This window comes from Rutilus rutilus (assembly GCF_951802725.1).
Source record: "Rutilus rutilus genome assembly, chromosome: 5".
NCBI lineage: Eukaryota > Metazoa > Chordata > Actinopteri > Cypriniformes > Leuciscidae > Rutilus > Rutilus rutilus.
This window is the reverse complement of record NC_140213.1, coordinates 38,657,208-38,718,155: the sequence shown is the minus strand read 5'-3', so window position 1 is coordinate 38,718,155 and position 60,948 is coordinate 38,657,208. Positions and strand designations below refer to the sequence as shown.

Sequence of the window (60,948 nt, the reverse complement as noted above, 5' to 3'; positions counted from 1 at the left end):
TGGGTGTGTAAAAGTTGAAAATACGCTATCAATTATTTCGAAGGTCTGATACACAAACGCATAAAAAGTCTGGATGCTGACGATATTGTTGACATTTCTTAGTTTTAATTAGCAGGCAGGCCTGTTGAAAATAAATCTGGAGTAATAACGCATTCACACCAGCAGATGGAGTCATTCTCCACACGCGTTCATGCTGTCCGGAAGACAGATGTAAATATTTTCATGACGTAAAGACAAGAGACAATCTCACAGTACCCATCCTCTACAGTCGTCCACATCTAGAAATACTCCGTTTCTCCGTGAATAATCTATTCTTCGAAACAGCCTTCGTCCTTCCAGTCAGAGGACCACGCGAGGTGGTCGCTGACAGCGTTCTGTCTTTATTTATATATTTATTTTAAAGCAAACCGCGATTGGTAGGGTGTGATAGGCTATTCATAGCTTATGCATCATTGCTCTGTAGGCGAGTTGGTGTAGTCAGCGGATCAGATTGCTCCTGTTTGAATTTTTCTTTTCACTGCCGAGAAGCCAGCTATCAGGATTCATCATGCAAAAAAGGAGGAAGCCAGAGCCGATCCAGCTGAACCCAATTCCAGATGGGAACGCTGTAAACGGAACCGGGGCCACAGAGTGAGTGGGCTTCAGTCTTACGATGCCATTTCATGGCGAATAAGCTCACTTTAAGTTGCTTAGGCTAATTCATGGTTTGTTTGGCTTCTTACGAATACTGTTTAACTCTAACAGGAATACTTCATAGATTTGGCATTGCTTAATCTGATTTATTGGGCATTCAATTGTGAATATTTTTGAGGGTGTGTTGGTGTTTGTAAGTGTCAACAGAATTAAAGCCCACGAATGAATTGTAAGGTCATTATTAGTTGACTTACACAATACCACAAATGGGGGGCATTTTACAAAATTGGGTGACTTTTAAAATTTAATAAAGTGATTTTAACTGTCAAATTTTAAACATTTAATCAGATAATGTCAAATCAAGTCACCTTGCTTTATACAAGACAGATTGTTTCAAAGCAGCTTCAAAGTACTAAACAGGAAAATGACGGTCATATCAAATATGAGACAAATTCTGCTTTACAGAAAACAACAGTATCATTATTCAGCTTAAGTCAGTTCAGTATTGATTCAGTTCAGTTTAAAAACTGTGTAAAGTTCATAGAGTATAAAATGGCTACAGAAGACAGTAGTATCATTATTCAGTTCAATTCAGTTCAATAAATTCAATAACCGGTGTTGCAAAATTTGTCAATCAAGAAAGTTGAATCAGCTAAGCAGCTCTGCAAAAAACTGGTGTCATCATCGTTCAAGTGTTAGGGCTGTCAAATTAATGGTCTTTACATGTTAATAATTGCATTGTGCTATTTCAAGCTAACTTAATAGATTGGAATATATGTTGGAATATAGCCATGAGACTTGTAACAGGTTTTGAGGATGCTAGGGGCGGTTTTAGTTCACAGTATTTCTGTTTTCATTATTTATCACCAAATAAATGTTGCCTTGAGCATAAGAGACATCTTTTGACCCCAGTATAGTGTTATTGAATGTTTTTTTAGCTGTGCTTAGAAAAATGTCCATTTTAACACAGTAAAAGATGGCCTCAGTTATGTATTGTTAGTCATTTTAATGAGGAACACACTGTGGAATGACCCATATATCAGTGGTGTTTAGCATCCATCAGGTGAACATAAAAGTGCCGCATCTCCTGCCACTAAGATCAATGAGAATACCTTATCACATTTGGACAGAGCAGCCAACACACACACAACACTGCTGTCCTCTGTAGTATGTGGTTCAGACATAAATTAGTGTAGAGGCCACAACTCTATGTTTTGTTGATCCTGATGGATATGTTTAATTAATGTCACAGCATTCTCTGAGCTCAAGTATCCACCAGTTTACCTCAGTATGTGATTACGGAGGATTTTTAAACTGACCACCATATAGATACAAGTGATGGCGTATTGATTTGTTTGCCTGCTTCACATCCCCACAGACAGATATGGTGACAGTGAGGACCACCTCTGTCAGTGCTATACCTTCGTTTGGCAGACCTGTGATTTTTTTTTTTTTTTTTCGTCTTGATGTCGAGCCAGTGGCAATCCTCACAGCCTGAGCCAGTGGTGCATGTCATTGCCTCTTGTTTCGTCGGGCTCATTTGAGGGCTCAGACACTTTCCCCTCTTGTAGTCTCTCCATTTGGCATTAAGAGACTATTCATTATTTGAGGATAAAGTTTCAGTCTGGTATATAGAAAATGGTTATTATTTCTACATAAATAAGAAGCATTAGCTGTGCTTTAATAGTGCTACAGAAGTGATGTTTGGGAGAATGACGGTAAAGTAGAATTACATTCCTTCCTGAAGAGCAGGACAGGCTGTGGCGAGCTCGCTTTGGAATGTGTGTGTGTGTGTGTGTGTGTGTGTGTGTGTGTGTGTAGTGTGATTCAATCCTGTGGAAGTCAGTGTTATAGAGGGAGGCTCAGTGGAATGTTAAATACTGTGACAACACTTTTTTCCTAGAAGTTTCTGCTTTAAATCTGTCGTGGCTTGCCTATCTCAGAGAGTGCTGTTATATTATTTTACAAGTTCTTGCTTATCGCTTGAGAAGACCTTCATATGCATCACCTCTTTAATGCATTTACTAATTATGTAAATTAGAAGTACGAATGCAATTGTAACTGCCTCCAATGATGAGTAAATTGATTTACCAGTCAGAAATATGATCTTATCTTAAGTTTTTTAAGTCCAGATATGCTTTTCTTCTTCATCTTTTTTGTTTTGGTGACTTAATGCAACCAATATTCTACATTCAGTATGTCTCACCACCACATATACATTACCGTTCAAAAGTTAGGGGTCTGTAAGATTTTTTAACGTTTCGAAAGGAGTCTCTTATGCTCACCGAGGCTGCATTTATTTGATCAAAAATGCAATATAAACTGTAATTTAAACTACAATTTAAAATGACCGTTTTCTATTTTAATATATTTGAAAATGTAATTTATTCCTTTAAATTGTTATATTCTAATAGGCTGATTTGGTGCTCAAGTAACATTTCTTATAATCAATATTGAAAACAGCTTAATGTTTTTGTGGAACATGTAATAGAATAGGCTACATTTTCATTTTCGCTTGTCATTCACATTAGAAAAGTGTCTGACTTGCAATATGTTGATGTATTTAAAAGGTTACTGTCCAAATGACTAGTAACCTTGTTTTATTATTTTGCCAACGCCAGTTTTACTTACATTTGGCACTTGGCAATGCTAATTTTGTATGCTGCCAATTTAGTTTCATCTCTCTCCATTGGCAGCAGTACCTCTGCTGCTATTGTTTCCCATGAGCTCTATGCTGCATTGTGTCTTTTCAAGATAATAATCAGTAGGAAACCACACAATGTTACAGTGTTACACAATCACACCACTCACACACCATGGCACCATCTGCTGCTCTCCATTTTACTTAAGAGCACTGCTGGGTGTATGAATGCTCTATAGTGCATAAAGAAGAGCTTGATTATTCCCATACATTCCCTACCTGTTCCCTAATTCTCTTCTTTTATTGTGCTTATGTCTGAGTTTAAATTGATGACAACACAGATGTATCCTCAGGAATGATTTATGGAGCGTATAGTTAAATATTGACCGCAGAACATAATCTCAGGTTTTGTGCACCTCCCCAGCGGAAAAATGGTTTGCTTCTGTCTAACCTCAGCTGATCCCAGCGCTCCCTAGTGTTTACATTCACATTCCAAGGCACGACATGTGAAGTTGACCACTTATTTCCTGTGTTTGATCATACTGTATCCACACACACCTCTTCAAAAACGCTTGAAAAAAATTGGAAGTGAAGTTATGATTCTTTCAAGTACTCTTCTTGGGCCTTCAGAGGCTTTTCTGTGTTTGAATCTCAAACCATAAGTAGCTTATGCAATTTTGTATCTTTTCTCAGAAAGAATTTGCCCTTTTTGTGGTGTATCAAAGGGTAGGCTAAATAATTCACTGCATAGTAGGATTGAATTATTTATTACTTTAAAGGGATAGTTCACCCAAAAATTCAAATTCGTTCATTAATTACTCATCCTTGTGTCTTTCCAAACCCATAATACTTTTGTTTAGTTTCGGAACACAAATGAAGATATTTTTTATGAAATTTGAGTGATTTCTGTCCCTCTATAGACAGCTACTCAACTAACATTTTGACGCTTCAAAAAGTTCATAAAGAGATGAGATAGTAAATAATCCATATTAATTGAGCGGTTTAGACACAATCACTTTATATGAAGAACAGATTGAATTTAGGCTTTTATTCACATATAAACATTTATAAAAAAAAAAAAATGTTTAAAGGGGTCATGTAATGCCATTTTTGTACAAGCTAATATGATTCTTTAGGGTCTAAATTAAAAGTTTGTAATATACTTTAATTAAAAATTCTCATAAGTATTGTAAGAAAACACTAATTTTACCTGGTCAAAAACAGCTCTGTTTTCAGCACGCCGTTTAAGTGCATGTGTCTTAAAATGATAATGAGCTTTGCTCACCCCACCCCTCTGTTCTATGCGTACACCGTAACACAATAACACAATAACCATAACGCGTTGTTCATTATAAATGTGGGATTATGAATTATATTGAGAACGTCGTACATAGAAAACATGCCGTAATGTACCCTGAGTGTAAACAGCCGCATTCATCGTGAAGCGTGCAGCAAGCGATTTGCAAAGATTAATATAAATATTCACGAGTTCACATCTACATATAATTAATACAATAAGTTTATGCGTATTTGGCGTGCTGTCCGGGGGGAGGGCTCCGAGCTCGGAGTTAGGCCCGAACCCGAAGTACTCCCCCCAGTTGGTAAGTGTAGATGGAACTGGAAGTGTAGATGGAACTGGAAGTGAGGAGATGGGGTGGAGGAGGGATGCTGACAAACTTTCAATGAACAGAGATAGGTCTGCTGTGAATTTATACTCTGTCATTGAGTTGATTACTGATTAATCTCCAGCTGTGCATAATTTGGTTAATTATCTGAACCTGCTCCTCCCGAACTTTGTTAAATAAAACCTCATTTCACGAGTTCACATCTACATATAATTAATACAATAAGTTTATGCGTATTTGGCGTGCTGTCCGGGGGGAGGGCTCCGAGCTCGGAGTTAGGCCCGAACCCAAAGTACTCCCCCCATAAAAGCCAGGTGAGCGCAGGACAGCCGCATTCATCGTGAAGCGTGCAGCAAGCGATTTGCAAAGATTAATATAAATATTAATATAAAGGTTGATAAAACGTTACACTCACTTCTTCTTCTGGAGGTGCAGCAGGAACACGAATAGTTGGTACCGATCCTTTTTTCAGGAGCAGCTTCTTAGCAAAACCAGCTTTATATTGACCTCGTTTGTAAAGAAGTCTGGTGTGTGAAATGATTTGCGCAAACATGAAAGCATTGACGTTGATCGTGGGGAATATTCCCTTCGAAAACAAACTCAGCCACTGCGTCTTCAGCGGTTCGGATTTAGGAACATTAAAATGACTGCTGTGTTCCTTATTACACCCAAGAACAGAACACCACAATCGCTTAGACGGCATTCTGCTCATAGACAGTGCTCCAGCGTATCAACAATGACCGTGCCGGTCCGCACGGACTATGATTGACATCTCGCTCACGAGCGAGGGCGGGTCTGTGTTGAAACGCTGCTGTCAATCAACAATCGTGGGAGGGGCGTCGATTTTGTGACGTCACAAAATCGAACGGCTTGATTTGAGATGGGGGAAAACATAAGAAGATAAAAAAAAAAAAACACTGGATGGATTTTTATCATTTTATGATGGTTGTGTACAGGCACTCCCAACACACATTTCAGTACAATCAACTTGTAAAAGTGCATGTACCATTATATGACCCCTTTAAAGTGTCATTTGCATTGCTGTCTATGGAGGGAAAGAAAGCTTTCAGATTCCATTAAAAATATCTTTATTTGTGTTCTGAAGATGAATGAAAGTCTTGCGGGTTTGGAACGACATTATGGGTGTAAGATTGCGTCCGAAATCGCATACTCTTTTGAGTAGGTACTTATTTTGAATTAGTAATCACTTCACGACCACTAAAAAATATATGTTCTAAATAGCATGAATGTGTGTAGTATGAATGTAATGTGGACATTAGACGGGATGTTGTCATTATCATGTGACCTACCAGGGTTTCGTCACTTCACTGCCATTCATAAATCCTCTCCCGTGGCCTCATGGGATAGTAAAGTGTCCATCGGATGCACACTTCAGAATCTCACTAGAAGAAGTAGGTCATCTGGGTACTTTTTGCCTACTCTTTTATGAGTACTGTGAATTCGGACAAACTTCTTTTGTCACATGCTGTTTTTCGCCTACTATATTGTAGGGAAGAATGTGATTTCAGATGCAGTTTTCCTACCTATTTGGCAAAAGGGAAGGCAACAGCTCTATTTCTCTGTCATCGGGTAGCACTGATTTCTTTTTTCCGTTTAAAGTACCCTTTTATCATTTGAGTTTTTTTTGTGATGCATTGAACAATGTTGTCAATTTTGCTGTTATGCATTTTTATTAACCAATTTTTCAAATTATAAATAATTAATTTGTTATGCATTTTATATGTAGTTGTCATTGTTTTCCAGAAATGATTCATGTTGTTTTTATTATAATATAATAAATAAAGATAATTTTCAGATATTACTGAAAAATAAAACATGGTAAATTTTAAACGAAATGAAAATGTTACAAAAAATGAAATGTATCTTTTTTTTTTTTTGTGATGGGGCAAATAAAAATGTTGGCATGGCATTGGCAAGTAAAAATTTGAACTACTGGTCTGACTAGAAATCTTGCAGTGGAATCACTCTGGATATGGAGTCATTGTTCACCCTCCTACATGCAGCACAAGTTTCACAAGTATTTTTCTCCACTCTGGCATCTTGTGCGTCCTTCACCATTATCACGTCTCCACCACAGCTCATCCACGCCACCCACTTACACCCACACAGCAGCCTCGTAACCATGGTTATAACTGGCCTTGCTGTCAAAAATGAAAACACTTTGCCTCGTTCTGCATATAGATTAGATAAAGACATCCTGGAGTACTTGCGCTGCTCTCATCCACCTGAGTCGTGCTGTCTGTCCTGGAGCAAAGCGTGTTGCAATATGTTGCGGACTGATCAGCACGGTTTGATGTAAATTTATGTGTGAGTGTCAATTATTGTGGCCTGAAACATTGTTCAACAGCAGGACAACATGTTTTCCATCTGAATCGGCTCAATGCTTTAAAAGCCCTCGAGGCTCATAGATGGTCCGATGGTTCTGAAAACATTCATTTGAAGATACGGCCGCATCACAGGTGTTTGCAACGTGTGGCACACAAGCTGCATGAAAAGTTCTGTTTAAATAATTCATAATTGGTATCAACGTCATAATCGTAAGACTTTGAATTGGTTCATTTGAAAAATCCACTTGGTAGATGCAGTTAAGCCATGTGGTGTTGAAGGAGATGCAGAGAGGATGGAGAGCAGAGGGTCGTGGAAGTTCACTCTTCCAGCAGAAAGCTAAGGAAATACATCACCATGACAACAGGGCCAAGGGAAAGGCTTGCATGCTTAGAGGAACTCACTGTTTCCTCAAACAGAACTTTAGGAAGATGATGTTATAAAGCCTTCCCACCACTTTGTACAATAGCATATTCAATATTTCTACATGTTTTCTTCCTTAAGGATGGGAATGTGTTTCAGCATGCAAGAATTTGTCTTCTTACTTATGTTCTTACTTATCTCAAGAGAGGAATCCTTCTTGTAGATTGACATTAATGTTTAACAAAAAAGCAGGAATAAAGGCCCGTTAACACTAAGAACGATAACTAGTAGCATCCACATATCATTCTGTTTATTCTAAGCGCGGGCTTGTCTGCCGCTTTAAATGCTTGAGCTCGTTACACCAGGATGGATTCTGATTGGCTGTCAATGTTTTTATCGTTCATCAGCTGGATAAAATCGTTCTGAAAGTGATTCCATCGATATCGTTTTCTCTGTGCCGTTATCGTTATAGCTGTGGTGTGAACTCTGCTATTCTTTAATATTGTGAATGATTTTATATACTATTATATAATTTATTCTTAATTTGAAATGGCTTTTATTTTTATTTTTTCAGTTTTCATTTTAATTTGTTGTTAGTCATTTTGTCATTAGTGTTTTTTTATATTTCTATTTAGCTGTAATTTATTTTTATATCATTTTTAGTATAATTTTAGTACTTAAACTTCAGCTTTTTTCAGTTAGATGCCAAGGCAATATTCATATTTTTTCATCTTATTTCAATTAATGAAAATTATTTTTAATAGCTTTAGTTTTAGTTCACAATAACGAAACTGCACTGTAGTTTGAAAAATGGAAAAGGTGTCATGACATGATGCAGTTTTGTTCTATTTTTGTAATCAAACATACATTAAAAATGTAATGCATCTCAAAATATGATGACTTGAATACACATATCCTGTGATGAGCATTTATTTATATATTGAATTAAAATTAATTTTGAAAGTTTTGAAAAAAAATATGTCAGGGTGATTCAACTGTGGAAGAAAATTCATTACATATTTAAAAGTATGACATTTTTGGAAGTAAGAACTTTTTGGCATAATGAAATGAATAGGGAGGACCACTGCAGATTCGCATGACTGTATTGATTTGTTGATTAAGCCATTTAGCTTCAGCATTTTAGAAATTAAATTCATTTCTGTCTGTGTTTGTGTTAGAACAAATCTGGAAGCTCTGCAGAAGAAGCTAGAGGAACTGGAACTGGATGAGCAGCAGAAGAAACGCCTGGAAGCTTTCCTTACCCAAAAGCAGAAGGTTGGAGAGTTAAAAGATGATGACTTTGAGAAGATTTGTGAGTTGGGTGCAGGCAATGGAGGAGTGGTCTTCAAGGTCTTACACAGACCCTCAGGCTTCATCATGGCCAGGAAGGTAAGTTATGGTGAAGCAAACTTTATATTTCAGTTTCAGCTTCAAGTTTGCAAGAAAGGTCACTGAAGTCCATTGATTGTCTTTTCCAGCCTTGAATCGATCAGATGCCGTTTTAGAGCTGCTTGCCTCAGAAGGCATCAGCTATTCATGTCATCATGTCTTCTAATAGATTGGAAGAAGTTAAGAGATTGCAGCAAAAAAACATGACATTCTGTTCTTAGCATGCTGAATGGATACTATATGCTAATTGCATTTGAGTCAAATAACTTTTCCAAAAAAACGTGTCCAAGAAAAGACATCTAGTATTAAAGCCAAATTGCCAGTAGTCCAATACATACTGTGATGAAAAAATGGTTTTAATATGAGAGCTCCCAGGGAAGAAAACAAGCTGAACTCCAAACAACTCATTTACAGCATACATGAAACAAAGAACTGGCAGTATGCATGCAGAGAAGTAACTCCTCCTTATCAGCTAACTGTATAATGCAGACACCCTGGTAATTACAGAGAGCCTGGTACTGCCTGGTACTGAAGGAAATTAATGAGGCTTCAGAATTATGCTTTCCACTGCACTTATTAAGACAAAATCGCAACATGGTAAACATCAGGATGAATGTTAAACATTAAATAAAGTCAAAATGTGTCAATGTTTCTTCAATTTCAGCGGTTGATTATTAATAAAACAAACCTATTTTTTCACTTTTTCTTATTTTCACGTAGTTGATCCACCTCGAGATCAAGCCAGCGATAAGGAATCAGATCATCAGAGAGTTGCAGGTCCTGCATGAATGTAACTCTCCCTACATAGTGGGCTTCTACGGGGCTTTCTACAGTGATGGAGAGATCAGCATATGTATGGAGAACATGGTACTGTGTCCTCTCTCGGTGTCAAACATAACACAGAGGAGAATGAGAGTTTATCTAAATATATTAAGTTCAGTAGTTTACGGTCAGTAAGAGTTTAATAATTTTATTTGTCATGGATCCATCAAATTTATTCAAACTGATATTTCAAATAAATGCTGTTCTTTTTACTTTCTATTCATCAGAGAATCCTGAGAAAGAAAAAAAGTATCCTGGTTTCATTGATACCAAATATTAAGCAGCACAACTGTTTTCAACATTGATAATAATAAGAAAAGTTCCTTGAGCATCAAATCAGCATGTTAGAATGATATTTGAAGGATCATGTGACGATGAAGACTGGAGTAATGATGCTAAAAATTAAGCTTTGACATCACAGGAATAGATTACTTTAAAAGATATTAAATAGAAAACAGTTATTTTAAATTGGAATAGTATTTCACAATATTACTGTTTTTGCTGTATCAAATATTGCAGCCTTGATGAGCGTCAGAGACTATATTTATTTATAGAGAGAGAGTCCAATATCCTTTCAGTATCTCTACACTGCCTTTGCTTTTATAGGTACTATATAAGAGTAACTGCTGAATATATCTCCATCGAATTCTTTTTTTTTTTAGGATGGCGGCTCCCTGGATCAGTCCCTGAAGAAAGCAGGCAAAATCCCAGAACAAATACTGGGCAAAGTTAGCATTGCGGTCAGTATCTCTGTAACCTGTCTCAAAAATATCCTTGATCTCTTGTGGACTGTTTCCAAAAGAATAAGGCTGAAGTACAATGCTCTATGTTTCTGGACCTGTTTTTTCTTTCCATTCATGCAGGTGATAAAAGGCCTGTCCTACCTGCGGGAGAAACACAAGATCATGCACAGAGGTGATTGGAGTCACGCTATCTCAAACCGTCATCTGTTCATTTACTCTTTCTGTTGACACAGTATTTACTGAAGGGAAGACCTTTTCCTTTTCTTGCAGATGTTAAACCATCCAACATCCTGGTGAACTCGCGTGGTGAGATCAAGCTGTGTGACTTTGGTGTGAGCGGACAACTCATTGACTCCATGGCCAATTCGTTTGTGGGCACCAGGTCCTATATGTCTGTAAGTTTACATTCTCAGCAGAAATAAATAAATAAATATATATATATACAGTGTATGTATATATATACACTCACCTAAAGGATTATTAGGAACACCTGTTCAATTTCTCATTAATGTAATTATCTAATCAACCAATCACATGGCAGTTGCTTCAATGCATTTAGGGGTGTGGTCCTGGTCAAGATAATCTCCTGAACTCCAAACTGAATGTCAGAATGGGAAAGAAAGGTGATTTAAGCAATTTTGAGCGTGGCATGGTTGTTGGTGCCAGACGGGCCGGTCTGAGTATTTCACAATCTGCTCAGTTACTGGGATTTTCACGCACAACCATTTCTAGGGTTTACAAAGAATGGTGTGAAAAGGGAAAAACATCCAGTATGCGGGAGTCCTGTGGGCGAAAATGCCTTGTTGATGCTAGAAGTCAGAGGAGAATGGGCCGACTGATTCAAGCTGATAGAAGAGCAACTTTGACTGAAATAACCACTCGTTACAACGAAGTATGCAGCAAAGCATTTGTGAAGCCACAACACGCACAACCTTGAGGCGGATGGGCTACAACAGCAGAAGACCCCACCGGGTACCACTCATATCCACTACAAATAGGAAAAAGACGCTACAATTTGCACGAGCTCACCAAAATTGGACAGTTGAAGACTGGAAAAATGTTGCCTGGTCTGATGAGTCTCGATTTCTGTTGAGACATTCAGATGGTAGAGTCAGAATTTGGCGTAAACAGAATGAGAACATGGATCCATCATGCCTTGTTACCACTGTGCAGGCTGGTGGTGGTGGTGTAATGGTGTGGGGGATGTTTTCTTGGCACACTTTAGGCCCCTTAGTGCCAATTGGGCATCGTTTAAATGCCACGGCCTACCTGAGCATTTTTTCTGACCATGTCCATCCCTTTATGACCACCATGTACCCATCCTCTGATGGCTACTTCCAGCAGGATAATGCACCATGTCACAAAGCTCGAATCATTTCAAATTGGTTTCTTGAACATGACAATGAGTTCGCTGTACTAAAATGGCCCCCACAGTCACCAGATCTCAACCCAATAAAGCATCTTTGGGATGTGGTGGAACGGGAGCTTCGTGCCCTGGATGTGCATCCCACAAATCTCCATCAACTGCAAGATGCTATCCTATCAATATGGGCCAACATTTCTAAACAATGCTTTCAGCACCTTGTTGAATCAATGCCACGTAGAATTAAGGCAGTTCTGAAGGCGAAAGGGGGTCAAACACAGTATTAGTATGGTGTTCCTAATAATCCTTTAGGTGAGTGTATATATATACAGTGAGGAAAATAAGTATTTGAACACCCTGCTATTTTGCAAGTTCTCCCACTTAGAAATCATGGAGGGGTCTGAAATTGTCATCGTAGGTGCATGTCCACTGTGAGAGACATAATCTAAAAAAAAAATCCAGAAATCACAATGTATGATTTTTTAACTATTTATTTGTATGATACAGCTGCAAATAAGTATTTGAACACCTGAGAAAATCAATGTTAATATTTGGTACAGTAGCCTTTGTTTGCAATTACAGAGGTCAAACGTTTCCTGTAGTTTTTCACCAGGTTTGCACACACTGCAGGAGGGATTTTGGCCCACTCCTCCACACAGATCTTCTCTAGATCAGTCAGGTTTCTGGGCTGTCGCTGAGAAACACGGAGTTTGAGCTCCCTCCAAAGATTCTCTATTGGGTTTAGGTTTGGAGACTGGCTAGGCCACGCCAGAACCTTGATATGCTTCTTACAGAGCCACTCCTTGGTTATCCTGGCTGTGTGCTTCGGGTCATTGTCATGTTGGAAGACCCAGTCTCGACCCATCTTCAATGCTCTAACTGAGGGAAGGAGGTTGTTCCCCAAAATCTCGCAATACATGGCCCCGGTCATCCTCTCCTTAATACAGTGCAGTCGCCCTGTCCCATGTGCAGAAAAACACCCCCAAAGCATGATGCTACCACCCCCATGCTTCACAGTAGGGATGGTGTTCTTGGGATGGTACTCATCATTCTTCTTCCTCCAAACACGTTTGGTGGAATTATGACCAAAAAGTTCTATTTTGGTCTCATCTGACCACATGACTTTCTCCCATGACTCCTCTGGATCATCCAAATGGTCATTGGCAAACTTAAGACGGGCCTTGACATGTGCTGATTTAAGCAGGGGAACCTTCCGTGCCATGCATGATTTCAAACCATGACGTCTTAGTGTATTACCAACAGTAACCTTGGAAACGGTGGTCCCAGGTCTTTTCAGGTCATTGACCAGCTCCTCCCGTGTAGTTCTGGGCTGATTTCTCACCTTTCTTAGGATCATTGAGACCCCACGAGGTGAGATCTTGCATGGAGCCCCAGTCCGAGGGAGATTGACAGTCATGTTTAGCTTCTTCCATTTTCTAATGATTGCTCCAATAGTGGACCTTTTTTCACCAAGCTGCTTGGCAATTTCCCCGTAGCCCTTTCCAGCCTTGTGGAGATGTACAATTTTGTCTCTAGTGTCTTTGGACAGCTCTTTGGTCTTGGCCATGTTAGTAGTTGGATTCTTACTGATTGTATGGGGTGGACAGGTGTCTTTATGCAGCTAACGACCTCAAACAGGTGCATCTAATTTAGGATAATAAATGGAGTGGAGGTGGACATTTTAAAGGCAGACTAACAGGTCTTTGAGGGTCAGAATTCTAGCTGATAGACAGGTGTTCAAATACTTATTTGCAGCTGTATCATACAAATAAATAGTTAGAAAATCATATATTGTGATTTCTGGATTTTTTTTTTTTAGATTATGTCTCTCACAGTGGACATGCACCTACGATGACAATTTCAGACCCCTCCATGATTTCCAAGTGGGAGAACTTGCAAAATAGCAGGGTGTTCAAATACTTATTTTCCTCACTGTATAATATTTTTTATTTCTACAACATAATTAGGTTGTAGATTATTTGACATTGTGATTATTTCCTGGATATTTAATTTGGAGTTTCTCAGGGCAGCCATTTGTTTGTTCAGGCTCCTGTTTTTCATCATATCTCTTCCTGTATGATAATGTTAATTTCCTCTCCGTATGATCCCTGTTTTTCTGTGTCCATCTGTAGCCTGAACGCCTTCAAGGGACTCACTACTCTGTCCAGTCTGACATATGGAGCATGGGTCTCTCTCTAGTGGAGATGGCCATTGGACGCTTCCCTATCCCACCACCTGATGCCAAGGAACTGGAGCAAATCTTTGGTCAGCCCCTCGAGGGTGACCCCTCCGCCAGCGAGTCCTCCCCTAAACCCAGGCCCCCTGGTCGACCCGGCGGGTGTGAGTGGCTTTTTACCATCCTATCTGCAAGAACATGTACAAACTGATCAATTATGTTTAAGGTGTTTCTGACTATAAAACATTTGATTTATTTATTTATCTGTTTGTCCTGTCAGCATATGGTCCAGACAGCAGACCTCCCATGGCGATATTTGAGCTGCTTGACTATATTGTCAATGAGGTAAGTTTAAAGTGGTGCTTATAAGACCACTAAACAGCTTTATGGCAGTGAATTAATTAAAGTGAGGATTAATTGGCTGCTTCACTTAGGCTTAATGGTGCATTTTTCCTTTTTCAGCCACCTCCTAAGCTGCCAAGCATCTTTGGTGCAGAATTTCAAGACTTTGTTAACAAATGGTAAGCAAAAACATAATGTTATTTGCATTTAGTTTTACTTCTGTAGCTCACCCATTAGAGCACGACACTAGCCGTGCATGTTAAGGTCATGGGTTCGATTTCCAGGCAACTAGGATATTTATAAAATGCAGTGCACTTAAAGCTGCTTTGGATAAAAGCATATTCTAATCTAAATGCACAAATGCTTCTTCAGTGGAGCTTGCTGCTCCATCTGGTGGTTGAACTAAAAAACAGTTTGAAATCTGTTGCCGTTCTACGGAGCCCCTAAATGGACATGGCAAAAAAAAAAAAAAAAAGGGAGATTTGCTCTCAAAAGTATTGTTACTTCGAGAAACATTTAGCTATTTTCTATCAATATTTTGACATTTTTCATACTTTATTTCTCAATGTGTTTTCTTGTTTTGCTTAGTTTAATCAAAAATCCAGCAGAAAGAGCAGACCTCAAGCAACTGATGGTAGGAACAATCCTTTTCTGTCAGTTCTCATATACAGATATTATTTTCTATTGCAAGAATGCACCTCATACATCTAACATAATTGTCTTTTTCAGGTCCATGCCTTCATTAAGAACTCTGAGGCAGAGGAGGTTGACTTTGCTGGATGGCTATGCAGCACCATTGGGCTAAACCAGCCAGCAACTCCAACTCACAGTGTGGGAATGTGAGAGCAGCCATCTTTTTCTAAGCCAACCATTTAGCGTTTCTTCTCACACATCTCCAGTTCCACCCTGAGGCCAACAGTAAACTGCTGTCTCCCGAATCCTTTTTTTAAATGTTGTCTTGAGTATTAACAAGCATACTGCTGTAATTAACAATGCATCAACCTGATAGGGGCTTGAAATCTGTTGTCAAATACTGGTTGTTAAATGCTTTGATCAATGAGACTGATTTTGTTGTAAAAAATTGATTGCAAAAGCTATCAAAAGGCTGACACACTGCACAGGAACTTAAATGCAAAGGATCCCCCTCTAAATATGAACTTATCACAATATACTTTTTACATTTTCAGCTATCCCTGAAGTGGTTACATCATTTCATTGTTATATTTTGTGTTCTGCTTTATTTCAATATGGTGAATGTGCAGTCTTTAACTCAAAGTGAGAGACAAAAAAAAAAAAAAAAAAAGAGTAATTTAACTTATATATTATAATGAGAGATTTATTTAACATATGACAACTGATTGAATGTGGCAGTGCTTAAGTGGTATGCAGTGGATTAAAAAGGACAGATTTATCAATTTTCAACAGTTGTTTTATTTGAAAAGCATTTGTGAACTCCAGTCTGTTTATGAGCCCTAAGCTTGAGCCGGAGCCGGAGCAGCTGCCGGCTTCTGGGCCTTGGTCTTCTTCACAACCCTCTTCTTCTTGGGTTTCAGCATCTTGGCCTTGATCTGCACAGAGTTCAAAGGTTTAGAAATTGCTCAGCTAGTGATTAGACAAGAGACTTGGTCATGAGGGAAACTTACATCAGGGTTGTGTTCCAGGATAGCACGGCGACGTGCAGTCTTGGCGTATGGGTTGAGCTTTAACATCACTCTCAGGTTCTTCAGAGGGTTCTTCTTGAACACTCTGCGATTAATTTTGCGGCTGCAAAAAAAACAAAAAAAACAACCTTACTCGACTTGTACTGTAAAAGCCTTTGAGATTCAAAGCAAGATGGTTCAGAACTTCCATTACAATCAGTAGTCAGAAACACGGACCAGAAGTAGGAATCTCATCATTGCAATATGTTGGCAAAATGACAGTCAAAGTAACCAAAACTTACTTAGCAGGACGAAGTGCCTTCTGGACTTCCTCACTCTGGATGATTCTGTGCAGATCTGTGGTGTTCATTTTGTGCATGGGCAAGCTGGAACATGACAAGGCAGTAAGTCCACAAGCTTGTGATCAATATATCTACACACATATACATACATATATAAAAAATGTTGCGCATTTGAACAAGTGGGGATTCTGTCCACCATATGTTGACTCAGAACTTATAATGTTATCATTGTGTTCATAAACACGGACTAAGTACAAGTTCATCACTGTTATACAAAGCACAACCAGAAAAGAATAAGATGAAAGGTTAAGGGAACTCACTTGTAGTCAACTTTAAGGGAGGAAGCTTTACGCCAAGTGCCGTACAGGTTATCCAGCTTGCGGAAGGCACCCTCGGTCCAAATGCAAAAGCGTCCGATGTGTCCACCTGGAGCAAGCTTTAACAGGTCCAGTCTGCTCACGGACTGCAGTGTGACGCCTGAGTAAAAAAATACCTTGTTAATGATTTTACAACCATCTAGACACAAACGAAATCCATTGTGTTCACAATTAGTCAGAACTTCCACTAAGATCATAGAATTCATAAACACGGACCTAGAAGTGGACATCATCATGTATTAAGTGTTAAGGTTGAGGCAAATGTCAAATACAAGATCACTTTGCGTACCAGGGATGTTTCTGAAAGCTCGTGTCACACCGTTGTCTTCGTTGTAGATGATGCATGGTCCTTTACGCTGGATACGCCTTCGGTTCCTCATCTTACCCTTACCGGCGCGCATACGCTGAGAAGCATAAACCTGGAGACCAGAAATACGCATAAAAAAAAAGATTGAATTGTGGTAAACTGCAACATTTTCAGTCAATATCAAGAGTTTGAGAGTAGCTCACCTTCTTGATGTCATTCCACGCCTTAAGTTTCTTCAAGAGAAGCACAGCTTCCTTAGTCTTCTTGTATCCTTCAACTTTATCATCAACGACAACTGGGACTTCAGGAATCTCCTCAATGCGGTGACCTGAAACATTTGGCATTCGTTACAAGTCAGGGAAACAAAATAAAGTTTAAACATGGTCTTTTTTAATATTCTAGATTTGTTACAGTTCTCAGCTTTCGACAGGGAAAAACCAAATAGTTTTGAATCAGCCCTTCTGCAAACTGAGGATTCTTTTGCACTGAATTGAGCAGAATGCTCAAGCATTATGAAGCACTTGTTCGCTCACCTTTGGCCAAGACCAGGGCAGGCAGAGCAGAAGCAGCCAGGGCAGAGCAGATGGCGTAACGCTTCTGGTTAACATTGATCCTGCGGTGCCAACGGCGCCAGGTCTTAGTGGGGGCAAACATGCGGCCACCACGACACATCTACAGTGGAGTCAAGGGTCAACATTTCACACTAAACACCTGTTCACACCAAACGAATGTTCACACCAGAGCAAAATTGTTAACATCTTTCAGACCAACACAAACATTTGCATGTTGTCCAAAAAAAAAAAAAAGCCCATTTATCAAAACGCGCAGAACTGTAATGCAAGATCTGTGCTTTTGGTCAAATGCCCAGACCATCTGCTGTAACAATACTTTGAAAGTCCTACAGAATACTAAAAGTCACACAACACTTGGTGAATGTGTTTATTTACATGCTCATTCAGCCCATCCATCTAAATCTTTTGTTGGTGTGAACAGCCCTTAATACCCAAATAAATATGTGAACTTGCTCAGACTCAGAATATTCGTCAACCTTCTACACCAGCATAAGACAGCAGGCAACTGTCACTGTGTGTAGAGTCGGACGCAAATTACACCATCACAGCAAGGGTTGCTTACAATCAAAGATTTGACAAGTTCTTCAAGTAAATAGAGAGATAGTTCAGGATACATTTCCGAAAGCACCCTGTCCGGAGCGGTGGGTACCACCACCTCGCACACGGGGGATACGGGCCACAGCTCTTCCTGTGCCCCAGGATTCGGCGCTGGTCTGGTGACCTGAAATGACACATCTTTTGGAGTTATATTTGATCACATCATAACTGTGAAATATTTCAGACACAGACCAAGTCTCATCAGAACTTCCATCATAATCAGTTGTCAGAAACACGGACCGAAGTGGAATATCATCATTGAAGCAACGTTTTACCTGCGGATTTAAAACACTACTCACCGGCCTGTTCGCTGACAGCATAGGGCTGGCGCTTGTTCTTGCGCATGTTGGTGTGCACAAAGTTCACAACATCAGGGCGGATGGGAGCCCTGAACACAGCAGGCATAACCACATTTTTGCCAGTTGTCTCCCCTTTCTCGGAGTAGACCGAGACTAATGGTCGGGCACAAGCCTAAAACAAAAAAGACATATGAATAACTTCCACACATTTCCAGGTTTATTCATTAGTTAGAGCTTTTAATCTTGCTCAGTCTTTGTTTTCATCAACCTCTTGTGCCAGCATGAGACAGCAGGCTACTGTCACTGATCACAGAGTAAGACGCAAATTACACCATCATAGCAAGAGCAACATTTTTTATAAAGAAAAAATAAAACCAGTAAATACAGTGATAAGTGATGTGGATTAAAGTAACAGTTAAGCCTAAATAAAACATGTGCCATCATTGACTTGCCCTCAGGTAGCTTGTATGACTTTCTTTTAATATTTATTTTGTGTTAGCATGAGGATGAAAAAACGACAAACTGTAGTTTTAAAGTGATCTATCTTTAATACTTAAAATTAAAAATTAAAGCGTCTGCGCTCAATAAAACTAGGCCACAACACGCAAGTTGACGTTTCCAACAATGTTCTTACATGTGTTGTCAACTTGGCTGTTAAATTCTACTTGGATCACAAACTGGAGTTCTAAAGAGAATAAATATGTGTTCTTTATAAGCACGTCTGAATATTGGAGTCAGCTGCCAAATCATGACTACTACACGTGCATACACGCCGCACTGAATCAAAATGGCTGCCGAGATTCTCTGTAGTGCGAGGATAATAGCTAACGCCTAACATTTCATCCAAAAAACAAGGTCATCATGACCTACATACACGCAAACCAATGAAATTAAGCATCTTTATTGAAAAAAGCATTCATTGTGCTCACCATTATAGTAAGTTTTCACGGCACGCCAGGAACCACGGTCCTAACTCGATGGCGGCCACGGAAGAAAAGGAAGAATGAAGCACTACACAGGCACTTGCATATCCATCCGACACACGTCACTTCCGCCCAAGTCGGTGGTTTCATATTAGCAAACATCTTATTTTATTAATATGATCTAGATATAATATAAATATTTGTATTAATTAAATCATTTTGAATCATCATTTATTATTTATTGACAATGAATTGCAATAAGATAAAATAATAAACGTGGCAGTATATATTTTGGCACTATTTAAGTAGTGGAAGCTGGCGGATGGGTCATGTGGAACTACTTTAAATAATTATTTAAAATATTTTTAAACGTTTGGATTTTTTTATTTTATTATTTAATATATTTCATTTTAGATGAAAATAATATAGAATTTTATTTTTTAAAAATCGTTTTGTTGTTGAAGATTCATTTTTAACAACAATAGGCGTGGCAAAAAGACGTCTGCGTGACTGCGTCTTAACCCCTGGTGACGTACATTTGGCGCGCTGTAATCAAACTGTTTTTCAGCAAAAGTTTTTCATTCAAACGGGGAACATTTTTTATCATATCTTTATATTGCCTTTGTTTTCAAACGAAGGGAATGGGATCCAAAATAGTTTCCGACGCCAACGCTTTTGTTAAATTTCTCAAGTGAGTAATTGTCGTTATGTTTTCTACTGCGATTAAACTTGAATAACTGGCAGATCTGTCATGTTTTACTACGTACAGTATATGTTATTTACGTAATTCATATGCTTAACTCATATTTCTTTCCTTGCCTGTTTTAGGTTATGTCAGGATGAAAGTAAAGACAGCTGCACGTATATGGTAAAATGAATGTGGATGCATTTATACAGAGAAGATGCTCAGTCATGTGTGTTGAAAATAAGTTGTTTGTTTGTTTCAGGATGAAATTTCAGTACTCCTGGTGGAGAAGGAAGAGCTTTTACACAACATAATCAGTGGAAATCAGCCTGTCTTTGTCTGTGAGAAAGCAGTAAGTCAGTTTGTGATTGCCCCCGATATACACACATTATGTGCCATTCCTATTTACAGTAAACATTACATCATTTGTAAACTTATTTTATCAAAAGCAACCAAAGTGTGAAGCAGAATCTACAGACACTTCAGCTGACACCAGTGTTGTTGAAGAGATACTTTATAAAGTGGAACAAGATCTGGGGCCTCAGCCTCTCTCTGTCATGAAAGCAAGGTAAAAGAAGCGGCTTGTTGCAATATAGTATAATTAAAACTAGCATTGTGATTATGAATAATCATAACTCACTTTCTTCAACCAGGCAGCTGCTGTCGTGGTACACCATGGCTCATAACCCCAACATGCCCCAAGTGGAAGTCCCAGGCGCTTTGCACCCTCTCTGGGTCCGTTGTGACAAGTCTGACCCATGTGCCAGTGCCTGGCTTGGAGTAGAAACGGTCTACAGTGGAAACAAAACCAGTGGTGTCAAACTGTATACAGTCTGCTGCAAAGGTAATAGCACTCATTACTCAAGTATTACGTTATGGATCCAATCCAGTAATTTTACCTTTACGATTATTCTTTGTAAAGAGAAACAACCTTCTCTTATTTCCCAATTTCCTGCAGGTCCAACAGGAGATGAAACCTCTTTCACCACATTGGATGAGCTTAAACAAGAGCATCAGAATAGACACCATGCTTCTACAGTAAAACAAATATATTTTTCTGTATAAGTCCTATAGGTACTTCACTATTTAAACCTAATTATCTGATTTTTTTCCCAGTTGGCGACCAAAGGCTATGCACAGTTCAACATGTTTTGCTCCTTGAAAGAAGAGAGCATGATGTTTGAGTCTCAAAGCAGTGTAATAGCGAGTCTGACATGGAATAATGTGGACAAAGTCTTGGAATGTCCTCCCTTGTCTTCTAAAGCAACTCTGGTCAGCGCCTATGCCGCATTAATTTGCCTGTGACACTTTAGTCATTTAGTTTTGCTTATACTGTATATTGGGGTTCTTAGTTTTTTTTTTTTTTTTTTTTTTTGGTTTGATATTACAGAATATCAAAGTCTCAATTGGAGACATGAGAAGTCCATTGTATCAGACCCACAGAGAGATGGAGTTCCTTCTGGTATGGAATTATTTTAATATTATTTATATACTATTATAGGGTTTATTTACATAGCCAAATTGCAGTAGGTTTGTTATAGATGGAAAAATGTTTTACTCTAATATATAATTGCTTACAATATAATAATGATATCATTAAGCAATATAATGTCATTATTTTTATTTTAAAACCCTTGTACTAGGCTCTGGCAGAGGGTTTGAGAACGGGAGAAACTGAATGGTTGGAACCGATGGAGACTCAGTCTGCAGTGGACCTTACCAGAGCACTCATAGAGGGTAAATACAGTGAGATTGATCTGTGTGATATGAATATACAGCTGCAGAAAGAAGCAGCAAATAGATATGAATGCTGCTGATTTTCTCTGTGTCAGTCTTGGATTTTTTTTTATTTTTTTTGCTTTATAGTGTGTGAAGTTTGAGGGAGATGGATTATTATGTTTATTATGTCTCCTCCTTATTTTAGAGCTTGAGAACCTTGCTCATGGAGTACCAGGACACACTGCCAAACTTTCTGAGGTAAATTGATAATATAATCAATCAGGGCCGGATTTACCTCATATTGTGACATAGGCAAAATACATTTTTGCCCCCATTGTTGCATGTTGTCAGAGTTGATATTGTGGCGTTATATATGATCATATATTGAATGTGTCATTATATTATTAACATTTGACCAAAATCAAGCTCAAATTAAGTTTTGAAGTTTTTGAGCAGTGAATGTCGCATTTTCATTAGAACGGGCAAATCTCAGAGGCAGTAAGTGCATCGTGTTACGTTTTCATCAACTTACAGGTTATGAAGTTAATTGTAGCTGTTGCTTTTTTTAAAAATCATTTGGCCAAGATCTCACGTCATAAAAGATGAAGTGCTTCGCACAGGCTTTTTAAAAGAGTATTGGCTGTGTCTTCACATCAAATGCTAGACTAAGACACTCTCTGCTCCTCAAGTACATAAAACATTAGCCTTTATATGTGTGTGTGTGTATGTATATATATATATGTATGTATATATATTATATATTGTGTATATATATATATATATATATATATATATATAATATGTATACTTTATTTACCTTTGCATTGCATTGTTTGCATGTTTTTAACATGACTGTGGTATGAAGCAGGGCGCAATTACTAATAAGAGACAGATATCAGCGCCACACGCTAGTCCCACAAATATAAAGAAATAAGGACATTTAATTCTACCGAACTAACTTACCCGCTGAATTACTACTCACACAGGTCAGTTTATTTGACGAATTAAACTTGTGAGGATACACAGCACTTTTTTACTTGGTCTACACTATCATACTAAACTAATAAAGTACATGCAAGAGTGGCGTCTCTGTCAAGTCCAAGTTAGTCGCGGACGTGGAGCTCTCGGCATCTCGAAAAACGCCACGCCAATATTGATCCTCATTTTATTTATCCTTTTGTCCCAAATTCTGCTTGCCATGGTCCATAATGTTTGAACGAAACAACAACAGCGTAAGCGCGCCGCTAGACGTAACGCAGTTGTCTACGTCTGTCGCCATGGTTACTATGGCAGTACGAGCGGAAACCAGGAATAACACGGATATTACGTCATTGACAGGCGACAATGACCAGGGACGAGCCATTATTTAAAATTGGAATTTCTCTGAAATGAAAAATCTTTGGGAACTTTTGGGATATTGTAAGGGGTATTTTGGGGTATTTTATTACAAAAATCTTACATATTGTACCTTTAAGGGGCAAATGGGTGACCAATTGTAATGATTTATGAAAAAAATAACGAAATATGGAGAAACAAGGTTTCTACCCGACTGTGACAATATTTGAATTTTTATTAATTTATAAAGTAATTGTTGTACTGAGGTTTAGCAGTAGAGTGAAGTAATAATTAAAAAAATATATATATTTGCCTTCATTGAAATGGGGGGCCCCCTGGACATCGTTGGCGCGTGCCTAGAATGCCTATGCATAAATCCAACCCTGAATATAATCTAATATAATTTTGACAGTTCTCAATCATTCACTTTCATTATATTGAAGTGTTGCCCAATAATTGTTCAAAAATTCTCTTTTTGTGTTCCACTGAAGAAGGAAAGTCATATGTATCTGAATGACATCAGCGAGAAAATAATGACAGAATTTGTATTAATGGATGACCTATCCCTTTAATCTTTTGTAACAGAAACAGAAAGCTAAGACAGACGCTACTGCAGTTTTCAGCTCGATGGTAATTGAGAGAGGAGACCTGGATTTTACTGAACAACTGTGGGAGAAGATGAGGAGGAGTAAATATTAGCATTGCAAAATTTCACAAATACAGCAAAACAATTTCACTTTAACTAAATGAATATATATTTTTTTCTCATAGGTGTAACTTCATATCAAGACATAACAGAATGCCTGAAAATTGTTGTCAAAGCAGTGAAACTTGGTAAAATCAAACCATGGGTGTGTGCAACTGCATTATGCATAAATGCATTAAAGATATTTTTGGTTAAACATTGTGAATTTTTTTTTTCCAGCATAAATATTTTAAAATGGTATGTAATGAGTGTATTTTTCCCACTTAGATCCACAAAGACAGCAATAGCACTCTCAGTAAGTTGATCCTGCAGTCGTACCAGCAGCAGATAGACACCATGCCTCTCACTGGCCTCACACCTGCTAATATGCTGCTGGAGTTGGGCCTGGACAAGATCAGGAAAGACTTCATCAACTACCTTGTTGGTACTCTAACTTTCAAATTTTAAATGTAGCTCTTCTTTGGTTTATAATTCACTTCATCTGCTAATTGGCTACATAAGGAAGTTGTTAATTTTTAGATGCTCAAAAATACTTAGAGACTTTCTGACTTTCTTCTTTTTTAGGAAAGGAACTTACAACTCTCAACTATTTGGTAGGAAACAATTTTATTTTGATTTTATTTTTTAAAGATTTTGGTCGATATAAATAATATGGTGCTGGAGTGGTTTATGCATTTTATCTCAAATTTCCAGAGTTACTACTTGGACACTGATGTTGACCTTCAGGAGCAGGTGATAAGAGTGAGGAAACTGCACCACCTGCTGGAGATCCTGGGCACCTGCAGTACTTTTCTCAGTCTTCCTCATGACCGCCTTTTCCTTTTCACTCAGTGAGCTTCCTGCCCTTTCCCTGAATTGTATAATAATCAAATGGTGATTCAAAATGTACATAAGTAATATATCATTCCATTTTTCACAGGAAATTGTGGTTTATGATTTAGGGTCCACTTTTCCATCAGAGAACACTGCATTGCAAGAGATTAAAATAGAGAGAAAAATCTAATTTCAGTTGCTGGGTCTTGGTAAACGTGTTCTAACCATGATATTTGATGACAGGTCCTGTTTGCAGTACTATAAAACATCCAACTATGACGAGGACCACGTCTTCCAGTTGCAAGTTAAGCCTGCCCTCATTAGCTACTTTTATGAAAAGTGAGTTGATGCTGCATTTCTTACGAGCTGTCATATTGTCTCTGCATTACTTTCAGTGCTGGGGAGTAATTGATTATATGTAATATAGATTATGTAATCAGATTCCAAAAATTAAAATTCAGAATAGTTACATTTTCGTTGATTACATGATTACTTAATATTCACAATATGGCAGTAAATTATTCAGAATTCATTGATTCTTTTTAATCTTTTAAATTTTCCTTTCTCAAAAGTTTTATGGAATTGCACATACAGACACTTGCACATTCTATAATTACATGGAAACACAGCATAAACAAATACAATATTTAATCTTATTCTTATTTAGTGTTTTAATTTGATTGTTTTTATGTATTTAAATGTTCAAAATTGTATCATCTTATTTATATTTGGTAATAGACTACAATTTGTAAGTAATCTACCCAGCATTGATTACTTTGCCATTTGATGTAGGATGTACTGAACAGTGTAATGACATGTATAAGTGTGAATTAATGTTGGTTTATGTTATTCTCTCAGGGAGCAGCCATTCTCTTGGGGCATGGAGGTGTCCAGTGGACAGGGGTCTAAGGAAGTCAAGACAGCATTGTACCTCAGTGACAAGCCCCTAGTAGACCACATCAGTTTTGACTTAGGTAAAGTCACCGGCAGGTTTTTTTTTTCATTTTTTTTTTTTCCACCAGTTTCATATCTTTTGTTGTTGAAATTGACATTGACATGTTGTTGAAATATGACATTTAAACTAATCTTGTCACACACATGCAGATGTGCCCCTGGATGAGTCTGTCAATGGAGAGTGTGAGAAGATGTCTTACTACAGGGCCATGGTGAGCTGTAGCCTCATCAGCTTCACTTAACACCGGTAAGACTCCATTTAATGGAAATGTACTCACAGAAAATGTAGTAGAAAAGAAATAAAGTTTGTATTCATTTGTTTTTTTTCTTTCTTTCTTATTGCAGTAGTTTTAATTTGTGGCACTTTTTGTGTACAATACTGTTCAAAAGTATTTTTTATGTTTTTGAAAGAAGTCAAATGATCAGCAAGGCTGCATTTATTTGAAAATACAGTGATAATGTGAAATATTGTTACAATTTAAAATAACTTTTTATTTAATATATTTTAAAAAGTCATGGAAAAGCTGAATTTTCAGAAGCCATTACTCCAGTCTTCTGTCTTCTAATATGATCATTTGGTGCTCAATAAACATTTCTTTTTATCATCACAGTTGCAAACAGCTGTGCTGGTTAATATTTTTTTCAGGATTCTTCGATGAATAGAAAGTTATTGAAATCTGAAATATTGAAAATATTGAAATATTGAAATAAAATTGAAATCTGAAAAAAAAATCTGACCCCAAACTTTTGAACGGTAGGGTTAAAGGTTAGTCCACATAGAAGTAATATCCAAAACTGAAAGACTATTTGCCTATATCATTTAAAGGTACACTATGTAACTTTTTTTTTTTGTTAAAATTAACCAAATTTAAATAATGATTAAAAAAAAAATCAGTCCTTCCTCCAAAACATGTTTTTGTCTTACCCTGATTCACTATAGTAAGCCTATTATAAATGTTTTTATTTTAGACCTGTTGGGATGGTTTTTGTGGTAAACTTGCCCGTGCATGTCTTGTCATATCCATAAATAAAGAAAAGTTGCTCCGGCTACTTTGACGCGTGAACAAACTGGAATTAAAGAACAAACAGTTTATAATTAGTCAATAACAATTAAACTTTTATGAGCAGTAGGATAACCATATTCATCCGCACAGTCCCGCAGAGTCGAAGCACAACCAAAACAATGTTCTTCTGCAAAATGCATGCAGTTTTGTTTTTTAACTGCTAGAGGGCCAAAAGTTACAGTGTACCTTTAAATTCAGCATAGTATCCTTAACCTCAGCGTCCCTGCCTGCAAAGAGTATTAAATGAGAAACGGGCCGAATTCAGTCATTTTTCCTTATAAAAAAGTGAGCTAGTTGCGTTTGCGCAGCAGGATCATGAGAAAGACAGCGCTGATCAAAATGCAGAGGGTGCACACCGTGGGAACCACAACCTCAGTCACCATCTCCATGTGGCTGGTTAAAGGATCTGAAACATATACACACAAACATGTTTATCAGCCCAAACATGTTAGCGCAGCCCAGTCTTCACATTGCTTTTGCATAACAGAGCACTCAAAGGGTTAATATAGTTATCTTCTAGCTGTGGTGTGTTTGTGTGTGATGGCTTACCATGAATAAGTCTTAGAATATTGGCAGCTGTATTCCGCTGTTCCTCTAATGAAGAGAGAGAAATAATCTTAGGATATCATCAGGGCACATTAACCCTTTGAGGGCCACTGTGTAAGCTCACATTAAAACGGCACAATTCAGTCAACTGGGTTATAAGAAAGGACGTCATCCACATCAAGCATCCTTGACATTTATTCATTTATAATCTGGCTGGGTTTTTTTTTTTTAAGATTATACAGCACATACAGTATGCAGCATTTCAGTTTGAAATATGAATGAGCAAAGTTCAGAATAATAAAAAATAATATAAAAACCGCAGTGAGTTCATCAAAAGTTATGTTCCATATAGTCCATACACAATTGCTCCTGATGAAAACTTGTGCAACAGTCAGGTTCCGCAAGTAAAAATCCTATTCATTTTCTCCTTACAGAATCAGATTTTTCCGATAACCTTTAAAGACAGACCTATTGTGAGCTACAAGATTATTAATTGATGGTATATAATGTTATATGGTTTTGTTTGAGTCATCAGCCCACATTATTTTAACGTATTTTTTTAACAAATCACTTTTAACATCGAAATTCATGGTGAAAAAATATATTACCCTGGATTCTGTGGGGAAAAAACGTCACCAATCAGAGAATTGAAACAAAATGATAGAGTCAGGCTCCCTATGCTTTATTAGGTACACCTTGCTAGTATCGGGTTGAACCCTTTGCCTTTAGAACTGCCTTAATTCTTCGTGGCACAGATTCAACAAGGTTCTGGACACATTCCTCCGAGATTTTTGTCCATATTGATATGAGCATCACGCAGTTGCTGCAGATTTGTCGGCTCCACATCCATGACGTGAATCTCCGGTTCCACCGCATCCCAAAGCTGCTCTATTGGATTGAGATCTGGTGACGGCGGTGGCCATTTGAGTATAGTGAACTCATTGCAAAGTTCAAGAAACCAGTTTGAGATGATCTGATCTTTGTGACATGTCACATTATCCAGCTGGAAGTAGCCATCAGAAGATGGGTACACTGTGGTTATAAAGGGATGGACATGGACAGCAACAATTCTCAGGTAGACTGTGGTGTTTAAATGATGCTCAATTGGTACTAAGGGACCCAAAGTGAGCCAAGAAAATATCCTTCACACCATTACACCACCAGCAGCCTGAACCGTTGATACAAGGCAGGATGGATTCATGCTTTCATCTACTATCTGAATGTCGCAGCAGCAGAAGTCAATACTCATCAGACCCGGCAATGTTTTTCCAATCTTCTTCTATCCAATTTTGGTGAGCCTGTGCATTGGGTGAGCCTCAGTTTCCTGTTCTTATCTGACAGGATTGGCACCCGGTGTGTTCTTCTGCTGCTGTAGCCCATCTGCTTCAAGGTTTGAAGTGTTGTACGTTCAGAGATGCTATTTTTCAGACCTCGGTTGTTACGAGTGATTATTCACTGTTGCTTCTCTATCAGCTCGACCAGTCTGGTCATTCTCCTCTGACCTCTGGCATCAATAAGGCATTTTCGCCCACAGAACTGCCACTCACTGGATGTTTTCTCTTTTTCGGCCCATTCTCTGTAAACCCTAGAGATGGTTTTGTGTGAAAATCCCAGTAGATTTTCTGAAATACTCAACCATCCCACATTCAAAGTCACTTAAAACACTTTTCTTCCTCATTCTGATGCTCAGTTTGAACTTTTGCTGCCATGTGATTGGCTGAATAGATATTTGCGTCAACAATCAGTTGAACAGGTGTACCTAATAAAGTGTATTAACAACGGCATATTTTGCAATAAACGTAAAATATATGGTTTCTACATACATAATCAACATTTCTTTGTTGTTAAAAGCCGTTAAGACTTGTGGCTTTGTCTTTTGGTCTTCTCTTTCAAATATTTTTTTGTTTCAAATCAAATTAGTGATTTGCCTCATAGCTGGTTGGTTTGGTCGATGACTTAAAACTCTTTAAGGAAGACTTTAAAAAAAGAAGAAATGAATGGGAAAAATACTTTTAGAACCAAGGCAATTAAGAAAGTGAGCGAGCACTGTTGCACTCGACAGTATATACAGGGTGGGCCATTTATATGGATACACCATAATAACATGGGAATGGTTGGTGATATTAAAGTCCTGTTTGTGGCACATTAGTATATGTGAGGGGGCAAACTCCTCAAGATGGGTGGTGACCATCACATATACTAATGTGCCACAAACAGGACTTTAATATCACCAACCATTCCCATGTAATTACGGTGTATCCATAAAAATGGCCCACCCTGTAGAACATTCTAATGAAGTAAGGTTTCTCAGTGTACTGCTCCTTTAATGTTCATATGTACTTCAATAGCTGATCTGGCTTTTTCTTTATGTTGGCATTTAATTAAGATATGGCCTCTGAAGATTTGAGAGATTTCAGCTTCTCAAGATTAGAGTAGGCCAGAACTGGAGTTGCTTAATGTTCCTTTTATCCAACTACACCACAAAATCATTATGAGTTTTTTTTTTTTTACGACATTGTCGGTAGTTTGCCAAGCCGAAAAGAAAAGAAAGACGTTTTTTCTTTACCCTAGTGTCTAAACTTCATCATGCACTGGCCAAACCTTTGGCATCTCTGCATGATCTTTATTTTCCTTGGATTTTTCATCTAGCTGGAGGGGCAAACAAAGAAAAATCCTGTTAGAGGTTTCAGCTCAGTCTCTGTTTCAGACCTCCCCAAAAGCCTTTGTCGATCCATTCTCATGGTAAGCATACCGGGTCCCTATGGACACTACCACTAAGTAGAAACCTCGTCAAACCACAAATGAGGTTAGCATAATAAAACAGTGGAGATCCAGATGAAGACTAGGAATGTTCTCATGCACTGTTCAAGGGAATTTGTACCCATTGAATTTGTTCTTGATTAAAGGCTACACGATTATTCTTTTTAGCCTGTGGTCAACAAATGGAATTTTTCCTTGTTTGCCCTGGTTCAACTAAGTTAGAATCAATGATCCACTGACCTGCAGCCAGGAGCTGATTGCTGGTGGAGCAAGTCTCTGTAGCTTTACTCTTCCAGTTCTCAACCTGCCGATGATGATAATGATGATTCAGAGCAGGTCATCGTCTCATTTAGTCATACTGTTCTCTTACAGATGGAGGTTTGCACAGAAGGACACTCCTTTCAAGATTCTATTCTGACTCTTCTACTCTAATCTGTCATTTTATGTGGTATTTAACTTGGCTGTTTAAATCTGTTAATTACACCACCTTTAATAGATTATATAAACAATTATATATACAATTATGTTGTTTTGTATCATCTGAAAATAAACATTTGGAACATGTCCAAGGTGATGAGTTGGAGTTTGTTCAATAAACAGAAAAATAATTAGAAAAAAATCATTTATATGGTAATTACATTCTAATCTTGGGGGTTCTCCAACAATGAGGTTGTTGCCTTATTCCTCCTAAACAGCTATTTAATTGGAAAATGTTCTCTGCAAACATTTCATTGACTCTAAATAGCATGTTTCAGTACAAAAACAGATGCTCTAATCCAAAATGTTAGTACAAGATGGCAGTCAAACAATCTGAAGCATAATCAGTTCATTTAAAATGTTAATTAGCACTTTCCTTAAAAATAACTTTTATTGTTTAACTGTGAGTGTGTGGTATAACTCTTTTTGTGTGTTTAATTCAACGAGTGTCCTTGTAATGTATAAAACTGACATTTAATGTTAAAAGCCAAAACATAAGAAAAAGAAATTGCAACTTTTATATGCCTTCATTACTAGGTAATTATAACCTCCATTCTTTTCTTTTTAGTAACTCATAATGAACAGATGAACAATATAGATGTTACCTCTCTTTGATTGGGAAATCCATTCGAATTAATGATGCGTTTGTAGAACTGAACAGAGGCCTTGGGGTAGCGAGGTTTATTTTTGTTCTTGAAGTCTACGTAGTACAGTCCGAACCTCTCTGAGTAACCCTCATCCCACTCAAACTTGTCTAGCAGGGACCAGGCGGTGTAGCCCTTCACATTCACTCCATCCCTGATAGCTGCAGGATAACAAGAAATAAGATACAATGATAATTTGTCACAATTCTGTTTACATTTACTCACCATCATATTGTTGCAAACCTGTATGACTTTGTTCTGTAGAACACCAAAAAAGAAAATTTGAAAAATGTGAAATGTTGTTTTTGTTCCTACAAAGTAAGTCAGTGGGGTCCAATATTGGTTTGAACCCCATTGACTTTCATTATATGGAGAAAAACAGTTGAAACATTCTTCAAAATATCTTCTTTTGTGTTCATCTAAAGAAAGAAAGCCATACTGGTTTGGAACAACATGAAGGCAAGTAACCGATGAGGAAGTTCATCCATTCATTGATTAGTTACCTTTGAGCATCTCATTGATGTAATCCTTGTAATACTGAATCCTCCAGACATCACACAGTTCTGTGCACATTATCTTCTCTGAGACCCCGTTCTCAGTGATGAAGATCATGGGGTTCCCATACTGAGTCTTAAGTCGAAGAGCATAAGTCAAGAGTTTAAAGACTTGATTATATTTGATCTTATCATACATATACAAATTTCCTTGTAGTATTCTTGACATGATACTGTCACAAAGACATTAGTAATAAAAAAATATTCATGATTGAAACCAGATCAAGATTCATCATGAGGAAATGTCATATGAAACCAATGGCTTTTAAACGATAGCCTTTGTGCACCTTTATAAAGTTGAGCAGGCGGCGAAAGCCCCAAGGAACCGAGTAGAGCCATTCTGAACCAGGATCAGGCCAACGTGGATCAACCAGCTCCGCTATATCCCGATCTGAAAAGTAGGTGTTGCCACGGTTGGAAGGGAAGCTCTTTTGGGTGACGTAGCGTGTCGTGAAGTGTCCCACGCCTAGGAAGTCACAGGTGCCTTTGATGTAACTCTTCTCCTGAGAGGAAAAGGAGGGAAGTCGAGACGTTCCCAAGCCCTGCTGTGTGCTTTTCCTCCCTTGGATACAAAATTGGTATTAAGATGCAGAATTTTGCCATTTTTGACCTCACATGTTCAACCAACATCTACTTTGCAACAGTACCTATGAAATCCTTCATCACATGAGGATAATCTCCATGGAAGATGGGTGTAGCAAACCAGCCTATGTAAAACTGCACATATCTCTCAGCAGCCTCAATGTCCTTCTGGTTAGTGATGTCCACAGGCTCTCCCCAGTCCCCATGCAGTGAAATACCCACCATACCTAGAGAAGAAAGCAGCCAGAGGGTTCAGAGGATGTCATTTTTGATAAACTAACAGACATTTGTAAGCTCATACCTTTTTGTTTGCTTCGCCACTGAGAATCGTAAGTGTGCCAAACCTTAGCATGTGCCTGTTATTAAACCAACACAAACAGTATTGCATATATCTTCATTTTGAAATACTATGGTGCAATATTCTGTCAAGGGAATGATGTTACCTTAATGATGTGGTGAGCTGCTCTGTAGGCCCCCGTGCCCCTAAGCTTCAGTCCTGGAGCATGTTCTCCAGTTTCATATCCTTCCACTGCCACTGACTGACACACATTGAGCACATTAATAAGCATATCCTTTACACATTTATTTAATTTGCTGGCATTAAGTAAAGATGTGTTGAGTGAGCATACCCATGGGTTATTAAAAGTTATCCAGTATTTCACACGGTCCCCATATCGTTCAAAGCAAAGGTTGGCAAAATCATTGAAATAATTAATCATGCTGATGTTCTGCCATCCACCATATTTCTCTTGCAAAACCTGTCCAAATGTACAGACATGATGATAAATGATAAAACTTTCCAAAAAGGTTACAGAGAAATCTATTACATCAGGCAATGCAGTGGATAGGTTACATTTAATTCATTAAATGTGTATATTTTTACTTGCCAATACTTGACAGATATTGTTGAAAGATATGTCAAAATTAAATTGACTCCTGATGAACTGACTTTAGGTAAATGCTGTATTAACATTTCGCAAATGAAAACATGGATGTCAGGACAAACGAGAACAGTAAGGTGTGGTCACATACATAAGTGAAATTTCTGTGCTTTTCATGGGCAAAAAAGTTCCTATAGACTGAGCATGTAATTATGTCACCGTCTTCTTAAAGGGATAGTTCACCCAAAAATGAAAATTCTGTCATCATTTACTCACCCTCAAGTTGTTCCAAACCTGTATGAATTTCTTTGTTCTGCTGAACACAAAGGAAGATACAGGAAGAACAGATCTCGGTCCCCATTGACTACCATAGTATATATTTTTTCCTACTATGGAAGTCAATGGGGACCGAGATCTGTTTGGTTACAAACATTCTTCCAAATATCTTCCTTTGTGTTCAGCAGAACAAAGAAACTCATACAGGTTTGGAACAACCTAAGGGTGAGTAAACGATGATAGAATTTTCATTTTTGGGTGAACTATCCCTTTAAATTCTTGTTTTTGTAGGTTTCACAGAGACCGTGTAACAGTATCGTTTTTCAAAAAACTTGCACTTTGAATCCCATATTCAAAAGTTTGCCTTGTCCTATAAATGAATGGCCAAAACGCATAAAAAGGTTTCAGTTTTTAGTTGAAAAGTCACTTTTTACACCAAGCCGCTTTTTGGTCAATGTGGGGAATCCGTGACCAACTTTGCATAAGCGCTCATGTGGAACTCCCGATCGCACTGATTCGCCCACGAAGTTTAATCAAGAAACGGTAAATGTGAGCATATCTTAAAAGATAAATTTACGTTTATACAACAATGATGTACTAAAAAAGGAAAGGTTTTTCCTTTGCGTTTTTAACCTACAGACGACAACGTTGTCAAAATGATCCCATTTACACGGATCCGCGAAAGCGACTATAAACGCTGTTTGATGCTGCCAGGCCAGTAGTGGGCGATGTCACTCTGTAAAGAACATGTAGAGTGATGTAATACGCATGAGCATGACGTCACCGTTTTCACAAATTCATAGTTTACACAGAGACTATAACGGTATAATTTTCAAATACTTGCACTTTGAATCCAGTTGGCTTTTTCAGGCCCCCAAAACAGTTGTTGCGTAAATGAACGGCCAAAACGCAAAAGTTTTCCGGTTTTAGTTGAAAATGGTGTCGTGTAAACACCGTTTACACCTCACTTTCTGAGAAAATTTTGTGGGGGAAAAAGGTCCATTTTGTAGCGAGTCTAGTGATGCATTGAAGAACAGCACAGAAGTCAATGTCAAACAAAGTTTCTGAACACAAGTGAAACAGACTTTTTTGTCCTCACGTGAAACTCCCAATCGCGCAGATTCCTTGATTTCGGCCACGAAATTTGCTATCACGTCAAATTTTACAACATGTTTTCTGGGGTTTTTGTAACCAGGCATTATTATTATTAGGCTTAAATATGAATTTTCAATGGCATGTCAGCTTAACATTCAAAAAAGACAAAGTACTATAGAGCCCATTGAACAGAAGGTACATGCCTCATTTTTATTCGCAAAAAATTAAATATGCCGTTTAAGGTCTATTCATTAAAAGAGAGTACACACCTGTGGCAGGTCCCAATGATACAGGGTCACAATGGGAGTGATCCTATTTTCAAGCAGCTCATCAATAAGAACATCATAATACTTCAGCCCTTTCTCATTCACATGGTCAGCTGTAAACACACAAAAGTGGAAGTCAAATTTAAAGGGAATTTGTTAATATCAAATGTCCTACCTGGAGCCAGCAGTACAGATACTTACACTTGATACCAGTTGGCATGATCCTGGGCCAGGAGATGGAGAACCGATAATGATTGAGATTCAGCTCTTTCATCAACAAAATGTCATCCTATACAAGAAAATGAAGCAAAATGTTGTTGCATTTCACAGCTGGGACATTTCGTACTGAATCAGCATGACATAGAACCAACATGGGCACCTTGATTTTGTAGTATCCATCACACGAAGAGTCTCCAGTATCATTCAAGAACGTCTTTCCCTTCTTATGAGTGAACACATCCCAGATGCTCAGTCCTTTCCCATCTTTGTCCCAGGCTCCTTCTGTCTGATAGGCTGAACCGCCGGCTCCCCACGAAAATCCTGACAAATGAAGCCAAACAGTAAGGAACACGTCTTAAACATTCTTTCACATGGAGTCTTATTAGTCAGTTTACTAATTTAACTCTTATTAATGACATCCATGCAAATCTGTTGATTTCCCAAGAGCCTTTGTGGCTGAGGAAAAGGGATCTGTATGGTATTGGTAGGATCATACCATTTGGAAAAGTGCCATAATAGAAGGAGTCGTGGTTGTTCGCTGACCAGTCGAAGTCCTCAGCCGCAGACAGACACAACACCAGCACAAGCACATGACACACTCGTCCAACACGGTGTGACAGCATCATATTCCAGCGCTCAGCGACTCTCTTCAGCACCACACTCTCCTGATCTGAGAGGTAGTTACCCTTTCACAAGACATGATTCAATGAATCACTATGACTGGAAACAATCTCTTTTGCCTAGTAATCAATTATAAAACCTCATACTCTTGATTTAAACATACCTATCACAGAATCTGCATTGATCCCTGATGGAAATGCCTTTAAAATCGATGAGAACTATCCTGGGGTTTGAAAGTTGACGTACAAAGTCTGTTACTGTTCAGCCTGGGTGGCAAAGCACTGTGCTGGACTAAAGGTGGTCCCAGGACCTCAATGTAGACCCATAAGCCTTCCTATTGAGGGTCAATGGACTGTGATCACATTTTGCAACGGTGGACAGATCTCTTACAAACGAGGGTTTCACTCTGTAAGCAAAGTTAATGTTGGAGAGGCTGATACTCTTGTGTTTACTATAACAATGACACCATATGGTGGGATAAATTGACCCAAAATATTACACAGCAGCTATCTAGGATCTTATTCTTACTCCAATATTATTATTATTATTATATAACCCAAAAGAGAAAACTGTCTCATCATTTACTCAACCTCATGCCGTTCCAAACCCGTAAGACTTTCGTTTATCTTCTGAACACAAATGAAGATCTTTTTGATGAAATCGGAGAGCTTTCTTTCCCTCCATTGGCAGCTACACAACTGACAATTTGACACAAATAGTTCATAAAGAGATCGTAAAGCTAATCCATATGAATTGAGCGGTTTAGGCCAAATTTTCTGAAGAGACTTGATACGCTTTATACGATGAACAGATTGAATTTTGGCTTTTATTCACATATAAACATTGATCACGGAACATGAACAGAAGCTCAACCGAACCTCCTTGATGTGCGAGAACAAGCCTCTTGCTGAAGCTTAAACGCACTGCGTAACACACGAGAATGAACCTCATTGATTCTTACGGAAGCTCAAATGTGCTGAGTCACACACGGGAATGAACCTCATTGGTTCTTGCGGAAGCTCAATCGTGCTGAGTCACACACGGGAATGAACCTCATTGGTTCTTGCGGAAGCTCAAACGTGCTGAGTCACAGACGAGAATGAATCTCATTGGTTCTTGCGGAAGCTCAAACGCACTGCGTAACACACGAGAATGAACCTCACTGGTTCTTGCGGAAGCTCAAATGCACTGCGTAACACACGAGAATGAACCTCATTGGTTCTTACGGAAGCTCAATCGTGCTGAGACACACGGGAATGAACCTCATTGGTTCTTACGGAAGCTCAATCGTGCTGAGTCACACACGAGAATGAACCTCATTGGTTCTTGCGGAAGCTCAAACGTACTGCGTAACACACGAGAATGAACCTCATTGGTTCTTGCGGAAGCTCAAACGCACTGCGTAACACACGAGAATGAACCTCATTGGTTCTTACGGAAGCTCAATCGTGCTGAGTCACACACGGGAATGAACCTCATTGGTTCTTACGGAAGCTCAATCGTGCTGAGTCACACACGAGAATGAACCTCATTGGTTCTTGCGGAAGCTCAAACGTACTGCGTAACACGAGAATGAACCTCATTGGTTCTTGCGGAAGCTCAATTGTGCTGAGTCACACACGAGAATGAACCTCATTGGTTCTTGCGGAAGCTCAAACGTACTGCGTAACACGAGAATGAACCTCATTGGTTCTTGCGGAAGCTCAAACGTACTGCGTAACACGAGAATGAACCTCATTGGTTCTTGCGGAAGCTCAAACGCACTGCGTAACACACGAGAATGAACCTCATTGGTTCTTACGGAAGCTCAATCGTGCTGAGTCACACACGAGAATGAACCTCATTGGTTCTTGCGGAAGCTCAAACGCACTGCATAACACACGAGAATGAACTTCATTGGTTCTCGCACGTCAATCGAACATGCTTGAGCTTCCGTTTACCACATACAACTGATGTGTCAGTTGATAAATGTTTATATGTGAATAAAAGCCTAAATTCAATCTGTTCATCATATAAAGCAATCTAATATCTACTAAACTGCTCAATTCACATGGATTACTTTTACGATTTCTTTTTTGAAGTGTCAAAGCGGTAGTTTTGTAGCTGTCAATGGAGAGACCGAAAGCTCTTAGATTTCATCAAAAAGAATTTCATTTGTGTTCTGAAGATGAACGAAAGTCTTGCGGGTTTGGAACGACATGAGGGTGAGTGATTAATGACAGGATTTTCATTTTTGGCCGAACTATCCCTTCAGCTTGTATTTTCCATTGAATAACTGCCATCATCTGTGAGTAACCTATTTTTGGCATATTTGTGGCATCAGTTTTCTCCAGAGCTGCCCTCGCTCTTTTTGTGAAGTGTTGCACATTGTTAACAGGTGTTTAGAAAATGCTGAATGCTGGTAGTGTTTTTACTGCATTGCAGGTTCATGCTGTGTTTTGATGGGGCAGAAGTCTGTACCTTATTATAGCATTATTACTGGCCAACAGAGGAAATGCGGCTGTCTGATCATCATACTCGCCTTTATTAGCATGTACCAAGGGGTTAATGTAAAAATGTCATTCACACATCATACATTTACATAAAGGCAACACCAAAACACCAAACCAAACAATCTGCATCACTCCAGGTCTATTACGCTGAGCACCTTCAAAATCCGCAGAAAAGAGTTTATTCTCTAAGAAAACATAGAAACTCTCTGTACATTAACAATGAAGTACAAAAAAGTTATAATACTGGCTCAGCTAGAACAATTGTCATGCCCATGCATACACAACCTATTCCACACACTCAGTCTAAATAGAAAAAATACCTCTGCAAGTTAACAACATGAACATGTACATAATACTTATCATCAGCTTCATAATGCATTCAATCTGAAATCAATACAATATTAAATAAAGCCTATACAGTACAGCATCACTTGGTAAACACCATGAAATAGGATTGGTGCAATCTTTAATTTATATGTATTTAGAAATACATAAAGTGCAGGCTTGGCCAACAGCACAGTTATAGGAGGAGTTCTATTTGTGCTACACATAGTTCTGGAGGATTTTATAGATTGTGAACCAACAGTTTATCTAACGCAACACCAATCTAAGACAGAGAGAGCCAGTTACAGTCTCTTTCAGCATGCCAAATGTGCAGATTACACACCTAAACACAGGAGTAAATGATAACGCTCTCTTTGCAGGCACAGTCAGTAGTCGTCGTTGTTGTCTTCTTCCTCATCTTCTAGCACCATATCAAGATCATCATCTGCATCATCGTCATCGTCCTCTTCCTCCTCGTCTTCTTCTTCCATGTCATAGTCTGTTTGAGCACCCAATACTAGTTTGGTCTGGTTGATCTCTGTCTCATCATCCAGGTTGACTTCCACCTGTGCATATCAAATATAAATGTAATAAAAAAAAGATCTGAAAGATGTAAAGGTCCTCATATTTAAAATAATAGTTTTTTTTTGTGTGTGTGTTTCTAAAATAAGCCTCATGCTCACCCAGCTAGTGTTTATTTACAGTAAAAACAGGTATATTGTGAAATATTATTACAATTTAAAATAAATGTTTTCTGTTTTAATACATTTTAAAATGAAATTTAGTCCTGTGATGGCAGAGCTGAATATTCAGCATCATTACTTAGTCTTCAGTGTCACACGATCCTTCAGAAATCATTCTAATATGCTGATTGATTTTGTGCTTAAAAAAAAACAATCTTATTTTTATTAATTCAAAAGAACAGTATTTATTTAGAACAGAAATCTTTTAATGCATCCTATTTGTAAAAAAAAAAAAAAAAAAAACTGATTGTGTCATGTGATTGATAATGAGGCAGCAAGCTTGAATATACTTGACCACAAATGAGAATTTAAGAGTTGTATGGGTTACTCTTATGATGCTTCCCTTATGGAGCTTTGCAGTATAAATCACCATTCATTTTCGTTGTGTAAAAAAAGAAAGAAAAATAATAATAGCTTAAGACAACATTGGGGGGATATTTTATTTACTATAATTTATTTTTTTAATAAAATATTCTTATTTTTGAGAGTACGACTCAAGTACATGTGTTTTTTAATGTCTGAATATGTGGTGTTTATTTACCTCCGGGACTGGGGCTTCATTTGGGCTTTCTTCAGTCTGAGCACTGATCATTGACTTCAGGGTCCCCTCCTCAAACTGATGAACATAAACAAAGACGATCAGTTTTCTGCTCAAAGATCGCAATGAAATATTTACATAGGTTACTTCTTGCCTTAAGTCTGTTGAGCTGATCTTGCAGCATGACTTTTATTTTCAGAAGAGTCTCCTCTTCCTTCTTGAGCTCCTGAAGGCGACTCAGCATAGTGGACGAGTGTTTCTACAGCATTACTGAACACAAAAGCACGAGACAATGTCTTTCGTTGCTTATTACAGAGCATGGCCCCAGAGTTCAGAAACAAACATGCATTGCTCTATCTATATCAACTTCAAATTAAAGTTAAACAATGTTGACATTAATTTCACAGCCTGCAAGATCAAATCGTAGATGGAATTGTTGTTTGGTTTGTGAGTACTGTACATCATGTTCCTGATCTCCAGTGGTTTACAGGCTGCTGTTGCTTTTCTCTGGGAATCACGCTGTCATACCATTAGTTATCGAGCTAAATTATTATTCAGTTTAACAGTCATCTTAATAATGCATCATCTAAACACTTATTTTATTTGCATTTTCTTATGTAAAACAGTATCCGAACCCATCCGTGTAGTCAGCTCATTTAGCAAGAATGCTAGCGGAAATAAATACAGTTACAAGCTATTTATTTCTTTAAGCCTTACTTAGTTTTTAGCCTCATAAACAAAACAACGTGACTTACTTTATTGGTTCAACACGCTCTCTGGAACATGCATGATTTCGATTAAACTGTTTATTTATTTTCTTCTCAACTCCACAGTGGTAGCATTCTGAAGAACATGTCACGCGCACTTTCAGCACGCATGCGCTTAAAGCACGTGAAGACTGAAGAGTGCCGCAGGTTTGAACCTTTTTGTTTTACAGTCTATGGTCTGAACTGACCAGAATCCTTTTGTTATAGCTTCTTATTTATGTAATATATATATATATATATATATACATACACACACACACAGTATACAATATATAAAAAATATTATATAATATGGATAAACACATAATAATGTCGGCACATCATTATATGTGAGATTATAATTTAGATAATTCTAGATTTTATTTTTTAATAAAATGATGTATTTATTATTAATTAATTCATTTTATTAATTTATTTTAAAATATGTTATTATTTTATATGTTAATAATTGTTTATATTGTTTAGGCTATATAAAAACAAAACAGCAAATATACATAAAAATGTAGGTACATTATGTTGGCTTCAGAAAAGTTCTACTGTTATTCAGTTAAAATTTATTTTTCTTCTATTATTATTATTATTATTATTATTATTATAAGCCTGACTATTAAAACTGTTCATCTTTTGGACTAGGCTTTCTCAAGCCAACATCAAAGTTTGTTTACAAATTTTACTCATCTAGTTAGAATAATTATAACCTTTTTATAGGCCTGTATTTCTTTTTTTATTTATTTAATATTGTTGTAGATATTTAAAAAATAATTTGAATAGGCTATATTTTAAATTCATTCATACATATATATATATAGCCAACATATTACATATATATACATATATATATATAGGCTATATATATATATATATATATATATATATATATATATATATATATATAAAATAGGACTCAATCACACCTCATCCTTTACAGACAATAATCAGCATATCACACAGCATATTATGCATATTATGACACTCTGCACGGAGCGCATTAGTGACGCCATGTGGTCAGTTTGAGGACAGGCGTTATACCATATAAAAGATGGAATTTTTGGAGACACATCAAAGTCTCAGTAATATTAAACAGTATTCATGCTATTCATATTCATTCTTTATATGTATAACCTGTATCTATATATAGAGATAGCTAGTAGAAACAGAAAGCATACGGTATAAATTTACATCTGTCCCCCTGTACTGTGTCCTCACCTGCATATGGAGATGTTTGAACTGGCAGGTGTCAACTTTACAGCACCAGGAAGCCTAATGCATTGCAAATGTAATGCGTGTTTCGATGCCAGCGCACAAAACACGCACCCTGCTTTTTAGATGATTTGCACCACATTAAACATCTAAGCTGCTATTATCCGATCATTGTCTGCATTTGTCTTAAGAGTCTATAATACCATTAGAGGGCATTGTTCTTTTATTCAACTGCCTGATCTAATAAAACCTTCAGTGTCAGCTTGAAAGCAATGGATGCTCAGAAGGGCATCCAAGATTATTTCTCGGGAACATTATTTATTAGGACCGTTATATGCATCACACACAAAACATATTATGCAGTGTCCTTATGCATGTTTTGCATTAGATGACTGGAATTACTTAAAAACATAAAAGGAACACACCCTTGTGTGATATATTCACAAACTCAAAGTCTCCGTGCAACCTTTTTGGGAGATTTAAGCTACTTGCAGGCACCACCTCGACACATCAACCTGTTCGGAAGGCACGCACGAGTTTGCACGTGCCCAAACAATTCCCAAAGAGGGGACATAAAGAAAACGCTCATTTAAAGAAAACTCACATAAATCACAGATGGAACTCATTGATGTGAAGAACATCTAAAAGCTCTCTTAATCAATCTCTCAAAATCTCTCAAAATGAGCCCATTAGGTTCTTTTATAGGATTCCTTGACTAAACCCATCCAGATGTGTACACTACACAGCATGTGAGCCCCGCTGGACAGTGTAGAGAACAAGCCGTCTGAAAGATACTCCTGTGTGTTTCATGCATAAATCATGCTAAAATATATTATGATGATACAATTATTTTATCTTTCTTTGTTTTGTTATTTATATTATTATTATTAGTAGTAGTATTTAATTATTTAAACCCATCCAGATGTGTTACACTGGTATGTGAGCACCACTGGACAGTGTAGATGTAACATAATCCACAGAAGGCAGGTTGAGATGAGAACCCTATGCAGTTTTAGTTAACGATGGTGGCAAAGTAAATAGAAAAAACATTGAACATGAACCATGAACAGAAACTCACCAACAAAGCTAGACCAGACACAATGAGGGCTATATACACAAAGACTAATGACATAAGACACACCTGACCGTAATGAACCAATCAAAACATACATGGCCTGCATCCAAAATCACATACTTCCCAACAGTAGGCGAAAAACAGTGTGTGACAAAAGAAGTAGCCTATGTCTGAATTCACAGGCTACTCATAGACAGGCATAAAGTACCCGGATGACCTATTAGAGATTCTTATGTGAGTCCATGGGAGAGGATTTGTGAAAGGCGATGAAGTGACACAACTGATGCTGGTGTCAGATGATTATGACAGCATGGCAAATGTAGTTTCCAGATTACATCCATACACATTCAGATGATGATTTGGTGCTCAATAAACATTTCTTATTATCATTATTAAGAAATATTGCAAGGCGACAAGAACAACACTCCGTAGGCTATAGACCGCCCCATTTAACAACACTCGGTCCGCCCTTTGGAGTCTTTGAAGGATGCATCCTCTGAATTGGGACACAGCTAATATGTGAACAAGCCAGTTTGAAAGATATTCCTGTGTGTTTTATGTATAGCACATGTTAAAACAGTCATAATATATTTTATTTTTAATTATTAAATGATTTAAATGTCATTATTTTTATTCATGTATTTATTTTTTATATTTGAAATTATTTTACCAAGGCATTCTATGCATGATGCATTTTGCAAACTTTTCCGATTACATCATTGTGAGTGTATGATATAATTGCATAGACGGGGCTTGCGTGAAGCTCATTCGTGCAAGACTCTCCTACTGATTCTAATCAGCTCCTCAATCGTTGCTTTCAATCTCCATGTATCTCACGTGAGGATGGCACCAGCAGACAGGTTGTGGCAGATGTGGCACGTCCCGAAAAGATCATTTTTTTAGGCCAGGTGAAAGCCCAGGCAGTGTTCGTGGCAGAGAGACCGCCTGGTGCTGCCATCCACAGGTGAGGTCAGTGGGTTTAGTGAGTGCACAGTGCTTGAATGATGGTCACTGGAGACATATGAGTCTCTGATAACACAAACCTGGCCAAGTTCACCCACCTCTAATGTCACGTCTACTCTCTTCCATGGCCAGACATCCAAAGGGGGCTTAGTGCTTGTGCGGTGTATGTCAGACTGGTCAGAAGGATGTAACTGGAGCGCTCCGTCAGTGCATGGGGAGCCCATAGCGCTGCTGCCTGCTTCTTTTGGGGTCAGAGGGGAAATGGTGCAGGGCTTACACAGCTGCCAGTTCCAAACACAGGCATGAGAGTGACTCACTGAGCGAATGTGCTGGTGGGTGATTCTCACGGAACATGGCAAGAAAAATATTTCACTCTCAAGTCAAAGGAAAGAAATAAGACACGAAAGAAAGCCTATTCTAATCAAATAAAATTGTATTTAAAAATAGTTAAAAATAATCATTTTATTACTAAATCATTTATATATACAATATAAAATGATAAACGATAACATAACATTTTTGTAATAAATACAATTTAATTAAACATTATTTTTTTATATAATTTCAGAGCATTAAGCTTTTTAATTATATACAATCAATTTAAAATCAATAAAATATAAATAATTTGTAATAAATTAAATAAATATAAGATCACATTTCAGAGCATTAAGAATTTTTCATAATATGAAATCAAAGGAAAGAAGACAATAAAATCACATAATTTATAAAAAGTTTATAAAATAAAAAATATACAATAATATATATTTTTTATAGATAAAATAAAATGTAAGATTACATTTCAGAGCATTAAGAGTTTTTTCATAATATAAAATAATATATTAAATTATCACACCACCTAATATATTGTATATTTCCATTGTTTAATAAAAAAATTATATAATCATTTAAAAAAAAAAAAAAAAAAAAAATCTATGTGTTATTGTAATAAAATTGGAATAGTAAAAGTACAGTAGTTAAAAATAGCCAATAGTAAAAATAAAAGCACACTGTGCCCGATGAAGACCTGACAGGTTCATTTATTGTTATCGTTTTGTCCTGCACCTGAGCCCAATTTGGATTTTGGATGTGCACACCTTTTTTGCATTTTTTATTCTTAAATACTTAAAGTTTTAAAGTAAAAAAAAAAAAAATTCTCATTATTAAGGGATTAAATATAATATATAAGCCAGACATTTAATGACAGGCTTCTTGAGATATTCAGGACATCCTCATGGTGGGCTTAACTGTGGACTCTGGCTCCGGAGACTAATGTGCTGCATATACCCATCTGCGCCCAGCAGAGCCCCCAGTTGCCTTCTCCCTGTCATCACAGGGGCCGGGTTGCTGCTGGCCTGCATTTTCTCGCAGTGAGACCTTTCCTCGAGCTGGCTGGTTGAGTGCTGTGGGGCCTGCTTCAAGCCCAGTGCTGCTCTGTTTGAGGGTGCTGTGTGACTGAGGAATGCGGAGCTGGGCCTGCTGTTTGAGGGGCCTCACGAAAGGGGCCTTACGGGGCCTCACGGATTGAGCCAGCAGGATTGACCTTTGGACAGTCGAGTCAGGAAGTTGTGACTCAATTTCACAAAGCAACAGTGATGGAGGGAATAGTATACACACTACATAACAGCGTATATGGCAAGATAGAGAACAATTCATGAAAGAGGACGAATGGTGCATTTTTGACTGTCCCAAGCTCTAGCAGTTTAACATGGGAATAATATTCTTTTCATTGTTCTTTATATCAAATTGGTAACAGTGCCAAAGTATGTGGTCACTCTTGTCAAACAATCCATTTTCATGCGCTCTATCTGCTTTCTCATTCAAAAGATGTTTATTTGTAGGGAAGAACAATGTGCACAATGCCGGCCCGTTACACAAAATCAGACCGAACATGCCGTTTACCATTTTTAAAGCTGCAGCAATTTTTCCCCCCACATAAACTATTCTATAAATGAAAATGCACCAACAAACAAAACCATAATGTCCAGGATGTTACCCCTTGAGCCTATAATGGTGGAAGGAGCTCTGTGCTCCAAGGAAAAGGAAAAGTGTGTGGGGGGAGACTTCAGACTCTTTGTTTTCAAAGCTCCGTCTCAACCTTCACCTTTCCCATCCGTTCACTCTTCCTTTTGGACATATCGTTGTATAGGCCTACGTGCAGAAGTGTATATGCCGAGACTTCGTGTGTCATGTGTGCGTGCGTGTCTGGATGCACGAATGATCATGCACATCTGAAGTCTCGGCATATACACTTCTGCACGTAGGCCTATACAACTAGTGAACACAACAGTCCTCAAAAGACTCTATATATTGGCCGCTGTTCAGAACTGGAGCATTGATTTAATATAAACACTGCCGCCGTTAAACCACAAAGTAAGGCGTGATTCCTGTTTTTGGGGGGAAATTCTATTTTTTCCCAATTTTCGGTTTCACTTTCAAGGTGTGGCCTTGCGTTCCCTCTGCGGCGGTGTTCAAACACAGTTTACAGACTCAAGGCAGCAGTCCGTGTCTGCTGTGAAAGTGGGCGAGTGCGGATGTGTGAACACACTGAGGTTCTTTATGTGCGCTATGATTTTCGCACCAAATGAATCACCTGCTTTGAGTTGCCGCAGTGGGTTATTATGACATCAAAGACCATGATTAATATAAGAGTCTCAGACCATCATCAGAACGACCGCAGAAATGCGACTTGGTCAACAGAGTGGTCTTTGTCTGTCATCACTTGCTCTCAAAGGGGACGTACGAATCAAGAGTCCTGCCATTGAAAAGAGCAGATAAGACAAGCTTACCTTCTCCGAGTGACAAAGAAGTTTAACTAGGACAGGCTTTTTTCAGAAAAAAATATGTTAGAATGTATCACTTTTATTTAGGAATTTGTATGGGAATCACAAGGAATCAATTTAGATTACAGTTCGGTCTTTTGCGGATGTTCGAATGCATTCGATCACATGAGCGTCTACACTAGGAAAGCAATTTGTTTTCGACTACCTCTGGAAGTGGTCGAAAGTGGACAAGCTCAAAACGTTAGACTCCAGTATTTAGAATCCAATCAACCAAAACCCATCTTAGAGGTGCAGTAAACGATTTCTCATCTTGATAGCTCCGCCCCCAAATTCACGAACACACTATGCAGCACAGGCACCTCCCCCCTCATGAGTGTATAGAGGGTATGCATTGATGTCACTTTCCCGCCGGAACACACGTGGCAAAAGAGCCTGGTGCGTGTTAATTTAAACGTGAGTAAAACAAACGATTATCAGTTTAAACTAAAAGTTGGACTCGATATAGTGTTCCTTGCAACTTACCAAAGATCCAGTGATCCATGTGCCTGATTTCGACGCCGGGTAAATACATACAGCAAATTTGCCTGTGAACGCTTTATATAAATACAATATATAGGTCTAAATCCGTGAGATCACTTATATCAAATAACAATTGTCATATCGCCCAGCCTTAAAACTTGCACAGTTTTTTGTCCGTGTTTATTTAAAAACGTCTAATTATGCCAAATATGTGATGGTAAATATTTAATTGATGAGTTTTCAATACAATATATAACAATTCAATATATAGGGTATGATTTTACCCCTAAATTCAGCATATTGACACACAAATGATAACTGCAAATCCACCTTTCAGTGCCTGGAGTCCATTTATTTAAATTAAATTGCAGCGACCCATTTGTTTCTATGTTCTGTAGCTTTCGGCAGCCTGTAAAAATATACCTCAGATTGTGTTTTTCGCGGCATTCACGCTGAAAACAAATGCTGTCGCTCAGTCTTTTTGCCACTTAGTGGCCGTGACCGCAGTCACTCCGGCCGACGGTGACGTCACGCGCATACCCTCTATAGGTCCCTTACTGCTTATTGGCTACAAGTGTGTTTTGGTGCTCGGTCCAATCCACTTTTAAAAGTGTTTCTCAGAAATCGCTTACTGCACCTTTAATACCTGATGTAAACAGGGCCTTTGTTTCATTAAGAAGAACCGGCTCTTAAGAATAACTCATTTTGAAATCACACTACACTGGACACCCTGTATGTTTGAGATTCACAAAGAAGAACCGACTCCTAACACTGGCCGTGCTATAGCCTTTGTTTTTGAATCACTAAGAACGACTCTGCGCTGTAGATTCATTTGAGGTGTTCCTAAAACCTTGAAATATGGTCAGTTTACAACGGAATGCACGCTGGCATTGTTGAGAGGACAAACGACTGATGTGATTGGATGTTGAAACAAGCTTTTAGTCCTAAAAGTATCAGTCAAATGCAAGTCAATGACAAACTGTCACACTAAACAAACTGAGTGTGGAGGAGAGCACTAATCAAAGCAGCGCAAATGACGCGCGGTCCTATTCTGGCAATAAGTCCATATGAGCAGTGACCACAGTAAAAAAGCCTGTTGATTTAGGCTGGACTAAATGGAGAGAGCTTCTTTATGTTACAGCAAGGGAACGCCTCAGATCACGCATGTGGTTTGTGTGAGTGTTTGGACTGCTGGTGATCTGATGTGGTTCAAGAGGGAGAGTGAGAGAGAGAGAGAGCCTAAACTAGTATCCAAAGCCAGTCACAGGAGCACTGCTCTGCCACAGCTGAAACCTTTAAACGAATTGACCACCCGTATGCAGCAATCCTGCTCTAGGAGGCCTGTTTCAGAGAAGCTGGGGGGAGTGTAATCCCAAGCCGCTCACAGACTGGCTCTGTAGCTTTTGCCCCGTGGAGCTCTGGTGTGGTTAACATACACATTCATCCAGGCCAATTTCCCCTTCGTCTGCCTGCTAGTTCACATGTTTCAGACCAGCTCACCAACAGTGGCATTTCGTGTTAAAGTGCTCGGTAACGTCAGACATAATTCTTGCTGTTTTCATTTGTCATTGTTTTCCTTTCGTCCTTCTCTCTCACACATCAATAATTCATTACAAGTCCATTTTTTTTCCTTCCCCTATTCATGTGAAGGCCTTTTAATTCCAGATAGCATTCTGCACGGCTGAGTGGAGCGCTGAAAGATTTTTGGAGGGAAATTTTAACTTTATTTATTCTCTTTCTTCTGAATGCCAAAGGAGAGGAAAGGAGGAATTAGGAAACTATAAAACATAAATCCAGCCTGGGAAAGGGTGAGAAATAGTCTATTCAGCTAAATGTCAACAGCAGTCAAAGGTCAGGTGCGTGTCCTTTACAAGTTCTTTAACAAAGACAGATTTTGAATGAAAAAAGTTCAAACAGAATTTTTTTTTTTCAGTATTTACCCACCTTCATGTTCTCATCTTCATGTTCTCAAACATTTATAGGCCACAGGCTACAGAGTTTTGTCGGAGTCTTATGGCGTCGGTCGGTCGGTTTTCGCCGATTGAACATGTTGAATTGGAGTCAGAATGTCTGAGAAGTGACGTGCTGTAATCTGGTGAATGTCGCGTTGGTCTGCATCCGCGTCTGCATCGGCCTTATGACGTTCTTTCTTCCACGAAGCATAAAAGGTCAATTTTTGAAAAATATCCTGGACCTCCTCTAATGAGCTATAATTGAACACAACCAAATCATTGAGTCAGTAAGTTTTTATTAAAGACCTGGATCAGTCCAATTAGTAAAATAATCATTTAGACCATTGTGATCTGGATCCAATGCTTAATTTATAAGATTCAATGCAAAAGAACGATTAGCTCATGAATTCATCATCTCTGCTTTTCCCATGAGCGCATACATTTTTCACACAAAGCTCTGGTTTCAGAAGACTTGGAAGTCATTTGGATTTAAGACATAGGCCTATCTATGGTCCTTTTTGAAGCATGACAGCCCCAATTCTTATTATATTGAAGAAAAATGGGCAGGATATTCATCAAAAATTCACCTTTTGTGTTCAATGGAAGTCATGTAAATTTGGAATCATTACAATTTACATTTTTGATTGGGCAATTGTTATATATACTTGAAATGTATACTGTTTTAAAGTTTGGGGTGGATAAGATTTTTATTAAAAAGAAAATCTCTTAAGTTTGCTTATCAAGGCTGCATTTATGTGATCAAAAATACAGGAAAAACTGTAATATTGTGAAATATTACAATTTAAAATGAAATAAAAATCAAAAATATATTTTAAAATGTAATTTACTTCTGCGATGGCAAAGCTGAATGTTCAGAAGTCTTTACTCCAGTTTTCAGTGTCACAGAAATCATTCTAATATTATTTGGTGCTCAAGAAACATTTCTTATTATTGTCAGTGTATGAAACAGTTGTGCTGCTAAATATTTTTGCAGAAACCGTGATACAGTTTTTTTTTCAGGATTATTTTATAAATAGAAAGTTCAAAAGAACAGCATTTATTTGAAATAAAAATATTTTGTAACATTATAAATGCCTTTACTGTCACTTTTGATCAAATTATTGCATCCTTGCGGAATAAAAGTGTTAATTTATAAATAAACAAAAAACAGTAGTGTATCAAACCCTAGTGTTTCAGACATCATCTGACAATAATAAATGATAGCTGCTCCAAACTTCTCATCTCAATCAAATATACATTCCGTTTAGTGGGACAACTAGGTTTTCTTCTCTACCCTGTTGCCATTTGTTACATCTCCTTGGAACATGGCCTCACTTCTGAAGCAGTAATTCCCCTACAACTCATGCACATACACTCAAATTTGACAGAAGAACTTTTCTCACTTTAGAGTTCCAGTGGACTGATAAAAGCTTCAACAATGAACTGTAGCAAAACGGAGTGCATTACTGATGTAAGGACTAGAGGGACAAATAAGCAGGAGAACTTAGAGGTGTGAATTCTACAGTGTTAAATGAAATTATATAGTTGACTACTTAAGGTGTAAAAGGGTTACTGAGTGTTATGCATCATACCTGAATATCATCCACGGGACGCAAGGTAGAGTGAGGGTCTGAATCAGAGCTGGAAGGCCTGCATTTTCTGTGTGGTTTGAGTCTGTAGACTGTAACTACACTGAAAAAAAAGTAGCGTACAAACAATTTTCACTCAGAAACTGCTAGTAAATTTCACAAACAAACAATCACCAATAATCTTTGTTTTACCTACAACTTTGAAAAACCATTTTTTACTGCGTATAAGGTTGATATCTGCATTAGCTTCAGGGAGAATGTGTGAACACACTGACAAAACCATTCATTTACAAACACTTCCACACTGAGGTCTAGCACCTGTAGCCCAAGTGCAACCCTGCTGAACACACAGCTGTGTGTGAACAGTGTAACAGCGGCATTGCACACTTTGATCGACACGACACACAGGCAGCCCTGAGCTGCAGAAACATCACACATCTTGTCTGATATTCTGCATGCGCAAACTGTGAAATTCCAGCCGTGCGAAACTCAACCCGTGACAAATGATCAGCCAGGGGAATTCCAGTGGGTCCGTTGCCATACGGCAGGGTGTGTGTGTGTATGTGTTACAGTGGGTCCGTTTGGGTTCTGTGCGGATTCCTCCCAACCGCACACACTGATCCAGTGGAGAACTTGGCTCTGAAGCCACAGAAATCCATTTTGGATTATTAATGTTAAGCCCCGAGCCTGACCTTTCCAAGTCCAGGAGACAACTAATTCACCCACTCCCTTATAGACCACAGTTAAAGTCAATGTGAATTGATTTTGCAACCCATTTACCTTTATCTTCTGTAATGTGACATATTTATGAGTGAAGTAGGATATTCAGCAAGAAAATCATGATTTTATCCACTGGAAATTGATTAGTGAAAAGTGGGGATGAAAAAGAAAAGTCATTCCTGAGGAAGAGCAAGTTAAATTTGTTTACATTTACAATAATATTCCAATAATCCATTTATTTCATAACTGGAAGTAATGATAACTTGATTCAGTGGTTGATTAAGTAACACCTCTGGGTTGTGTTTCCTAAAAGGATCGTTGGTCAACTATGGTCGCAAGTTCCGTTGAACTCTGTTGGTAATGATGGATCTTGCAACCATTTTGCTTTTGGGAAATGCACCCCTGATGGATTCAATGAGTTCATTCGGTGAAGGATTCATCAGACTGATTCAAGCGGTAACCCATCATGAGCTTGTGAGACTTTGACTGGCTCAAAAGAGTCATTTGTTCATGAATTGATTCACAGGCTCATTTTTTTAAATGAATTTTTGAAGGCCTTTTACCAAGCCCTTTAATATCAGACCAGAAACATGCATTTAAAAAAGTAAATTTTGGTTTTGATTCACAACTCAAGTAACTGTTTGACAATTCACAAAACCAACATTAGAGGATAAGCCAAATTAACAAAAAACAAGATCAACTAAAACCCGCAGACACAGAGGGAAGGAGAATGATTAAAAGTTACAGATGATTACATTCTGTGGTGGTATGACATAATGCATTCAAAATTCAATATGCAGTATATTTTCACTCCAATCTGTCATCACTATTGGAAAGCTTGCATCTTATAACCTAAATACAGCGCGTAATTTTTTTTTTTACGGTATGCAATAATGTCAACATACATTCAATGCCACAGCGAGCAGCATAATCATACACTGTAGGTGTGAAACTTGTAAAATGTCCATTTATTTCCAAAGTCTGTTCAACAAACGCAGCACTGCGCAACTCAAAAGCTGATGTCATTTCCTGCCATTTCCCTGGCTGGGCTGGATGCCACCAAATACCACTTTCCTAAGCCATGCTAAAGTCAAATGAGATCTCTAAATGATTGAGTCTTTTACAGCTCATTTCCAAACTTCCATTCACTCATGACATTTTCAACAGCTTTACTCGCCGCCCTTCCCTCACTACCTCCCAGGTACTTGTGTGACTGAGTCTTCTAATGGATTGATTTAATATAAAAATATGGAAAAATAAATTAAGTTCATGTGCCTGGCTGAGCAGCAGATGACATGTGGTCATCCCAAAACCAACAGTTGCCTCTCTCCAATAAGTACGGAGGTATTTCTGGAGCCGTGGGTCTACTCTGTCTCTTTTCATTTCCCTCAAACCAAACTGGATGTTTACATGTTCAGAAAAATGTTTTATGCTTTCTCTGTTTCTGGTCACATGGTATCCATCAACATCATCTTGTGTTGAGAGTTGAAGTCACAAGGCTGGTTCTGTAAGTAAGCCCTTTCTTTTTTCTTTTTTCAAAGATATTGACCGTAATCTGGGGCTGATGGTGATCTGTGCCAGAAAGAGACGGCTGCAGATTTCACAAGAATGCTTTCAAGATCTTAACAATTCCTGTGTATGTGTTCGACAAGGTGTTATCAGACCGATCTCAATCGCACAAGTCATGGAGTATGACTTCTAGTTCTGGCATGTCTGGAGGCACGCACACATCGGGGAGAAAAAGCCCATCATGTAAGGCACAAAAAGTAGGATGGTACAGAACTTATTCTGTTGTGACAGTTATTTCTTGTCCATCAGCTTGATTGTTCACCCAAAAATGACAATTCTGCCATCATTTGCCCTCTGTATCAGGGGCGTTTCCTCAGAGGAGGCAAGGGAGGCAGTGCCTCCTCGAAAAACTGGATGAGAAACTAAAATCCACGGTACAAAAATAAAACAATGCAATATGCCATTAAAAGTGTATAAATCACAATTTTTTCTAAAGTGACAGTAGAGTGTTTGAAGTGCGAAGTAGAGTTTGGTGGGGGGTAATTGAGAATGAAAGGGGAAAAAGTCATGTGAGAAGAGGCAATGGCTGCATCCAAAGTATGCGGGACGCAGCCAAAGTCTCCATCGTGCTATGATTGATTATATGGGTTATGCGAAATGTGACCCGTTTTCCTGTTCATGTGAAGTTCGGCATAAAGCCTATTGGGCTGTTCACACGATAACCCTCCCCCTTCTCGTTTTTGTGTGCATATGCATTTACAAATCGGTCTGAATCGGTCAAGGTTTTTTTGTTTTTTTGTTTTTTTCAAGGTCACCTGATGGAGTTTTTCGGTTCCTTGCCACTGTTGCCTTTGGCTTGCTCAGTTGGGGATATTTGGGGATATTTAATTTAATTAATCAATCAACAATACTATTGATCAGCATTACCAAACGTGGACGTTTTCCACTAGAAACAAACATTGATGTATTATTTTAATTTAATACTGTGAAGCTGCTTTGATACAATCTGTATTGTGAAAAGCGCTATATAAATAAACTTGACTTGACTTAGAATAAAGGTGTTAATGGAAGGACTAATTAAAAAGTAAACAACTCACCCACTTGATATCACCGCTTTATGTCATGTTACATTCAACCTGAAAACGTGATCTGCGAGAATTATATAGTGAGCAGTGTTTACTGAGCTTTAATTCAAAATAAGTTGACTATTAAAAAGAACAGATGAACATCATTTCGAAAATAAATATGAAATTTGTTACCAAGTTAATATTTTGGAATAAATGTAAAAAGTATAAAAAAGATACTATTTTAATAAATGGACTAATAATTACATTGTTAATGTAAAAATACAAAATATAATTGTTTTGGCTATTGTTGTTTTCTTCATAGTGTAAATAATGTTTTTTATTGCCGTCAAATCAATTAATCGCGATTAACCGCATTTAACATAAAAGTGTGTGTGTATAATATATATATTATACACACATGTTAGTGTGCGTGTGTCTGTGTGTATATTTAAACAGTATGTATGTATGTATATATATATATATATATATATATATATATACATACTGTTTATATATACAGACAGACAAGCACACACACACACACACACACACACACACACATATATATATATATATACAGTATATATATAAAATATATAAATACATACATGCATACATACACATACACATATATATGCATACATATATACACACACACACACACACACACACACACACACACACACACACACACACACACACACACACACACACACACACACACACACACATATATTATATTATATAAACACCAATTTTTATGTTAGATGCGATTAATCTATTTGGCAGCCCTAGGTTTTTTTTTACCCTGAAAAAAAGTGTCAACATAAAGTGCAGCTGGAACATTACTTTTTTTTTTTTTTTTTTACTGTGAGGATTTTGCCTCCTCATTTTTGAACCACTTCACGCCACTGACCGCTATGCATTTACAGGTTTGTTTATTAATGCATGAACGTTGCAGTCGAGTTGCATGCCCCTCTCATAGAGAAGTCTGGAAAGCCCACAGCACAACTGTTGGGTAGATTTTGGGCCTGCCGGAGAAAGTGTTGTGGAGGGGCCACGGGTTTGGTTGCTAAGCGATGAGGGGTGCGCAGGTTTGGGGTAATGAGTGAGAGCTGTCTGCTCAATGTTCCAGGTCTTGACGAGAACAGACATGCTGGCCTGGGACTGCCTGTGTGGAGCTGCCACCATGGCCACCTGCTCACAGCAATCATCACCAATGCTCAGGCCAGCCACTGATACAGCATACAGACCCAATTAAGAGCCCCTGCAACCAGCCATCACTAACACTCTTGCCAGGCTGACAAGGCAGCCTTTTTCCCCCCGAGCACAACTCTAATTAACAGCGGTGGATGAAGAGAGGCCAGGCAGTGTGGAGCTACTAAGAAGGCCCAGGGCTCTGGGCAGGTAATCAGCTTAAATACAGGTTTATTTCCTGTCCTCTGCATCCTGCTGCGTCCAGCAGAGAGTGCACTCTTTTATCTGTTTATCTCCAATTTTCTCTGACTTGCATCATGTCTTTCAGACTCACTGTCACCTCGGCTTAAGTGCTGGATCTTGGGCGGCCATCTCCTCTGATCAGATGCTTTCAGGAGATGGGCTTGCGGTTAGCTTTTCTGACAAGTGTCTGGTAGAAAAAGAAAATATTCAAACAAATTAAATGAATAATTGTTTTTTAAATCTATTCGATTATTAGTCAATTAAATAATCAGATCAAAAGTTTTTCTAATAAATTAATTAAATAGATAGTTACCAATGCAAAAAAAGTATAAAAAATCTGAATATATTTTGAAAAGGGCAGTATTGAACACAGTAATTATGCAATTGAATATTTTGGGGTTGAATTTCCAGAAAACTATTTAATGTCATATAGCCTACTATTCATACTATTATATAAGATTTTAGAAATACAGCATACCACACATAGTCTACTCGCCAAGTTCATAAAAAATATTTATTATGAAAATTGGGAGCGTGGCATTTAAGGTTGAAGGGATCCTGCTTTGCGGTCGCTGAGCTTTCCAAAGTTGAATAGCCCTCTTAATAAGCAATCCAAAATACAGTCAGTGAAGTTTATGATGGTTGAAAATAAAATACCTGCAAAATACATATACACAAACTACTGCTGTTTGTCAAATGCGATGGATTACACAAACTCAAGGAAATGGGATCTATGTGATTGTTTTCTTTACTGTATCCCTGGAGATAATGGAGTTCAGTCTGACTGTAATAGTAAAGAAAAGGCTGCAAATGACATTGTGAAATGAGCTCATTATATCGCAGGATTAAGCGGATGCTGTGTTCCAGCAGCGAGCACTGGACGGGGGAGAATTTCCTCTTTGTGTTGAGGTGTTGTTGTTGGAGGCCCGTGGATGGCTGTCGTATGAAATATCCTTTTCCCTCTTGCAGATTTGACTCTTGCTCTAGGCCCATGACTTGAATGTTGGTTTGGACAGGTTGGTTTGTAGAGCTCGAGTTCAAGTCTGTTGGCAGTTTTTGGGGTACTGGGGTAATATAGGTCTTGATTATTAAATTTGATGGGGTTTTTTTTCTATCATTCAACAGGTTTGGAATTGGGTCAGAGTTGTTCAAACAATATTGGCCAACAAAAGCCATGAGACCCAGCTGCTTTTAAGCATAAAATGCCACTGTATTTCATGTATGCTGCTGGTAATGTTTTTGTTAAACAAAAAGTTGGAGGCTAACCACACAAAATGCAATCAACTATCAATACTGTGCTCTTGTGCTAAGTAAGCACTACTTAAAACTTAAGTTACTTCAGGGTAACTATCATTAATAAGTCACTTTATATAATAAACATCTTAAATAAGCCTAAACTAGTTTGATGATTTCAAGTCTCTCAGCCTGACAAGTTGAAAAGTACCCAAAACCTTTTAGAATCAGCCAACAGACCAGCAAACCAGCTAAAGTGAAGCTGTTTTCCCTCCCAGTTATGTTATCTACAACAACTTTCAAACAGGACACTGCACAAAAGTGCCCTCCAGAACTATATGAAACCATTAGAAAATAGTTTATAGACAACATTGACCCAAATGTTGCATTAAGATTTGATATCAAGCTGGTTTAAACCCGTAGAGGAGTCATTTCACAATATAATTGTTATTACGTATAAGTATATACGTTACATTCGTTTAAATGTGAAACTATTTTTCCATCACGAAGAATTAAAGGCTGAAAGAAAAGACTGCAGCACAAAACTCACCCTATGTTTTTTTCACTGCTGCCGGCAGATGGCACTGTTCCTCACATGGGGCTCCGCCGTACAATGCATGAGGCACATTCGGCCAGAGACCAATGAAATGTTCATAGCCTGTTACTTATCAACATAAATAATGATAATAATTCACTAGTAAAAAAAAAAAAAAAAAAAAAAAAAAAAAATTATACATATGCTATATTATTATATATATATATCATTGTATGACGTTTTTTTTTACTAGTGAATTATTATCATTATTTATTGTTTTTACTTTTTAAATCTCATGGCTAGGCCTAATTATTCACTGCCACATCCACATAGCTCAGAGCTTGACTTCGGTTGCGTTCACATAGTTCTGTTATTAGCGAGAGACAATCAAATTTTATAGACTAACTAAACAAAATTTGTTATACCTTTCAGGAGCCGGATTTTCGGTAAACTTGTGTTACGTGAACGGAACCGTAGCAGACTACTATGTTACGTCATACAATGCGATATCATGTTTGCCGCGTTTCTTCCACACTCATCGGTTCTGCGTGACCCCAATGCTGCACTATACTACAAAGGTAAAACTTGTAAAAAAAATAACATTGTCAGCTGTGCTAAGATTTTCAGATGTTATGGACGCTGCCATCTTTTATCTTTGTAAAATAGGCTATGATTGTCTGTATGCTGACTGTAGCCATGTGACATGTTCTGAATTGTATGCTGTTCTCTCAAAAACTGTTAAAGTCACCATGAAATCGTAATTGACATTTCTTATTTTTATGGAATATTCAGTGTCGGGTAGATTAGGCTACTTACAAATTGTAGTCCGTTACTGATTCTAAATTACGTAGTTAGTAATGTAATCCTCTAAAATACACTACAGATTTTAGGTAGGCTAATATGATCCGACTACTTTTTGATAACTTTTATATTGCTTTTGACCTAAATCATTTATCACATTAAACTGAATAGGATTATATATAATATATAGGATAATAAAATAATGGATTTTTTTCCTTTTTTTTCTCTCTTTCTTTTTTTGTGCATTAAAGGGGTCATTGGATGCAAAATTCACTTTTAAATGGTGTTTGCAACTTTGCATATAAATGTGTCTTTGCAGTGTGTGGACACAACCGACAATGAAAAAAATCCATTCACTCCTTTTTTTAATCCTCAAAAAGTCTAAACACTCAATAATCAAGCCGTTTGTTTTTTCTGAGCAATATGATGTCATATTGCTCATGCTCCGCCCAAGACCACTGAGAGACTGTTCTGTATTAGCATATTTCCGCCCTCAGCCATTTGTATACTGTCCACCAAGGCATCACTTTACGTGTCTTGTGTCGACCATAGACAGTATAAGAAATGGACACAGCGACCCCATTGAATTCAACGGAGAAAAGTGAAGTCAATTAGAAGCACTCACTTCCTGATGGCTGACCGTACTGCGCAGACTCAAACTGAGCTTGACAACGTAGATGTTACGTGAGCAACCTGTCTGTCTTCTAGTAGCTGTGCCAAGAGTAATCTGAATCATTCCCTTCCGAAACTTGCAGAGACGGAGAGTGTGAGTAGGAGGTGTCCATGAGCTAGGTGCAGGAGCAACTTTTGCTAAGTATTCTGATTAATTATTTTGTCATTTTGCCCCCACGTCCCCCCGATTGCCCGCGAGCTTCTCCTCCTGTCCATACGGTAATCTCTCTACTGTGCGACAGAGAGTCGCGTGGTTGACGCAATCGTTAGCCTATTTTTACAAAAACTGCTTCTACGGGGCCATAACGTAAGGTACAAGGTAATGGAGCCTTTTATACATTTTCGTGTTTCTTTAGAAATAAATAATGGACAAATGGAGTCTTTAAACGCCTCAGATGTAAAGTTATTCGCTGTCAAAGTGACGCCAAAATGAATGGGAGTCAATGGAATGCTAACAGCAGGTGATGGTCTGCTAACCAATGGCGGCCCCCGGGGAAGCTTCAGTTTCCCACTGATGGATTACCCCCTTGGTGTCGACACACCCCACAGAAGAAAGGGGTGGGGTGAGCAGTTTCTCATTATCATTAAAAGAGACATGCACCGAAATGGGTCGCTGTGAACCTGTTTTTGAGGAGGTAAAAAGGGTGTTGTTTTACACAACTATTGAGGAATTTTAACCAAAGTATGTTACAAACTTTACATTAAGACCCTAAAGAATCATACCAACTTGTGTAAAATTGGCATTACATGTTACCTGTTACTAGCCTACCTAGCAGTTGGGAATATTGTTATATTTATTATAAATGATTTATCCGTGCACATCATTATTACAATTTTTTAATTAATGTGCCCTTGTAATCTTTAAACAAAATAGCGTGTTCGACTTGAAGCGGCACTGCGCAGACCGATCGATCGGTGTATGACATCAAAGTATGGAGTCGTCTGCTCTCTAACCGCTCTCACTGTACTTTGATGTCATACACCGATCGGTTTGCGCAGCGCCGCTACTAGTCGAACATATAGGCCTACCTATAAACTTTGTTTTTTTGCATAATGATGCATTTAATAGTGGTCAAATATATCTGTTTTGCTACTGTGCTATTCTTTTTTTAAAGTTCACAATGTTAATGAAATATAACACAGATAACATTAAATACATATTATTCATCGGGTTAGATATTGATTATTAACAGCTTAAACCCATTTAAGGGCATCTCTACTTGACTGTTGGCTTCACGTACGTATTCCTTTTATTTGCAACTAAATCCTCCTCCAAAGTGCAAACTATAATGTTGTGGGTAATATTAGCCATTAATGTGCACAGATCCACCATCCGGGGACTTTTGGCACATACTATACTTAAGACACTCATTATGACCTCACGTCTTAGAATAGTAGTATGCACAGTGGTATGCATATAGTAGTATTGCACAATGTGACAGAGGAAGTCTTCTTGTAAAACAGTAACCTGAATATAAAGTTGGTCAATGACTTGTTGCACAGGGGTCTTCATCAGAACACAGAATGTGGGTGAGTAGTTTGGAAAGGGCCTTCTCTTCCTCTGACGTGAGTGTGGGCTTAGTAAGAGTGCCTTCTCTAGTGAACTATCTGCACCAAAACTTGTAGCTGGGTGTTTCGTGTGTTGCATGCTTTATGATGTAGACTGGCCTTTTACCACTAACCCCATACAGAGAGTAACTATTGCTAAATCTGTACAGTTGTCCTCCATTCTTTTGTGTAAGTAGCCTCATTACCCTGCTTAAAAATCCAGGATGAACCAGAATGAATTCCATGTTGGGCCAGCCTGGTTAATGCTGGTATACTGCTGGTGGATCAGCTAAATCATGCTGTTCTCAAACAAAATTGAGCTGGTGTAGCTGGTCCATGCTGGGGACCGACAAACCAGAAACCAGCATCCCATACTGGTCCCAGCATTAAAAGACAGCAATGCTGGATTTTTCAGCAGGGTAGATTTATTCTTTTTTGGGGATGAAAATAGCTTGGGATGACAGAGATGTAGAAAAACAAATTTTTACTTGCTTATTTTTTAGAACTTCCCGAGTCTCATTTCGCTCCCAAATTGTCTGACAAACATTTAAATACACCTTTGACCTGGCTATACTTGTGATTTGTGAAGTAAATTCTGGTCCACTTTGCAGTTTGGATCCACTCACAATACTGTTTGACAACAAAAAATGTACCTGCTGATTTACCTTTACCTGCTGCATATGTGAACCCTAACCTCAACTCGGTAGAGATTCCTTTCCCTCTCAAAATCATGTTCCTAATTGAAATTGGTTCCCAGGTGTGTGGTTATTGCAGTGCGTGCCCGTAAGCCACTATATATATATATATATATATATACACAGTGG

The 60,948-nt window shown here is 38.1% G+C and overlaps 5 protein-coding genes across 6 annotated transcripts; 2 read left to right on the top strand and 3 right to left on the bottom strand.

The window, feature by feature from the left end:
• Positions 1-206: 206 nt before the first annotated feature.
• Positions 207-15,865, top strand: map2k1 (mitogen-activated protein kinase kinase 1). Its single transcript, XM_084408926.1, has 11 exons — positions 207-630; positions 8,787-8,997; positions 9,718-9,864; positions 10,482-10,559; positions 10,683-10,734; positions 10,833-10,957; positions 14,058-14,265; positions 14,382-14,446; positions 14,564-14,622; positions 15,032-15,077; positions 15,173-15,865. The coding sequence occupies exons 1-11, from the start codon at positions 548-550 to the stop codon at positions 15,284-15,286; spliced, it is 1,188 nt and encodes a 395-aa protein (XP_084265052.1). The 5' UTR covers positions 207-547; the 3' UTR covers positions 15,287-15,865.
• rpl4 (ribosomal protein L4) lies at positions 15,851-19,584 on the bottom strand. Its single transcript, XM_084408927.1, has 10 exons — positions 19,467-19,584; positions 18,538-18,709; positions 18,256-18,362; positions 17,603-17,741; positions 17,273-17,397; positions 17,052-17,181; positions 16,706-16,862; positions 16,386-16,469; positions 16,087-16,207; positions 15,851-16,011 (listed from the first exon to the last, which is right to left on the bottom strand). Exons 1-10 carry the CDS (start codon positions 19,467-19,469, stop codon positions 15,916-15,918), a joined length of 1,134 nt encoding a protein of 377 aa, XP_084265053.1. The 5' UTR covers positions 19,470-19,584; the 3' UTR covers positions 15,851-15,915.
• A 400-nt stretch (positions 19,585-19,984) lies between these two features.
• On the top strand, positions 19,985-30,633 carry zwilch (zwilch kinetochore protein). The gene is made up of 19 exons (XM_084409918.1): positions 19,985-20,151; positions 20,289-20,328; positions 20,408-20,497; positions 20,595-20,713; positions 20,799-20,989; positions 21,104-21,183; positions 21,262-21,417; positions 21,536-21,607; positions 21,789-21,882; positions 22,070-22,122; positions 23,785-23,887; positions 23,971-24,050; positions 24,173-24,329; positions 24,470-24,498; positions 24,599-24,735; positions 24,962-25,057; positions 25,577-25,692; positions 25,823-25,919; positions 30,415-30,633. The coding sequence occupies exons 1-18, from the start codon at positions 20,102-20,104 to the stop codon at positions 25,912-25,914; spliced, it is 1,755 nt and encodes a 584-aa protein (XP_084266044.1). The 5' UTR covers positions 19,985-20,101; the 3' UTR covers positions 25,915-25,919; positions 30,415-30,633.
• Positions 25,950-35,905, bottom strand: lctlb (lactase-like b). Of its 2 annotated transcripts, none has more exons than XM_084409917.1 (15): positions 35,821-35,905; positions 35,533-35,722; positions 35,197-35,357; positions 35,019-35,106; positions 34,821-34,930; positions 32,929-33,057; positions 32,743-32,838; positions 32,601-32,655; positions 32,365-32,526; positions 32,005-32,279; positions 31,667-31,793; positions 31,125-31,324; positions 30,283-30,346; positions 27,286-27,330; positions 25,950-27,142 (listed from the first exon to the last, which is right to left on the bottom strand). In XM_084409917.1, the coding sequence occupies exons 2-15, from the start codon at positions 35,660-35,662 to the stop codon at positions 27,027-27,029; spliced, it is 1,758 nt and encodes a 585-aa protein (XP_084266043.1). In that variant the 5' UTR covers positions 35,663-35,722; positions 35,821-35,905; the 3' UTR covers positions 25,950-27,026. The 2 variants fall into 2 exon arrangements, 1 of the variants encoding a protein (XP_084266043.1); XR_014627503.1 differs by having other exon boundaries at positions 27,120-27,142; positions 29,849-30,346.
• A 2,255-nt stretch (positions 35,906-38,160) lies between these two features.
• On the bottom strand, positions 38,161-40,654 carry snapc5 (small nuclear RNA activating complex, polypeptide 5). The gene is made up of 4 exons (XM_084408859.1): positions 40,510-40,654; positions 39,909-40,024; positions 39,758-39,832; positions 38,161-39,039 (listed from the first exon to the last, which is right to left on the bottom strand). The coding sequence occupies exons 2-4, from the start codon at positions 39,996-39,998 to the stop codon at positions 38,860-38,862; spliced, it is 345 nt and encodes a 114-aa protein (XP_084264985.1). The 5' UTR covers positions 39,999-40,024; positions 40,510-40,654; the 3' UTR covers positions 38,161-38,859.
• Between the last annotated feature and the right edge of the window lie 20,294 nt (positions 40,655-60,948).

Bases quoted from the DNA above. Each gene is read 5' to 3' on its own strand.
- map2k1 (XM_084408926.1), top strand. From the start codon at position 548: ATGCAAAAAAGGAGGAAGCCAGAGCCGATCCAGCTGAACCCAATTCCA. The intron at 8,998-9,717 runs GTAAGTTATGGT...ATTTTCACGTAG, and splicing joins GCTTCATCATGGCCAGGAAG to TTGATCCACCTCGAGATCAA. The intron at 10,560-10,682 runs GTCAGTATCTCT...CCATTCATGCAG, and splicing joins TGGGCAAAGTTAGCATTGCG to GTGATAAAAGGCCTGTCCTA.
- rpl4 (XM_084408927.1), bottom strand. The intron at 17,742-18,255 runs GTATCCTGAACT...ACTCCACTGTAG, and splicing joins GACAGGGTGCTTTCGGAAAT to ATGTGTCGTGGTGGCCGCAT. The intron at 17,398-17,602 runs GTGAGCGAACAA...CAAATGTTTCAG, and splicing joins TGCCCTGGTCTTGGCCAAAG to GTCACCGCATTGAGGAGATT.
- zwilch (XM_084409918.1), top strand. From the start codon at position 20,102: ATGGGATCCAAAATAGTTTCCGACGCCAACGCTTTTGTTAAATTTCTC. The intron at 20,329-20,407 runs GTAAAATGAATG...TGTTTGTTTCAG, and splicing joins AAGACAGCTGCACGTATATG to GATGAAATTTCAGTACTCCT. The intron at 23,888-23,970 runs GTAAATATTAGC...TTTTTCTCATAG, and splicing joins GTGGGAGAAGATGAGGAGGA to GTGTAACTTCATATCAAGAC.
- lctlb (XM_084409917.1), bottom strand. From the start codon at position 35,662: ATGATGCTGTCACACCGTGTTGGACGAGTGTGTCATGTGCTTGTGCTG. The intron at 35,107-35,196 runs GTGCCCATGTTG...TTTCTTGTATAG, and splicing joins ATGGATACTACAAAATCAAG to GATGACATTTTGTTGATGAA. The intron at 33,058-34,820 runs GTGTGTACTCTC...ACATTTGGACAG, and splicing joins ATCATTGGGACCTGCCACAG to GTTTTGCAAGAGAAATATGG.
- snapc5 (XM_084408859.1), bottom strand. From the start codon at position 39,998: ATGCTGAGTCGCCTTCAGGAGCTCAAGAAGGAAGAGGAGACTCTTCTG. The intron at 39,833-39,908 runs GCAAGAAGTAAC...TATGTTCATCAG, and splicing joins ATCAGCTCAACAGACTTAAG to TTTGAGGAGGGGACCCTGAA. The intron at 39,040-39,757 runs GTAAATAAACAC...TGATATGCACAG, and splicing joins ATGAAGCCCCAGTCCCGGAG to GTGGAAGTCAACCTGGATGA.